The sequence below is a fragment of the Anabrus simplex genome, chromosome 3 (genome assembly GCF_040414725.1).
Source record: "Anabrus simplex isolate iqAnaSimp1 chromosome 3, ASM4041472v1, whole genome shotgun sequence".
Classification (NCBI taxonomy): Eukaryota; Metazoa; Arthropoda; class Insecta; order Orthoptera; family Tettigoniidae; genus Anabrus; species Anabrus simplex.
In genome coordinates this window covers 14,187,981-14,260,069 of record NC_090267.1, presented here as the reverse complement: position 1 = coordinate 14,260,069, position 72,089 = coordinate 14,187,981, and the positions used below count along the sequence as shown (strand labels likewise).

General features: G+C 38.0%; 1 long non-coding RNA gene across 1 annotated transcript; it reads right to left on the bottom strand.

Annotated features, from left to right (window-relative positions):
• Positions 1–45,387: 45,387 nt before the first annotated feature.
• On the bottom strand, positions 45,388–69,700 carry LOC136866612 (uncharacterized). The gene is made up of 3 exons (XR_011017958.1): positions 69,578–69,700; positions 58,141–58,223; positions 45,388–45,425 (listed from the first exon to the last, which is right to left on the bottom strand). It is a non-coding gene; the product is annotated as an uncharacterized lncRNA (long non-coding RNA).
• Between the last annotated feature and the right edge of the window lie 2,389 nt (positions 69,701–72,089).

Sequence of the window (72,089 nt, the reverse complement as noted above, 5' to 3'; positions counted from 1 at the left end):
ATGTACCAGTATGGAGTAAATTTTGAGATGCTGAAAATTTCTTGCAAGTACCTGTACTTCATATCATTACTTCATGTGTGTGTATATATATACATATATGTGCTAATTTTCCTCCCATTTAACAAATACAGTATTAAGGTATTTTATGTGTATATTCATGGTGAAATAACATAGATTCTTCAACAGGTTTAGCAAGGGGTGAGTTATTAAACATTTATTTATTTTAGTATAACAAAATTTCACTATAAAAATCAATTCTGAGGTCCCCAAAATTTTGTTATACTGGTATTTTACTGTAGAAGTCTAATTACCTGAAGTCATCACACACATTTATTATAGTAAGTGTAATCTGCAAGGTCATCCCCTAGAATGATCTCCATGGCATTTTAGAATTCACTATAGAAGTGGATCAACAGTGTCCCATGCATTGGTAATATATTGCAAGTCGAGTCTTCCTTCTTGGTAAATAATACATACACACATCAAATAAACTTTGGTATCACCCCTATGTTATTTTAACCCATCAGTGTGATGGATTTAAATGCCCGGTCATCTCTCTGCTGCAGAAGGAGTTCTGAGTGTAGTGTTTAAACTTCCTCAGATTCCTGCAAGGATTTATTCAAAGTAACACATCTTTGTAAAATTTTTCGGATTTCAATAATACTGGAATTTATTATTAGGTAGGACATAATCGGAAAAATTTTGAAAAAAATGGAGGGTCCCTGATATGTATTAACTGCCTTATTGTTGTTGAAATGCATAAAATTACTACCTGATTCAAATCTGTCCATTGAAATAACACACCAACAAATTGGCATAGACGGAATATTGTTTTGAGAAAAATGGATTTGTAGCATAGGCTTTTGTATCATACCCATCAGCATATCACAACATATATACCTCTTCCTTCGTACACTGGTTTCCAATCCCTTATTCTGGAACAAAGTGGTAATAAGCCTCTAGATTGGATTCTTTGCTCAGCATATAAATTTGTATCACGAACTATTAGTTCCACTAACTCGTCCGTAATGAACATCTTAGAAACTTTCACAACATCACATCCCCCAACTGATTCATTCTGAGGTCTTGGGTTCCTATAAACTGTTCTATTTCACCTACATAATTAGACATGTTTACTCATCGAAATATATTAGCCGTGACATGCACGGCGCACTATCACTCGTATCTCATTCTGAACCGAGGACTTCCCGTACAGCGATGTCATCCACATCACTCAAATCACCATCTGAGTCTAACCAACTTTCATCGGAACCACTCACCTGTTCTAAACATGCTTTATTTCCACTCCAGATAACCCGCACTTGCTTGTCGAAGCCATCTCCTCTCACAACCGATGAAATGCAAGACAGCGTGTGATAAGGAAAAAGGGACAGGTAAAAGCAGTCTCCAAAGAGTCCTGAATAGATAAAATTTATGATTCTGTTGACAGCCGGGTTCTTCCCCAAGAGGAAATGAAGGTATAATGCAAGAAATGTGCATAGTAGTCGTAAGATAGCAGACAAAAACAGTGCTTGCCCCTGGTGGCAGAGATAAACATTCCTCTAAATATCTCTCGAATTTCAGTAATAAAACTCTATTGAAATAGGGACCAAGGTATATTGTACGAATGCTCAAACCTTTCGCTTCAAGGATAAATGAGTTTAAAATGCATGCAGCTTTGATTGTATTTGTCATATCACAGTACAATACACGCATGTACCGTGTGAGCAGTGCTTGACACTCTACCGTGTGCAATGTTCGTTGCGTGCTCAGCACTCCACGCTGACAGGTTAAGAATGTCACTGTCTTAGACTGACTATGCAGTCTGTTCATACCCCAGCTAACAGCCATACTACCACACTCAAATGGCAGGTACAGTAAATTAAATTAAATTCCTTCAAGGTCCACCTGTTCAATACAATGACGTTTTATTGTGATTCAATTACATGTCAGATGGTACTAGTTTTGGCAACTATGTGCCATCATCAGTCTTAAGTAAAAATTAAACAATTATGTATATTCCTAAAACATCTAAAACACATTTTAACATATTATAAAATACAATTACTGTAGTGATACATGTGATAAGTTAAAATTATGTTACAATTCTAGTAACTTCCATACATTGCTTCCAGCGTCTAACTTGGCTATTTTCTCCTTCAGGTTTAAATTGAAGTGGGAATTCATCTTTATTTACATCACGATCTTACATGATCAAAGTAAACTTCCCCGGAACCACCTAACATTAAGTGAATAAGTGTCACTCACATAGTCGGCATACAACAGCACAAATTCACTTATCCAGGATGTACACAGACTGAACTATATAAAGAACAGCCGGAATTTTAAGAATTTTATATTAGAGCAATCAATTGTAACATAATTTTAACTTATCTCATGTATCACTACATTAATTGTATTTGATAATGTGTTAAAATATGTTTTAGATATATAACTGTTTAATTTGTACTTAAGACTGATGATGGCACATAGATGCCAAAATTAGTACCATTTGATCATTTGACATGTGATTGAATCACAATAAAATGTCATTGTATTGAATAGGTGGACCTTGAAAGAATTTAATTTAATTTACTGTAATCCCACTTCAATACGGAACCAATGAAATTCATAACTATAAGCAAATGGGAGGCAGTCTTTCAGTTGAGGTCGTAGCACTAGTGTGAAAGCAATAGATGTGTGTTCTATGCAGTGTAGCAAGCATCTAGGATGGCACGATGTGCAGTGTTGACATTTGAATATTTGCACAAAATCACATTACGTCAAGGAGGATGGTCAACAAGGACAGTTACTCGACGTGTGGATCATAATCAAAGGGGTGCTTTTTCCTTGCTAATGGCTTTACGTCGCACCGACACAAATAGGTCTTATGGCCACAATGGGATAGGAATGGGCTAGGAGTGTGAAGGAAGCAGCCGTGGCCTTAATTAGGTACAGCCCCAGCATTTGCCTCGTGTGAAAATGGAAAATCATAGAAAACCATCTTCATGGCTGCTGAAAGTGGAATTCGAACCCACTATCTCCGGGATGCAAGCTCACAGCCGCGCGTTTCTAACCACACGACCAACTTGCCCGGTATCGAACGGATGTAGTTAAAACATGGAAGTGGTACAGAGTGACAGGAACTGTCAATAAATTTCCTCACACAGTTTATCGAAGGACCATGACTGCAGGTGACAACTGTTACCTTTGAATTTCATTTTTTAAAAATATTTGTTCATGGCGTCGAATTATGAAGATTTTTTCCACTGCTTTCACAATTTGAGAGGAACCTGTGGAACCTGCAGAAGTGTAGAGTGTTGAATGTGAAGCAAGGAACATTAAGGATGACACAAACACCCAGTCCCCAGGCCAGGGATATTAATCAATTAGAATTAAAGACCCCTGACCCAGCTGGGAATTGAACAGAGGGCTGCCGGGTTACAGGGGGATATGTTGTCCTCTACATCATGGAGCCAGACTGAATTTCAGCTTAGAGGAACCCTGAATTCAATGCCACCATGCTGAATAATGATCATTGGGCAGCCACAGGTCACTGTGTATCAACTCAAACTGTGAGAAACAGGCACAACGTTACTCTTGACGCCGCCTATGGCGAGGCCCAGCTCTAATACCTAGACATCATGGGTAGGGCATACAACATCATGCTGAATGTCCTCTTCAGAGTTGGCATAAAGTCCTTTTCACCAATGCGTGACCTGTAAGATTTTTTCCTGACCATTACTGACGCCACGTTTGGAGGCAGTCTGGTCAGGTTATATGTCTCGGACACAATGTCCAGCACATGCAGCAATGTGGTGACTAACTGATGTTTCAAGGTGGCATCAGGTTGGCCCATCATAGTCATGGCTCTACGAGACAGGGATGACATCCTCAAAAACATGACAATGTATCACTACTACTCAGTAGAATTTGTCTTAATGGACAATAATGTGCTCATCCATTTTGCAGTTCTCATTAATGAATTCCTATGTGATCATGATATTGCTCCATGTGAGAGGCAACCATTACTCCAGACATGAGCCCTGTTGAACATGTCCAGAATAAATTAAAGAAAGTTATTTATAGATGTTGCAACCGACGAACACTCTGCGAGATCTGTGCGGAGTGAGACAATTTGAACCAACATTACATTGGTGAACTAGTGGACAGTATTCAGGCATGCATCAGTGCACGAGGTCATGTGGGTGTGCCGTATTGTTGTAGAGGCTCTCATTTGTTGTTTTGTTAGGCGATGGATATCACTGACATGCTCCATCTCTATGTCTGTCTTTCATTTTTTTTGTAAAGAGGAGGAACATTTTGGTCCAATCTGATTCAAAACTTATTTGATGAGTGTAACAACTGAATCATAAAGTATTAAAGATGAATGGAAGCACTACCCGTCCATTCCATGCAGTTTGAATATGTACGAAAGTCCTGTGCATCACTCAGAGAATTTCTTTCCTATGTAAAAGCATATTTATTTGTTTCCGGTTGGGCTGATTTCTTGTTAACTGTTTCAGACATGAGAACCTGTTTCAGTGTTACTGCTAAGGGACTCAAGTTTATTGGTGGACAGTTTTACTGTATGTATGATTGCAGTAAATACTGTGAGAGGGGCATCAATACTGAGATAAAATATTGAAGCAACCATCCTTTCATTGATGCCATGTGTAACACACTATATGTCTTGTTTGGCTCTGTCAGTATACTCTTCACACACTTCGACGTCAGATTGTCAGTATACTCTTCGCACACTTCGACGTCAGATTGTCAGTATACTCTTCACACGTTTCAATGTCAGATTCAAAATATTGATTTGTAATAATGTCTTGTATTGCATCATCTATGCCAGTCAGTTTGTGCAGTATCTTGCAGTAATATTGGTGTAGTAACACTGAAACTGTTAATCGTATTCATAAATTGTGCAGCATTTGCTCATTCCCAAGTGTATTTATGTTTCAAGTTATGAAGCCTATCTATTGAAGGTTTTGACATTTTGTTATAAGCAGAACTAAGTGAAGAATGCTACAGACACATTTCTGAATGAGCTCTGTTATGTAATCAGGTGATAGATGCCAGCAATACATGTACCTAATAAGCAATACGTAGTTAACAAAAACTAAAATTAACATGCAAAGTAGATTGCTCTTCCTGTAAATAGATCAAGATACAGTAGACATTTCCAGTTGAGTAAGTAGCAATACTAAAATGAGCAAGACGCCTTTGCTCATCTGGCCATAGTTTGCTTCTGTTTCTTCTCGAGTTGTTAGATGACAATACAACCTTGATGTGTTCATGATGCTGAAGCACACATTTTTGTGTGCTCAAGTGCTTCTTTTAGTATAGAATGATTCAGCAAAGAGTTTTCACACCAAAGTGTAGTGAATATGAATGATGATTGGAGAGGTGAACACAGGGCAAACAACAAATTCAAATAATGTCAGTAGATTTACTGGCACATAAAAGAACTCCTGCGGGACTAAATTCCGGCACCTCGATGTCTCCGAAGACCGTAAAAGTAGTTAGTGGGACGTAAAACAAATAACATTATTATTATTAAATTCAAATAATCTATTTGCAGATGCAGCACATACCAACACAATTCAAGGAGAAAGTAAAAATCAATTATCTTCAATCTTCCATGCTGTGACTATACAATAACACAAAGATATACAGCAAGGCTAAAATGAGACTCCCAGATGATGAAGAAAAATTGGGAGAAATTGTTGGAACAGAGCAATATCATGACCGAGATAATCCAAAAAATCAAGAGTTTTCATATACAAGCAACTGGCTCTGATTCCAAAAATAAATTTATAGAGTTCTGCATAACTTTCAGACAGAATCTCAGTAAGTACACTCCAGCAAGCCATCCCTCGGAGACTCACAGGCCAAGCTTATACTTTAAATACCTGCTCACTTGTGATCTACCCAACTAAGACTTAGACTGCCACAAAAGGACACCAAACGCAGACACGCTACCTTCTTCATTAGAAGAAGTCAGTCAAATCATCCACCTACTCAAGATCAACAAGACAGTAGGAGAGGAATCTGGAACAGTGATAGTACAAGGCAGTGAACAAGATCACTGTAATCAGTTAGAACATATGGGAGGAAAAGAGGTTGCCCTTCACAAGAAATGAGAGATGAAAACAACAGCCAAGGGAACTCTCTCCTCCCTGTAATATACAAGGTCCTTTTAGCAAGAGTAGAGAATCAACTACACAGTCAGATGGGGAATTACCGTGGAGCCTTATGCAAGAGCCAGTCCTGTAATGAGCAGTTCCTCAACCTCTGAATATCACTAGCTTTCTCTCATATTAGAAGCTGCTAGATGGTAATCATCCTTGTACATTTTAGCAGCATAAACAGACAGACCTGTAGGAACCAGGACTAGACAACAAACCCCGAAGATCAACCATTCAAATGCTAACTGATACACACTCGAAGGTTAAATTCAGAAGCAATATGTTGGAAACCTTGGAGATCAAAACCGGGGTCAAACATGGTAGGAGACTTCTACCCCTCATCAGATGAGATATTCAAAAAGTTGTGAGAGAATGGCAGAAAGAGTGTGCCCAGAATATGGTCTATGTGCGGTTGGGAGCGCGCAGCTGTGAGCTTGCATCCGGGAGATAGTGGATTCGAACCCCACTGTTGGCAGCCCTGAAGATGATTTTCCATGGTTTCCCATTTTCACACCAGGCAAATGCTGGGGCTGTACCTTATTTAAGGCCATGGCTGCATCCTTCCGATTCCTAGGCCTTTCGTTCCCCGTCGTCGCTATAAGACGTATCTGTGTCGGTGCGGCGTAAAGCAAATTGCAAAAAAATACAATCTGGTCTCTATGGGTTAGAGGAGGGAATGACTGCCAGTACATTGTCTGCTGTTTCCAGAAAATATGATACTCATCACTGAACCTCCACGATCTAGTTTAGTCACTTCAGAAGACAAAGTGCCGCTGGGGAACACACGTGTATTATCAACAAGAAAGAGTCCAACACAGATAGTTACTATAGCAGGGTAAATTGAGGTGAGTGCTGAAATTTGAGACCTTGGTGACTGGATTGAATTCAGCAATGCTGTGGGGGTTAAGAAGCAGGAACTGGACCTTAGACTTATCAGTGAGTGATGCCTGAAGCAAAATCTGAAGTTGAAACAATAAACAGCAGTCATCCCACTGGAATCCCTGTATGCATGGACTGTCTTGTCATAAAAAAGGCATGATTGCAAAATTGGAAGTTAACGAGAGGAGAATTCTCAGAAAGATGCTAGATCTGGTCCTGGAAGATGGGGAATATTGGAGACATCATAATTCAGAGTTCTACTTCCCAAAGGTGAGGCTCTCTGACTGTGTGAGGAAAAGGAGGGTAGGTTTCTTCGGTCATGTGGCAAATTGACCAACCATCTGTTCACCTTCTGGTAGAACGAAAGAGCGTATCACAACTGATGCTGAGAGACAAAATGGGTGGTTGTGAGAGGAAACATCACACATGAGGAAAGGTACCCCCTGGTCGGAGGAATGGAGCCATACTGGGAGACGATGTGACACTACTGGGCAAAGATCAAATACTAACAGTTCGAACCAACGTGTTCTGGAGTAGGCCTATTTGAGAGGACGAGAAGAAAAGAAGAAGAAGAAGAAGTCTTTCTGTAATTGAATAATGTGATCAGAATCATAGGCTTATTAACGAACTGTACTTTTACGTGCCTGTTACCTTGCCATGGTGGGGAGGTTTGTGCGTCTCAGTGAAGCAGATAGACAAGCTGCGGGTGCAACCAAATCAGAGTGGTACCTGTGAGGAGACCAGGCTAATGAAAAGGTCATCGACCGAGAGGTAGCAGCTTTTTGGAAGTTGCAAAGCTGGCAGTCAAGATGATTGACTCTTATGGCCTAGTATTATTACGTAACATGGCTTAGCTGTGTTGATACTGCTACGCGGCTGAAGTCAGTGAGAAACTACAGCCATAACTAACTCCCGAGAACGTGCAGTTATCTCTTTATGAATGAATGATGTTTTGATTATATCTCCCTCCCGGGCAAAATTTTACACAGGCAAAATAGTTCCCCATTAGGATCTCCATTTAGGGATTACACGAGAGAGAGCAATCATCAGGAAGATAGATACCCACATTCTGAGAGCTGGAGCATGGAATGTTAGAAGTTTGAATCATCGTGGTAGGTTAGAGAATCTGGAAAGGGAAAGGGAGATCGATAGACTATAATTGTGGTTGGCATTAGTGAAGACTACAAAATTATCAACATAAAATCAAACAAGGGAAATGCAGGAGTCGATTTAGTAATGACTAAGGAAATAGGGCAGTGAGTAAGCCACAACAACTAGCATAGTGAAATGATTGTTGTTGCCAACCACAATAGAGCAGGTGTATATGCCCATTAGTTCAGCCGAAGATAAAGAAATCATAAATATATATATACACAATATGTAAAACGTGACAAGAATCTAATTGTGATGGTAGACTGGAATGCAGTGGTAGGCCAAGGAAGAAAAGGTAATGTAGTAGGAGAATTCAGATTGGAACAAAGGAATGAAATAGGAAGTCAGCTGGTTGAATTCTGCACCAATTATAATTTAGTCCCCGTTAATAATTGATTCAAGCACCACAAATAATGGCTGTATACGTGGACGAGACCTAGAGATACTTGAATGTATCAGAAACCAGTTGGATAGCAAGACTTTCTCAGCGGCAGATGTGGAATGGGAGGTGGTGGTGATTACTGTTTTAAGAGGAAGTGCAACTGGACAACCATTCTCTGTATAGCACTAATTAGAGAGAATATAAGAAAGGAATGCAACACTTCAAAAAATTAAGATGGTGGCGAAAAGAAAGACAAGGACCACGGAGGGTGAAAATGAAAGACACCCTAGGCCTCGAGTGTTCTAATATAATCAGGGTCAGAAAAATGCAAGAGTTGGCCAAGGGAGATAGATAAAGCCTTCATTTTCTGTGGTGTAGTTAGGGCTCCTGGCCCTCTCTTACATGTATTAATACAATGACACTGATAAACTTCAAATACTAAGAACTACAAATAACACTAATGTTTAAGACAAAAATACGAATAACCGGATGAGTTGGCCATGCCATTAGGGGCGAGCGGCTGTGAGCTTGTTTCCAGGAGATAGTGGCTTCGAATCCCACTGTCTGCAGCCCTGAAGATGGTTTTCCATTTTCACACCAGGCACTGTACTGGGACAGTACCTTAATTAAGGCTGTCAGTCCAACGTAAAGCCACTAGCGAAAGGAAAAATATGAATATATGCACACAAATAAGAAAGAAAGTAAACAGGAACTGCCTACATCATACAGATTTTAAAAAATACTCATTTCAATACACAATGAAAGAAATTCGGAAGTAAAAATACCAGAGGTGAAATTTAACTACCGGTAATTGTATTTTTGCAATACAAGATCCAAGTTAAATACTGTAATTACTTCTAGCTATGTTTACTTTGAATTGGTAAATACAGTACAGAAGTTTTTAATTTAATTAAATTATCATATTAACCCAATATTGCATTTCATTGTACAATAATCTCATAAAGTCATTTTCACGCATAATCACTCCTTCCACTCATACAGGTACCTTACTGGAAGCACTTACCGAGGAACTGCTGGTAAGAGGTTCTAAATATACTATTTGATGCAGCATCCTTGATGTCTTTGCGAAGAGCATTCCACCATCCCGAAGCGGTGATAGTGAATGATTGATGGTATGTGGGTGTTCGGTGGACAGGTATTTCTAGGAGGGACACTGAGTGAGTACAATGGAGATATAAAGTACCAAGGTGACAAAAATTGCTGGAGAGATAAGCAGGGATGTCTTCAGAAAGCACCTGTACACAAGAGTATTTGAATGTAGTTTACGCCTGTCATGTAGTCATAGCCAGGATAATTGTTTATAGTAGGGAGAAACTTGAGCGTCGTACCATAAATCCATAGCATATCTAAGGCAAGCATTTTGAGTGTGTTGTAGTTGTAAGCTTACTTCATCTGTTATATCCATAGAAATTAGATCACAGTAGTCGAACCTGGGAAATAATAATGACTGAACAAGTTGAATTTTTAGTGATCGAGGGAATATATTTTTGAAACATTCTAAGTGGTAGAAGCCACAATGAACCTTTTTACAGATATTCGTAACTTGCGCTGACCAGTTTAGAGTTTCCATTATAACTACAAAGTTAGAAACTGATTAACAATTAGGTATAAGAGTATTATTTAAAGTTATGGGAGGAATGCAATTTTGTTTTAAAATATGAAGATTCTTTGAGGTACCGATGATAATGGCTTGCTTTTTATGGGAGTTTAATATAAAGTTGCTTTTAATTGCACAGCCATTAATTAGCTCAAGGTCAGCATTTACATTACACATTATTTGTATAATTTTAATTCTAATGTGTTAATAAATTTGCAAACTATCAGCATTATGATGGTACTTGCAGTACTTAATTCATCCGGTGATATTTATATATAAAATGAACAGGAGAGTGTCCAGGACTGACTCTTGTGGGACAACAATATTTTTTGTTTGCCATGTGGATTTATTATTATTGGCAACTATAGAACAGAAAAATTCCAGCACTTCCTGGCTAAAGTTTTAGGACACTAATTTGGAAAGAAGCAACTTTGGATATACAGTATCAAATGTGCTACTGAAATCTAAAAAGGCAAGTATTGTCACTCGTTCGTTGTCCAGTGCATATCTGACGTCATCTGTCATATTCAGCACAGCTGTCGTTGTACTATGGTTTTTCTTAAGGCTTGATTGGTAAGAGCAGAGTAAGGCATATTTATGTAAGTACATAAGTATTTGCTCGTGTACCGGGGTTCCAGCACTTTGGACAGGGGTAGTAGGATAGAAACTGGTCGGTAATCCAAAAGGATAATTGGTGCATCCTTTTTCGGGATTGGGATGACAAGGGCATCCTTCCACGCCATAGGGAGAATTCTTTGGGTTAAACAGTAGTTAATAATGTGAGTTACAATCAGCAGATGTCATCATGTCCAGCAGCATTTGATCTGAGAGAATTTGTAACTCATTTTATGTCATTTATATCAGCCTCTTTAAACACGAATTTATCTTGAATTGACACAAAAGAAACATTATTATTATTATTATTATTATGATTATTATTATTATTATTATTATTATCATCATCATCATCATTTCCTGTTACAGTGGATTTGGCTGGCATGAAGTGTAAATTAAAATCATCAAGAGATACATTCAGTGCCTGCTTTAATAACTCGACCTATACCCATCATTCATAATTGTTTTCATATTTCTGTTGAGTTCTTGCATTTCGATGCTTAACATATGTGTTTATATTTACTCTTTCTGATTAACTGTTTAACCCTGTTGTGGAGAACGCGGTAATTTTCAAAGTCATTAGCATTAGCCCTTTGTTTAAACCTTCTGTACCATCAGTTACACTTTTCCATTTCTGATTTAATCTCACTAGTCAACCACGGAGAAGATGGTCGAGTTACCAGGATTTTTTCCTTGGGAGCCAACCTGTCATACAGTTCTGACACCACACACGATAGTTTTTTATTTTTACACCATATCACCCATGTGTAAAATATCACTCCACGACATATATTATGCTTTGTGTCATATTATTTCCTTGTTCAGATTTTTTATATCCCTACATGTCATATATTTAGTTTCATATTTTGGCATCTTTAATGAGTAGCAGACATATATTAGATAATGGGTAGAAATACCTGGCACTGCAAGCTGTCCATGATTTAAAACTTTCTGAAGATTGTTAGTTATGATAAAGTGAATGAAAGTCTGAGTCATTTGGTTTACTGTGAAATTCCAGGTAATTTCAAAACTGTTACTGATTTTAATCAACCACATTTAATTGAATCAAATTTTGAAAATCCTTACATTTTTCAACATTTGACGTCACCCAAAATAGCAAAAATGTGCACCTTGCCATAATTTTATGGCTCAAGTAGGATTGACCTCCTTTTTAATAAGTATTTCTTACACAAACAATTACCCTGCACCAGATCAAAGCTAAAGAACCGTCTTTTTAAAATGGAATGAGTTGTTTGTCGCAGTCAGCAGATTTGTATTAAAATCTCCAAATAAAATTTTATTTTCATACAGTGGATTTAACTTGGCAAAGCAAAGTTCAAGGTCAGATATGTGTCTTATGACTGAGGGTTCATGAACTACTCCGATCAGTACTTTTTGATTGTTAGCCAAAACTTCTGCAAACATAAATTCTGGTCAATAAGGAATTGTCATGTCTGAAGTAACCACTATTTTTTTCAGATCATTATGACAGTAAATAGCACACCCTCCCCCTATACATTTTCTACAATCTAGATGATGTAAAGTCACGTTATTTAATAGGATAGATTAAAGTGTGGCGCCTGGCACAAATAAGTGCCAGCAGTGCCAAGACTTGGTTAAGGACCCGTGGTTGTCAACCAATGCTCCCAATTTAAGAGACCGTGGGGCCCCTTTAGTCAACTCTCATGACACACAGGGGATACTGTGGGCATTATTCTACTGCCCCTACCCACAGGGGTTCGTGGACACTGTCTAAAACTTGTTGGTCATGAAATGTCATCTGAAGTTGAAGAAAGGAAGGAATACAAGAAGAAGGGATGTTGATAGAAAAGTGTATTAGGTATTGATTCAAGAAAAATGTTGCACAAGGACTAAATGAAAAACCTGATGGAAACAAAAAGCTGGTAGTTATGCAGTATGAGTTCCATAGGGCTACTGAAGTAAGGTTAGGAAGAAAGGAAAGATCAACAAAGAATCAGTGGATGACTTAGGGGATACTAGACTTGGTTGATGAATGCAAAAGTAGAAGAATTAAAAAAGAGGTGGACAGAAAGAAATACAGGCAATTAACGAATAAAGCGGATAGAAAATCCACGACAGCTAACGATGAATGGCTGAAAGAGTAAGACTCTTGAAGATCTGGAAAATTTGCTGAATGGTATGGATGGACTCTTGGGAGGTGTACAAGACGAAAATAAATAAGTCCAAAAGTAATGGAGTGCCATAGAATGTAGTCAGGTGACACAGATAATATTAGATTAGTAAATGGTGTCTTATAGGAAGTAGATCTTGGGCAGTAAAATGCCTAATGGTGGCCAGCGTGTGGAGGACATAAAATGCAGACTAGCACAAGCAAGTAGGGTCTTTCTTAAGAAAGGAAATTTGCTCATTTTGAACATTGATAAAGGAATCAGTCATTTTTGAGGGCATTCGTCTGGAGTGTGGCATTGTATGGAAGTGAAAGATGGACGATAACTATCTCAGAAAGAAGGAAGGTTAGATGGGTAGATCGAATCATGAATGAAAAGATACTGAATCCAATTTGTGAGAGGAGGTGGATTTGGGTAAATTTGATGAGAAAAGGTGGTAGAATGATAGGCTCATATTAAGACACCCCGGAATTTTTCCTTTAGTTTTTGGGGGAAGTGTAGGCTGTAAGAAAGGAACTGATAGACCAAGGTATGAACATGACAAGCATATTAGAGCAGATGTAGGATGTAGTAGTCATTTAGAAATGAAACGATTAGCAGGGACAGGCTGGTATAAAACCAGTCTGTGAACTGATAACTCAAACAACAAATACATGGCTACTTTATAAAACCTTTATACTGTTGTAGCCATCAATTTAATCCAGTGGTTACCACAAGTGCTGTCAAGAATATAGCTTTGGATAGTAGATTGTTTCTCTTCTTGACACAAACATGATGTCCGCCCCAAGATGTGTTGCTGCTCATTGGCGTGTCCTCACGGAGAGTTGCTGACCACTCCTCTTGCAGATCTCTTCAATTATCCTGGGGTGATCACTCTTCTCTGTAACAACAAAACACTCACTGTATTTCTTACATAACATCAGTTTTATGCAGTTCTGCTTTTCACCCTCTTTGTCAAACCTATAATAAATATTTTGCATAGTCGCTCTCATTACAATCACTTATAGGTTCTGATGTTGCAGGAACAAAGTGTATGCAACATTGTGTTGGCATATTACAGTGTTAGTCTAGAAGGTAAAACATTACATGAGGATGAGAAATTAGTGGATGGAGAGGGAGGAGGCGAATATATATAAATAAGATGAATAATCATTTGTCTGTATCCATTGTAGGGCTTCTCAGGGTTAAGCAATAAGTGAATACTATAATTTAAAGAGGGTGAATGTCTGCCAAAAGTGTAAAATAGGATAAAAGCAGATAAACAAGTTTTTAGTATGCAGTAATGTTTTGAAGCATTTAGCACACAAGTTTAACAAAAAATTAGATTCATAGAAACACAGGTATTAGGCATTTATTTTTGAAAGAAAGTAATTCAGTACAAAAGTCATGAATGACAACTGAGAATGTAGAATGGATGTATGTACCTTGTTCTTATAAGTAATCAAGGCCTCAACATTCATTATCAGATATGTTATATATGTAATTTTTACACAGCCACAATTTTAATACACATCGAACTGCAAACTTCCACCATGAGATTGAGCAATTACATTGTTTGAGTTCATCTAGCTCATCAGGTACCATTTTTCTCAAAGTCCCTTTTCTTGTCACGTCTTATGTGGCTTATCTGCCGAAGTGGCTGCTTCCCTATAGATGCTAGATATTGCTGTTGTCTTCTACTTTTTGCAGGATATCCAGGTAGAAATATCATTGAATGATACAGACCCAAGGATTTTTGTTTATGGTTCTAATTTGGGAAGCTGAAGATATATATTGAATTGTCCTGTACATGTAATGGTACCTGCAGCTTTACAATAATACTTTAAATTAGTTTACACCATATTTACAGCAATATTAGAAATTTTTGCCAGCTAAATGTGATGAGATTTCTGAATATTTCAGCACAAATATCTTCTTTGCCTTCTAGTATTATCAACTTAGATCTTTACACAGTTATCTGATCACATTGAAGGAAGCTCTAGTTAGTGAAGAAAAGTATAATATAGACACACTTTTATTAATCACATTGCTGTTGTTATAATCAGTTCCATCATAAGGTTGTTCTAAAAAAACATGACAAATGTATTCGTGACTATTGATATCTTCTGCAACCTAATCTAGAATATGTTTTTTTTATCCTCATAGATGGTAATATCTTGTGTGTGTGTTGCAGTGTGAATAACGTTGCAACATTCATCGAAGAACCACTGCATTCCGATCCTGAAGACAAGCCGTACTTCTGCTCAGTGTGTAAACGCAGGTTTCCAGTAATGGGTAGAAGCTTCTGTGTTTTGATTTGTAGAAATGCCTTTCGAAGATCGCGAGACTTATAATGGTATAATTGTATACGCAGTAAACGGAGGTCATTCCCGTGCTGTATTGGTGGAAATCAATTCGACAAAGATATATTAAAAGCTCACATACGTGAGATAGGCAGTGACCTATGGTATAGTGTGCACTTATTGATACATAATGCAATACAACCTCCTCTGCGAACCATGTGACCTTGCCGCGGTGGGGAGGCTTGTGTGTCCCAATGATGCAGATAGCCGAGCCGCAGGTGCAACCATATCGGATGGGTATCTGTTGAGAGACCAGACTAACGAATGGTTCATCGAAAGGGGGGTAGCAGCCTTTCGGTTGTTGCAAGGGCGGCAGTCTAGATGATTGACTGATACGGCCTTGTAATAATACTCAACATGGCTTAGCTCTGTTGATACTGCTACACGGCTGAAAGCAACGGGAAACTACAGCCGTAACCACCTCCCGAGGACATGCAGCTCTCTCTGTATGAAAGATGTACTGATGATGGCTTCCTCCCGGGTAAAATATTCCGGAGGTAAACTAGTCCCCCATTCGGATCTCCGGGTGGGGACTACACGAGAGGGGGCGATCATCAGGAAGATGGATACTGACATTCTGCGAGTCGGAGTGTGGAATGTTAGGAGTTTGAATCGTTGTGGTAGGTTAGAGAATCTGAAAAGGGAGATGGATAGGCTAAAGTTAGATGTAGTTGGTATAAGTGAAGTACGTTGGCAGGAAGAACAGGATTTTTGGTCAGGCGACTACCGAATTATCAACACGAAATCAAACAGGGGTAATGCAGGAGTTGGTTTAATAATGAATAAGAAAATAGGGCAGCGGATAAGCTACTACGACCAGCATAGTGAAAGAATTATTGTCGCCAAGATAGACACCAAACCAATGCCCACCACAATAGTGCAGGTCTATATGCCTACTAGTTCAGCGGATGATGAAGAAATTGAAAGAATATATGAGGAGATAGAAGATTTAATACAATATGTCAAAGGTGACGAGAATCTAATTGTGATGGGAGACTGGAACGCAGTGGTAGGCCAAGGAAGAGAAGGTAGCACAGTAGGAGAATTTGGATTGGGACAAAGGAACGAAAGAGGAAGTCGGCTGGTTGAATTCTGCACTGACCATAATTTAGTCCTCGCCAATACTTGGTTCAAACACCACAAACGACGGCTGTATACGTGGACGAGACCTGGAGACACTGGAAGGTATCAAATAGACTTCATTATGATTAGGCAGAGATTCAGAAACCAGGTGTTGGACTGCAAAACTTTCCCAGGAGCAGACGTGGACTCTGACCACAACTTGTTGGTCATGAAATGCCATCTGAAGTTGAAGAAATTGAAGAAAGGAAAGAATGCAAAAAGATGGGATCTAGACAAGTTGAAAGAAAAGAGTGTGATGGATCGTTTCAAGGAACATGTTGCACAAGGACTAAATGAAAAGGCCAAAAGAAACACAGTAGAGGAAGAGTGGAGAGTCATGAAAAATGAAGTCAGTAGGGCTGCTGAAGAAATGTTAGGAAGGAAGAAAAGATCAACTAAGAATCAGTGGATAACTCAGGAGATACTAGACCTGATTGATGAACGACGAAAATATAAGAATGCTAGAAATGAAGAGGGCTGAAAAGAATACAGGCGATTAAAGAATCAAGTGGATAGAAAGTGCAAGGTAGCTAAGGAAGAATGGCTGAAGGAGAAGTGCAAGGATGTCAAAGGCTGTATGGTCCTGGGAAAGGTAGATGCTGCATACAGGAAAATCAAGGAAACCTTTGGAGAAAGGAAATCTAGGTGCATGAATATTAAGAGCTCAGATGGAAAGCCACTTCTAGGGAAAGAAGACAAAGCAGAAAGATGGCAGGAGCATATCCAACAGTTGTATCAAGGTAACGATGTAGATAATTTCGTTCTGGAACATGAAGAGGCTGTTGATGCTGATGAAATGGGAGACCCAATTTTGAGGTCAGAGTTTGACAGAGCTGTGAGTGACCTAAATAGGAACAAGGCACCTGGAATTGATGATATTCCCTCTGAATTACTGACTGCCTTAGGAGAAACCAGCATGGTAAGGTTATTTCATTTAGTGTGCAAGATGTATGAGACAGGAGAAGTCCCATCCGATTTTCGGCAGAATGTTGTTATACCTATTCCCAAGAAAGCCGGTGCTGACAGGTGTGAAAACTACCGCACTATTAGTTTAGTATCTCATGCCTGCAAAATTTTAACACGTATTATTTACAGAAGAATGGAAAAACAAGTTGAAGCTGAGTTGGGGGAAGATCAATTTGGCTTCAGAAGAAATGTAGGAACACGTGAAGCAATCCTGACTTTACGTCTGATCTTAGAGGATCGAATCAAGAAGGACAAGCCCACGTACATGGCATTCGTAGATCTAGAAAAGGCATTCGATAATGTTGATTGGACCAGGCTATTTATGATTCTGAAGATGATAGGGATCAGATACCGAGAGCGAAGAATTATCTACAACCTGTATAAAAATCAGTCTGCAGTGATAAGAATCGAGGGCTTTGAAAAAGAAGCAGCAATCCAGAAAGGAGTGAGGCAAGGCTGCAGTTTGTCCCCTCTCCTTTTCAATGTTTACATAGAACAGGCAGTAAAGGAAATCAAAGAGAAATTTGGAAATGGAATCACAGTCCAAGGAGAGGAAATCAAAACCTTGAGATTTGCCGATGATATTGTTATTTTATCTGAGACTGCAGAAGATCTCGAGAAGTTGCTGAATGGTATGGATGAAGTCTTAGGTAAGGAGTACAAGATGAAAATAAATAAGTCCAAAACAAAAGTAATGGAGTGCAGTCGAACGAAGGCAGGTGATATAGGAAATATTAGATTAGGAAACGAAGTCTTAAAGGAAGTAGATGAATATTGTTACTTGGGTAGTAAAATAACCAACGATGGCAGAAGTAAGGAGGACATAAAATGCAGACTAGCACAAGCAAGGAAGAGCTTTCTTAAGAAAAGAAATTTGCTCACTTCAAACATTGATATCGGAATTAGAAAGATGTTTTTGAAGACTTTTGTGTGGAGCGTGGCATTGTATGGAAGTGAAACATGGACGATAACTAGCTCAGAAAGAAAGAGAATAGAAGCTTTTGAAATGTGGTGTTATAGAAGAATGCTGAAGGTGAGATGGATAGATCGAATCACGAATGAAGAGATACTGAATCGAATTGGTGAGAGGAGATCGATTTGGCTAAATTTGACGAGAAGAAGAGATAGAATGATAGGGCACATCTTAAGACACCCAGGACTTGTTCAGTTGGTTTTTGAAGGAAGTGTAGGTGGCAAGAACGGTAGGGGTAGACCAAGGTATGAATATGACAAACAGATTAGAGCAGATGTAGGATGCAATAGTTACGTAGAAATGAAAAGGTTAGCACAGGATAGGGTGGCATGGAGGGCTGCATCAAACCAGTCTATGGACTGATGACTCAAACAATGCAATACATGCTTGAATCATTAGAAATATTATCTTTGATGCAAAATACTTTCAGAGTTGTAGTTAACAAGGCACAATTTTGTTCACAGTAATATGTATACTATCCACGAGGGAGTTATGAGAAATGCAGCCCTAAAATGATGTTCTATGATTTTTGGTAATGAAGTTTGGATAAACAAATGTAATATTTTAGTAAAATACTCTGAATAATTGTGATGCCTTAATTATAAAACAAAATGTTCCAAATTTTATGTTGCATATTTCTGCCAGTGATCAAGACTGAAAGGGCAGATTGTGAGAGCTGGGAGATTGACTTGGTGACTTTCCCTGCCATTTCATTATGAAAGTGCATGCGTATGTTTGTGGCATTCTGCCAAAATGGTGGCAGACCATGTGCAGTGTCTTGTGGTACAACTGGTTTGAGAGCATGTCACAATTTCAACAATTTTTTAGTGTGTACCAAAGCATAGTACTGCACATTACCTACAAACTCAGAAGACGATTCAGCCCTAAGGTTAATGAGTTCTCTGAAATTACTCATCATCATTGAGGATGACATTGTTCGAGGTGCCAATCACCTGGAGATGTTGTAACAATTTCTCTTAGCACGATTGGTGTACGTTTTTAACCAACATCATTTTCAACCAGATGGTCCTCTGCCATACATAACAGTCCATGTGAGAATTCCTCAGTGAAATGATCAATGACCGGTTCTGTGATCGCAGTAGACTAATCCCTTTGCTGCTAATTCCCAAGACCAGACTCCCCCTAACATATTCACATAGAGGTGGTGGATGACCAGTCACCAATGGATCTGTAAGATCTGCAAGGAAATATTTCAGATGCATTTGCACATAACAGAGAACCTCTAGGCCACATGCATATCCTGCCCAGCAGGTCACGTCCACCAGAGTGGACATGCAGAAGACTGGACACAACCCGTGTTACCTTTTCATGCAAGTGCACGAATTAAATACATCAATTTTTGCGACATCACAAGTGGAGAACCCGGAATTTTTAACTCACAAGTACTACGTAATTTAGGAGATGGTTTGTAAATCTATTATTGCTAATTTCTTTGTTTTCCTGTACTCTTTCTCTTCATGTGGATAGTTGTTACATTTGTACAGTTCTTACTAGATCTCGGAGTGTTTCTCAGAGTTGGACTCAAGTTTCTTTAAGCGTGTTTACCATGACAATTAGTCCTTTGTACATGCCATACTGGATCTTCCTAAAGTTTAGTAGGTAAAGTAGTTCTGAATTTGTTTTGATCTCTGCCAGTAAAAATTTTCTGATGCCATTTAATACAGGTAATCTGTGGACTTTTGAAATTAATGTTGAATCTGTTACGACGTGTTAAGTGTGCATTGTAAATATAGAAGAGATGTTCGGTACAGTACAGAATTGGCCAGCCATATACCAGCAGGTTGTAGCAAGATTGCAACAGACTATTGCAGATCTGTTGAAAAGTAGCAAGAAACATAATATAGTAGTAGTGACAGTTTTGTCTGTAAACTGGTTGTAATTTAAAATGATTTGTATTTCTGTATCTTTGATGTCTACATTAAGAAGGAAATGCATTTCTTAATTTTCTGTTATCTCTGCCATTATGATAAGTAATAATTTTGTTTTAATTTTACTGTTTTTGGAGATGGCAAAGTGCCAGAATTTTGTCTCCCAGGAGTCCATTTACATACCAGTAAATTACCAACATGAGTGTGAGGTATTTGAGCACTTTGAAATACCACCGGACTGAGCGAAGATCGAACCTGCCAAGCTGGGTTCAGAAAGCCAGTGCCTCAACCATCTAAGCCACTTAGCTTGGCTCTGTCTATATATGCACATCACGAAAGAATGGATTAATAGTATTTAACTTAAATCTGTATGCAGTGTTGGTGAATAAGACACTACAATCTACGCTATGACATTTTCTTTCTGCTAGCTTAAATGGTTGTTTTGCAGAAGGCGTAACATTTAGTTCTCACAGAATGATGTTATTGGTCCTACTGATACACGAGAAATGTTTTAGATAATACAATTTATGATCACTTAGGTCTTATTCACTTTTACTGTACTGGCTATGATAACAGATATATTAATTAATTTAGTGTTTATTTGATTAGTCCACATCAATGCTGAGCTACAAGTAAATGGTTGAAGATAATTCAATGAAAACAAGTATACAAAGTTGGTGAACAAGTCCTTTAAAAATACTCATGCTGCGTGAAATGTTATTTTTTGGGGAAGGAATAAAATTGAATTCTCAATTATCAATGTTATTATAGGTCTATCGATAATCTCTACATACCAAAAGTTATTCTGACCATGTATGTCACATAAAGTTTTACCATTACAGCAGTGTTATTAGATATCCATAGTTTAGTCTTTTTATTGTTTTGTCCATGTCAGCGCTGAGCATGGTAAACATGGAAATATTGTTCAGTACTGTTAAGTGGCAATGGTGGTATTTTTATCATGGTTTAAATGTGAAAACTGCATGCTCATCAGCCCATATTGTAAAGGAAATTTATAAAGGTAACTATGGAAATGAGAAAAGTCGCAAAGATACATCATGGAAGGAGAATGGTCTTCTGTTACATTGGATGTACCAATATGAGGCAAAATAGATGTTGAGGCCTAAGTAGGGCCCTTACATTCATTATAGAGAAAGTCTGACCTTGGAGTGTATTACATATGTGTTATCATAGGGCATGACTATGGCGTCACTGGGTGTGGTTTGTTCGTGATTGGATGGTGGTGGGGTAAAAAGCGAGGGGGCATCGCTTATGGTGCAGGTAAATAGAGTGTTGCCTGTTGGTGATTGTTTGTTGGGTTGAGTGGTGTGGTTAAAAGGGACATGACTATGTTGTGATTGGCATTTTGTCCACCATTTTGTTTAAGCCTGTTGTCTGTGATTGATTTTCTCTGGTGGTTCGGGCGGTGTTGTCCACAGTGGTCGCTTGTCTGTGCTCATTCGTGGGGGTCATGTCAGAGAGGCTTGCTTGTGACATGTGGTCTGCCGCAGTGTGACATGTATAAAACTGAGCCACATGCTTAGGAGCGTGTGGTTGCCTTTTCGTTTTCGTGCTGTGCGATGACATGTGAGGGGTCTCCATGTCTTGTTGTCAATGCCAGGAGATGTCAGACCCACATGCTTATGGGCTTGGGATAGGGATGTTGACATCAGTGACTAATTTTGGGAACTAACACAAGGGCTATTAGGCAAGATATGGGCTATACGTTATTCTTAGGGTCTAACTTTAGAGAGCTACCTTAGGGGCTCACAACTTGTAATTAGGATCTATTAGCTTTATCTGCCTAACGTTGGGAACTGACGTAAAGGCTATTAGGTAAGATGACTACTATACACAATTCCTATATGCTCAGATCTCAGATGCTATGTCTGGGGGACTAGTATGTGGCTAAAGAGCAATATCATGCATGGAGGTGAAGCTCTAGGTGTATGTACAGGTGTAGGTAGTAGTGGTGGTGGGTGGGGGGGTAGATGCTGATATTGAGGTGAAGATGTGGGTAGAGGTTGATTTGGAGTTAGAGGTGGAAGTGGAGATCACACACAGTAAACTTTCATCTACAGCTATTTTTAAATGTGTGTGACAAGGTAGCAGGGCGGAGCAAGTGTGATACTTGTGGTTATGTTGTTTTGATCACGTGGAGATTTAGACTCGTTCACTGTTACCTCTCTAGACTATTTTTTGCAAGATTTTAAAAAAAAATCAATATTTGCCTCCTGCAGTCAGGATGTAATGGTGACCACTAGGAAAACATGATAGGTGGGAGGAGATTAAATAATTATAAGATTTTAAATTTAACAAAATAATTATTGTTTAATTATACACAAAATTGTATTAAGTTTTACTAGTCCTATTATAATCATTATAATGTTGTTGCTATACTTCTATGTCTCTTGATGTCTTACTGGAAAGGGGTAGCAAGTCCAAAATATTATGAATGTGAGAAGCCCCTTCAGCATTGAAATTTAATAAAATATTTATTTTTTACAGAATTAGGTGTTGAAAATATCTTATAGTACGTGTGTTCTGATTTACAAAGAAGGTGTTGCTCTTCTTACCATGCATCCAATTTATGGTCTTGAACTGAGTCCAGATCATTCTCCAAGAAGTGGTCCCGTCATGACTTGGGGCTTTCACGTTCATGATGCTGGGAGTGCCATCATAGCTGGTTGAGTATGAAACACAATCCCACTTCTGAGCCTAGTTGTAACATAATAAGGTTACAAACACACAACTGGTGAAGACTAAGGTGACTAACACAGTGACACTATTTGCACTGTTACACACTTCACCATTTCCAATAATAATAATAATAATGTTATTTGCTTTACGTCCCACTAACTACTCTTTAAGGTCTTCGGAGACGCCGATGTGCCGGAATTTAGTCCCGCGGGAGTTCTTTTACGTGCCAGTAAATCTACCGACACGGGGCTGTCGTATTTGAGCACCTTCAAATACCACCGGACTGAGCCAGGATCGAACCTACCAAGTTGGGGTTAGAAGGCCAGCGCCTTAACCGTCTGAGCCACTCAGCCCGGCTTTCACCATTTCCAATTATGCACGTTGTGGACTGTCTCTCAAAGTAAGCTACTGATGCTTGTTTGCCGATCAGACACTCCAGAAGAACAAAGTGAAGTAGACCAATGAATCCACTTAATCGCTACAAAATATATTTTGCTTTAGGCAAATTTACATATCAGTAGTACATGTTAACATGATCAGCTACAACGCGTTCAGGTGACGTGATTAAAGGGTATAAAAGCTCTTCTCGTATTAGTCTTAAATCTTTCATAACACCATAAAAACTTTGATGTTGTTAAGCGTTGAAGGGGTTGAGTGGGTTACAGGGGGACGCAAACAAAATGAACTATATCTAGGCTGAGATTAAAAACTTATTGCCTAAAACATTTGTGATAACATATCCAAACATTTAAAAATATATAATCCTTGTGTTAGCATGCAATTTCGTATCCACTGAGAAATAGAAAAAAAAATTCCATCTTCTTGTAGTATCGTGTCTTTTTTAAGAGATTCTGAGTAATATACTTATGGAGAAAACTGGTGATGTTTACAGTGAAATTTAACACTTCATTGGAGAAAAGAGTATGCATAATTTGCATTTGACTGTGGTTATTGGGCAGTTGGTGCTTTGCTGCTTGATACTAATAGTGGAAGTGTTCGTTTTGCCTCACATTTCTTGGGAGTAGTCTCTCAGCCATAGATTCAGCTCTTCACTGGTGTTATCAAATTTAACATCAGTTTCTTCAGGTAAGAAGTCGATTATTAGAAGAAACCTTATAACAACTGATCGCCAAGTAAATATATACCTGAATAGCCATGGAAACAGCATACCAGAGAAGATGAGGAAGATCTTAAGGAGGTATGGTTGCTGGTGTGGGGTTCAGTCAGTCCCGGTGTTAAAACTATAGAAGTGTTAAACTGTCACTATATCGGGGTGTAAATTATATTGCTGACAATGATGGATATGAATAAGTTAGGGTCCTGAAAGGAAAGCTTAGATTACTGTCACATCCTAACATTGTTGTTATGTATATCTCTCATATGATCTTATTGAAGAATCTTGCACAAATAAAGTTGTACACTATTGCATATGTAGTCATTTCAGAAATGAAGACATTTTCAAAACTTGTACTTATGGCACAGAAATATTCACTAAATAATTAATTCTGGTAACAAAGCCCTGAGCAGACAAATAAGCAATGCAATCCTTAAACATGAAATACTAAATCTAGAATAGTAGAGGAACCAGCAGGGAAATACACTGGAGAATGCGGGTTGGGGAAAGCTGAATGTGAATAACGTGTTCAGCAGATCTTGAAATGGTCGAGCAATAACAGAGAGATGGGAATATACTACAGCTTTAATTGGCCCAAGAATACTGAAGAATATGTAGCTGGTACTTAAATTTGTGTATATTATATTTCCATCAAGTGCATATACTGAAAATATATTTTTAATAAGTAAAAAAAATAGTGAGAGTGCAGGAATTGTAGCTCTGTAAATTTAATAAAAAGTGAACTGTAAAGGTGTATTGTAAAGAATTTCACAAGAATGTTTTGTTGAATAAGAACTTATTGCAAATTGCATCTTCAAATGAGAAGTTCTTGTGAAATTTACATTTCAGTCTAAAGACTAACACATTATTAGTTTGTAATAAGAAGTATTTCAAGCTTGTATATTATAACCAGGATTTCTTAATTTGCATCCCCGGTATCTTTTCCTATTCACTAAGTGGCCTTGGTGTTTAATTTAGCACACCATGGCAAAGCAATTGAAATGTTCCTTATTTGCCATATGAAAATCTGCAAGTATTCCTTATTTGTCATCTGGAAATCTGCCAACTGTATATGAAGAACTAACTGAATTAGGGAAATAAAAGAAGTTCAAAATTTTCATTGTAGGAGATAATTATGGAAACATTTTTATCTACTCGAAAGAGCAAGTATATTCCCAGTAATTCCTCAAGGCCACATAATTTAAACTATATTCATTATCAGCCAACTAGAAGTGACTCTTGATAATACCCTTAAGAAAATGGAAATTGCAACACCATGAAGGCATTGGTCTTTTGTGTTGATTTTCAAGATATGGAACGATGCCATGTAGGTATGTAAACGACCAAAGTTTCAGACCCATTGCATTGTTGCTACAGGTCTCCCCACATTATTGGTCGTGGAGGAATCAACTCCAGTATACAGACTGGTGTAGAGTAGTTAACTTGCAGTCTGTGCAGTCAAGTGCTCCCTGTCGAACATGCCTCGATGACAGAGAAGAGCACCCTATCAACAACTGTTGCCCTTTGAGAGGGCTCGGATAATTGGGCTGTGTGAGGCTGGATTATTGCTAAGGACTGTCGCTGCACGTGTTGGTCGACGGGCATCTACGGTACGTGTATGGCAGCAGTGGTCAAATGAAGGTATCCACGCTCGTAGACCTGGCACAGGCCCAGCGCGACAGACAACTGTGAGAGATGATCGCCGCATCATTCTGATGGCCCGGATGGAACTCCGTGCGACAGCAGCATAAATTTGAGCAGTTGTGGCAACCCACGTTACACAACAAACAGTTGGTAATCGCCTGCGTGCAGCTGGATTACGAGCCCATGTACCTGCAGAAGGTGTTCAATTGACCCCACAACAGCAACGTGTAAGGCTGAGCTGGTGTCGAGAAAGATCGACGTGGGTCGACGAATGGCAAAGGGTCATCTTTAGTGATGAATCAAGCTTCTGTCTTGCCCGTCGTGATCGCCAGAATTGTGTGCGCCGACGTACCGGGGAGAGAGGCCGCCCATATCTTATTGTTGAGAGGCACACAGGGCCAACACCAAGCATTATGGTCTGCGGAGCTATTGGCTTTAATGTGAAATCACAATTAGTGCTTGTTGAGGGCACTATGACTGCTCGACAGTATGTTGACAGGGAACTCAATCCAGTGGTTTTCCCTATGATGGCGAACATTGCTAATGGGATGTTTCAGCAGGACAATGCTCGGGTTCACACTGCACGCATCTCCAGAGAAGCTCTCCACAACATCAAAACCTTAGAATGGCCCGGCAGATCCGCGGACCTCAGTCCTATTGAACGTGTGGGACATGATGGGTCGACAACTGGTCAATCTTCCTCAGCCACCCACAAGTCTGGAACAACTGACCCATGCAGTGCAGCAAGCATGGGCCACAATTCCTCAGGAAGCGATCCAGTGCCTTATTGACTCCATGCCTCGATGAATCCATCAATGTATTGCAGCTCGTGGTGGGCACGTCCTGTATTGATTGTTATCCAAACTTGCGGTCAGAGGGACCTGGAAGTGTAATCATCAAAGCACAACCGAACGCTCGTCCTGCGTGTTCAATTGCAGCAACGTAGCACCACTTCTTCTGGATGTTGCAATTTCCATTTTCTTCAGTGTATTATCACAAATGCAGTCAGAAATAATTCATCATATGATGTTAAAGACTCTTTATTGACTGATTATGAAGGTCTCTGGTTTCAACTTTGATTGCAAGCATTTCAGGAATTAAACAATAATAAAGTCAAACATTTCATTACATATGTCATTACATATTTGAAATATAAACTGACTGGCAGAACTAGTTTAAAAATCACAGTAATATTTTAAATTCATTGAAATATTCTTGAATTTAAGCTCTTGTGTGAAATGAATGCTGCCCAGAGAAGCTGAGACGTTACATACTCATAATACTACAAGAAGTTAACCAGTTATGTAAAGGTACACTCTTCATCGCACAGTTATTTTAATAAAATTTATATTTATAGACTAGATTGTAGTGCCTTTTCTCCTGATCTTAAAAATTGATTTTCATTCAATATTTTTGTCTTTTCCTCATGGCGTGCATACATAGAGCCCCCCTTTTCCCGAGATCAGCTGGCAGGCATAAGGATCCTGCGGGGCAGATCGTTCATGTGGGAGCATAACAAAATTTACTGATGCATTATAAGGGAATGAGGTATCAGGCTCAGGTGACACAACGCAAATAAAATGGTCTTGGCTTTCATTAACAAAATATGGCAAAATAAATTAGACACCACATGATTAACAAAAAAGAAAAACAATCCATGGATGATTGTAACATTAAAGTCCTAGAATATGAGTCCATCAATGTTGTTCCATTCACTTACTTTACACTCTTAATTCTTTACAGTTGTACTTTCTTAATAAGTTCTTGTTTTACTGAAGCTCACTATAAATTACAATTGAGTTGCATCCATACTGGAATTAAACATCAATGAATTCACCAGTAAATATTACTCCACTGTGGCAACAAAATATAAATTATAATTATATATCGATTGGCTGATTCGGAGAAGGAAAATTTTAACAATATGTTAGATGAAACAATATCCTTAATATGGGAAAAAGTTAAAGCTGAGTGGGTGAGAATGACATTGATATTGTTTTTAGAATAGGGAAAATGCGGGAAGAAGACCAACCCAACTTTTTTAATAATGTGAAACGCTTGAAAAGAACAAAAATTTGCATTAGGAAAGAACTTGATCTGAAAGCAGCAAAAAAGAGTTCTATACTTCCATTTAGATAAAGCACGGAAGTCAGGACTAAAACTATTTATCACCACAAACAGCCTTGTAGTGATAGGAGATCTAGAAAGTGATCTACTAAGCAGCCGAATATTACTGAATAAGGAAATAGGACAAAAGCACTACAGACTTCAAATTAGTGAATATACTTGCATGAAGATACTAGCACCAAGAAATAGGCACATTATGTTAATGACTATTAAGAGAAAATGCTCTTTGTCAAAATGTGACCTATAACTTTCCTCTATGCAATCATTGTTATTCATGTAATAATACTCCTGAAGGCAAATCTCAGTAATTGGGTATTTCAAGAAGTCATTTTCTGGACCATCAGTTACTCTCCCACAATACAGGAATGAAAATAGAAATTGTCAGCCTGTACCTGTACCAGATTATTGCATAAAAATACAATTTTAATACTATTTTGGAAATAACAACCTATTCAGTTCTTGACAAATTAGTTTTAGAGCAGGACATTGAACTACTTATGTGGTAGAATCTGTAGTTATGGAAATAATAGAAAACTTTCAGTCTCCTTCAGTCACATGCACCTTACGTCTAGATATCTACAAAGCATTTAACACATTTTCCCATAAGATATTGCATTATGACCTCATAAATTACTGATTACTAAGTCATACCTTACACACAGGAAGCATATGGCAGCTGTAGAAAACGAAACCACAATCTATTATTTAAAATCAGCCCCAATGTAGTCCAAGACTCAGTCATTGGGCGACTTATTTTCTCTTTTTTTGCTAGTGGATTTACATCGCACCGACACAGATAGGTCTTATGGCGATAATGGGATAGGAGAGGCCTAGGAGTTGGAAGGAAGCATGTGAAAATGAGAACACCATCCTCAGGGCTGCTGACAGTGGAATTTGAACCCACTATTTCCCAGATATAGCTCACAGCTGGGCACCCCTAACCGCATGGCCAACTCGCTTGGTCTATTTTTATTTTTGCTAGTGTACATTGAACTTACCAGGAAAATCAATCATTTATGCTGATAATATTTCTCTAAAAAATAACATAATAATTTGTGAACAGCAAAAACAAGTTTCTAGGGTGGTCCCAGAGGTAAAACAGAAGAAATATATTTTCATCTAAACAACTCATCATTGGATAAAAACAGCAACACTCCACTGAAACTTTTAGGAATATCTGATATTAAATTGAATTGGGGCACTCATACACAACTTTGTAAGAAACACTCCAGAGTGATATTTTACAGAAACAAATAAAAGAAAAGGGTATGTGAAGCTCAGATGCTAATCAGTTTCTCCATTCACATCTAATACATTGGACAATACTAAGCGGAGCAGAGGAGGTTATGAAATGTCAAATGAAACCTGTTAGGTACATTAAGGGGATTCCATAAATTACTTCTGTACTTATATCTGAAAGGAATTAAGGAATAATGACAACACCTTCGATGAAATTAAGTCAGTTTATTTGAGGTTAAAGAACATTTCCCAAATGGTTTAGGAAGTAGGGAACTACATTCACACAACGGAAGGAAAAAGACATAATATAGACACTATACATACATTGAAGAAAACAAATAACTATCAAAAACAAATAGGTTACAAATATTTTAACCAATTACCCTTAAAATACCAAAATAAACTTCTAAAGCTACTTACATAGAATCCAAAGATCTCACTGATAGTGAGTAGTATTTCCAGTATATCTAAAATTACTGCCCTAGTATAAGAAAATATAAACACTGAATGTAACCTTACTCTGCTCATCATTATCATCATCACATCCATTTATAAGTTTATAGCAAGGGCTAAGGTGAAGATAGTTCCTCCCCATTTTTCTTAAGTCTTTCGTCCTGTTTTTTCCGTTGTCACATCTTAGTCCATGTCTCACTGCCTTGACTATATCCATCTATCATAATTGGCAGCTTCTTCAATCTCCTTTTTATTTTCTCAACTTTCCTTTCATCCCTCTTCATTTCCAAAGAAGACACTCATTTCCTCCTCAATTTTATTCCTGCAATTAGTGCTGAATTCTTCTTTATTTCACTTTCCAATTGAAACAGTGATTTCAAGAACATCCCAAATCCAGAGAGTAAAAGTTTTCAGGAGAACCAAAAAACTGTCTGCTGTTAAAAATAGTTCTTGAAGCCAAAATGTTGTAACACCATACATCAGGTGTCCATTCGATCTAAATTCCTACAAAAGGATAGTTGTGTAAGTCTTAACAGTAACTGTCGATAGCTGTACAAATCAAGTGGACTGGGGATGTTTTTGAAATCACATACATACATACATACATACATTACACACATTATAATTAAAGACTGGTATGCCTTTCAGCATTCAGTCTGCAAGCCTCTTTGCATTTACTAAATGTCGCCACAATCCTCTATTTGCAACTAGTGCTGTGGCCTCATTTAATTCTATACCTCTTATCCTTAAATCGTTAGAAACTGAGTCTAACCATCGTCGTCTTAGTCTCCCTCTACTTCTCTTACCCTCCATAACAGAGACCATTATTCTCCTAGGTAATCTACCCTCCTCCATTCGCTTCACATGACCCCACCACCTAAGTCGGTTTATGTGTACAGCTTCATCCGTCAAGATCATTCCTAACTTAGCCTTTATCTCCTCATTCCAAGTACCCTCCTGCCATTGTTCCCATCTGTTTGTACCAGCAATCATTCTCGCTACTTTCATGTCCGTTACTTCAAACTTGTGAATAAGATACTCTGAGTCCACCCAGCTTTTGCTGTCGTAAAGCAAAGTTGGTCTAAAAACAGACCGATGTAAACATAATTTTGTCTGGGAGCAGACTTCCTTCTTACAGAATACTGTTGATCGTGATTGCAAGCTCACAGCATTAGCTTTACTACACCTTGATTCAATTTCACTTACTATATTACCATCCTGGGAGAACACACAATCTAAATACTTGAAATTATCGACCTGTTCTAGCTTTGTATCACCGATGTGACATTCATTTCTGTTGAATTTCTTACCTACTGACATCAATTTCGTTTTTGAAAGGCTAATTTTCATACCATACTCATTGCACCTATTTTTAAGTTGCAAGATATTAGACTGCAGGCTTTCAGCACAATCTGCCATTAAGACCAAGTCGTCAGCATAGGCTAGACTGCTTACTACATTTCCACCTAACTGAATCCCTCCCTGCCATGTTATACCTTTCAGCAGATGATCCATGTAAACTACGAACAGCAAAGGTGAAAGATTACAGCCTTGTCTAACTCCTGTAAGTACCCTGAACCAAGAACTCATTCTACCATTAATTCTCACTGAAACCCAATTGTAAAAATAAATGCCTTTGATTGATTTTAATAATCTACCCCTAATTCCGAAGTCCCCCAGTATGGCAAATATCTTTTTCCTCAGTACCCTGTCATAAGCTTTCTCTAGATCTAAAAACATAAACACAACTGCTTATTCCTGTCGTAGCATTTTTCAATTACCTGGCGCATACTGAAAATCTGATCCTGCCAGCCTCTCTGTGGTCTGAAACCACAATGGTCTTCATCCAGCTTCCTCTCAACCACTGATCGCACCCTCCGTTCCAAGATGCTAGTGAATACTTTGCCTGGTATACTAATCAATGAGATACCTCGATAGTTGTTGCAATCCTTCCTGTTCCCTTGCTTATAGATAGGTGCAATTACTGCTTTTGTCCAATCTGAAGGTACCTTACCAACACTCCACACTAATTTTACTACTCTATGAAGCCATTTCATCCCTGCTTTCCCACTATACTTAACCATTTCAGGTCTAATTTCATCTATTCCTGCTGCCTTATGACAATGGAGTTTATTTACTATCCTTTCCACTTCCTCAAGCATAATTTCACCAACATCATTTTCCTCCTTCCCATGAGGTTAGCTGTTTGCAACACCACCAGGATTATTTCCTTTTACATTGAGAAGATGTTCAAAATATTCCCTCCACCTCTCCAGTGATTCCCTGGGATCTATTATGAGTTCACCTGAATTACATGAGTTCACCTGAATTACTCAAAACACCGTTCATTTCCTTTTTCTCTCCCTTCCTAAGATTCTTTGTTACTGTCCAGAAAGATTTCCCTGCTGCTTGACCTAGCCTTTCCAGGTTATTACCAAAATCTTCCCACGACTTCTTTTTGGATTCAACAATTATTTGTTTTGCTCTGTTTCGTTCATCTACGTAAAAATCCCTGTCTGCCTCGGCTCTTGTTTGGAGCCATTTCTGATAAGCCTTCTTTTTATGTTTACAAGCTGCTCTCACTTCATCATTCCACCAAGATGTTTGCTTTTCCTAGGCATTCCCTTGCTGTTTCTACTACAGCATTCCTGTATGCCACCCATTCTCTTTCTATATCCTGTACCTGCTTACTTTCCACTGTTCTAAACTTCTCACTGATCATATCCATGTACTTCTGTTCAGTTTCCTTGTCCTGGAGATTTTCTACCCTAATTCGTTTGCAGACAGATTTCACTTTCTCAACCCTAGGCCCAGAGATACTTAGTTCAGTACAGATCAGATAGTGGTCTGTATCATCAAAAAATCCCCGGAAAACTTGTACATTCATAACAGATTTCCGGAGTTCAAAGTTGGTTAAGATATAGTCTATTATGGATCTGGTAACCCTAGCCTCCCATGTGAAGCATTGATTAGCCTTATGCTTGAAGAATGTATTCGTAACTGCTGAGCCCATACTAGCACAGAAGTCCAGCAAACGCTTCCCATTCCCACAAGCTACCGTATCTTCCCCACATTTACCAATTACCCTTTCATATCCTTCAGTTCTATTCCCAACTCTCGCATTAGCACTATTCTATCCTTGCTCTTGGCCCTGACCACGATGTCATTCAATGCTTCAAAAAACTTGTCAACTTTGTCCTCATCTGCACCCTCACGTGGTGAATACACTGTGACAGTTCTCGTCCTAATTCCTCCAACTGCCAAATCTACCCACATCATTCGCTCATTTATGTGCCCAACAGAAACTATGTTGCGAGCATTGGTATTGCTGATAAAAAGCCCTACCCCAGACTTTGTCTTCCCTTTCTAACACATATCAAGTACACTTTATAATCTCCTATCTCTTCCTCATTATGTCCCCTTACCCATATATCACTTACTCCCAGTACATCCAGATGCATCCTCTTTGCTGTCTCAGCCAGTTCTACATTCTTTCTTCCATATGCCCCATTAATATTGATAGCTCCCCATCGAATTCCATTTCGTTCACCAAGTTGTTTCCAAGGAGTCCCTTGCCTGTCAAATGGGAGTGGGACTCCGTTACTCCCATAGGTCCGAGGCTTGCTTAAAATGTTCTGAGCTTAGTAAATTCATGAAGCAGGATGCTACCCTACTTACACATAGACCAAGTGATGATCTCTCCTCTAACGGATTATGGATCACCGGTGGATTGTACAGTCCTAGCCGCCTGAGCACAAGGAGGGCCATGACTCAGAATATGCCCGAGATGCCCACTCCCATTCCATAGCAACTGGTATCCCGACTCTCAGGACCACTTACTAGGCCATTCAGCCATTGCCTATGGTTCACAAACTAGGACGTGACTAAAGTAACCCACACCACTGCTCATTATATTGATGTAACAAATGATTTATGCAGGTTGAATCATTTTTATTTTGGGATTATATGTTATTACACCATACAAATTATATACTTTTGATGCTAATGGGCAACAATACACATCAAATAATTCCAAATATACCCACTGTGCAATTCATATAGCATTCATTTCAGTATTCATTCACGAATTTTGTTCAACAGCACAATAATTTCCATTCTCATTAGTTGGATCATTAGATCTAACAAGTGACTCTATGAACTGTACAGTCTATGATTGCAAATACTTAATGAACGATTTAACATCATCTTTTGGTGAACTCTGACAGGTTGCAAGTAAGCGTTACATTCAGGGATTGTCAGCTTCATATCAGGTTTTAAGATGCGGAAGTACTCTGGCATCATCCCACTCATTGTTTTGTCTACGTTAACTGTATTCACATGTTGACAATCAAACTTAGCAAATTTTTTTCTTTATTAATTCTATCCACCCACCCTTTGTACATCTCCATTGTCTCCACTCGTCTATTCATCTCTTCAATGATGGCAAAGTGCTGGTCGCAGGACAAGAATGAATGTCCTCTGACGGGAAACATCTGAGTAACCTTCCAAAATCTGTGCTCATACATCTGAGTGAAGAAATACTGCATCATAGTCATATTGTCGCCAAAAGACCTATCTGTGTCGGTGCAACGTAAAGCCCCTAGCCATAGTCATATTGTGGTTCTGACCAATGCAACCATCTGAAAATAAAAACAGCTCTGTACAACATTCATGACAGTAGTTCTTAACATAGATATGAAGACAATAAAGAACTTCATTTACTTCCTTTTTTGCTTTAGTTCCTGGCCATGTAACATTACATTTTTCCTGGTTCTCAAATTTGTAACTGCAAAATTGGGGAGCCACAGCTGTCTTTTGTAGAAAACATCACCAACTGGCGGATGATGGAATGGGATATTTGCTGAAAATCAATGCGATCGCTTCTGCATTTTCAAGATCCTGAGGATATTGCGTTGCCTCTTTCAATGATGTTTTAACCTCTTGGCTTTTGCTTTGTGAAGTTTCATAGCATCTTGTACCACCCTGTTTGTTTCAGTGCCTATTTTTACATGATATTCTTCACAGACACCACATACATCGGTCCTTGGTCTACTAAATGGATAGTTGAAATGTTCTTGATTATAACGCAGATCATATTCATACTTCACTGGCAGTTTACATGCTTGGGATCAACTCCACCTTTTATTTGCAAGTACGTTTCTGGATAATACATTTCAAGAAATAATCTATACATTTGCATTACATCTAAATCAGAATGTAAATACCTCTGCTTTACTCATGAACCATAATGTTGCATGTATGTGTCTGTCGATTCGCTCTTTTAGTTCCTCACTTTTAGCCCGTGGTCTGTTGTTATGGTGTCCTCTGTTGTCTTTTGGTGACTGACCAGTCCTATGCAGGTTTATTAAGCATCTTACTCTTCCAACACCTATCCCAAATAAGCTGGCAAGCCCTTCATGGCAAACAACGGATTCCTGTTCTGCAAGTGCAGCCTGCAAAAATTAAATAAAATAAGTCAAGCTTGTGTGTATGTATAGTACAGTCTAGTATTTCTGTGAATAACTATAATATTCGACATGGTGCTTCATCATACTTACTGTGTATGAATAGTGCCCTTCAAGCTGTTTGGAATCCTCTCCTTTCCTAGGACGTCTTCTGGTAATATCATGTTCACGTATCATTCCATACAAATAAGCATCTTGGGCATCCTTGGATGTTAGTGCACTCATATTAGTTAATAGCAGGTCTTTAATTTATCCAAAAATTTCCCCAGACATCCTCTCTTACACCTTAAGCAAAATGAAAGATATAAAAACTACAGTAGTTTAGTAAAACAAAAGTGAAGCTACACCAGCTTAAATTGGCTAAACATTGGCTACAGACATTTTATTAACCTTTATATGATAGGGATATGTAAGTTTACAATATTTGTCAAAAATACACTCTTAGAGAACAAAATACTTTAGTTCTGTGAAATATTAAATGTATTGGTACTCCATTGAATGTTGAGGCTTAGATACCTGCAAGAACTGCCTCTTTTACAGGCCTCAATCTTCTTACGACTTGCGCTTGTATACTCTTTACCTTCTCTTCTGAACTGTTTACTTTTATTCTTCTTCCACTCACTCTCATTTTGTTTCCTTTTACCTCTAAATACACTACAATGATCCACCGAATCCGCACGATCCGCCATTGTAGCACATTGCCAGTTGTTGGGCGATAGCAGCGCTACATGAGATGGACAGTGAGTTCATAAACGTCCCAAGTCCTGGACTTGGGATACTCTTGAAATCACCATGACATTAAGTTGTCAATACACACTGCAGGGAAGTGCAAAGTTGGGTAGTTTATTTTGTCACTGGAAGCAGTCCACTTCATACAACACCAGCCATGAAAAAGCTGATTTGGTAAAAACATGGACATGGGGAGATTTTTGAACTCACAGTTTCAATTACAACTGATATACAAAGAAACAAAGAGAAACAATTGTAGAAGTATAGGAAATATCATAAGAAGTGATCCAAAAGAAGCACTGAAACAATCAAAAGGATACTACAAACAGACCAATGAATGTAAAATTAGAAGAGGAAAATTAAGTACATAAGGATGAAAAAGGCTACTCTATACTTCAGGGAGAAGTAGAGCTTGGCTTTATAGATATGAAAAAGGGAAAAGCATGTGGAGTTGATGATTTACCAGTGCAAATTTTAAAAGCTTTAGGAAATAAGGGTACTAAAAATAGGATCAATGTGTAACAAGGTATACAAAACAGGTCATTGGCCTGATGACTTTCTCACTACATTTTAGCAAAGAACAGTAATACAGCTAAATTTGAAGTATCATTTCCAATACAGCAAAAGTACTTCTTAGAGTCCTAAATCAGAGACTATACAATACGTTAGATGAATTCATTTTGGAAGAACAGTATATATTTAGGAAATTAAAAGGGACAAAAATGCTATTGGGTTATTAAGAACCATTGGACAAGGATATACCGAAAAAGGAAGATTGGTGTTTGCAGTTTTTATAGATCTTAATAGAGACTTTGACAGAGTACAGTGGGAGAAATTAATGGACATACTGAAGATAAGTGAGCAGTTTGGAAAGAAAGAAGACAGAGAGAGAATCTTTACATAAACCAAAATGTTCAGGTAGTAGGACAGAACTTGTCAGAAGAAACAAAATTTTAGAAAGGGGTTAGATAAGGTTTTTGTATTTCACCAATTTTCTATAATATATACAAGGGCAAATCAAAAAGTAAGTTACACTAGCTGGCCACGAGAGCACGCTGTGTGTCATGACCATGGCTAATGTAAAGCAAGCTACAGAAACTGCTGACACGTCCGATAGGAAGGTTGGTGTGGTACCCCAATGTGTTGTGTGTACAGAGCGGGCTTGGCTCAATGGCAAGCCAACTGGATGTGCATCCAAATTGTGCAACGATCAGATTTCTGTGGGATAAACGGCTCAATTGCATGGACATTCATTGTAAAATCACTGCTGTATATGTTGAGCATGCAATTTCTCGCCCAGGTATTGTAAGGTGCTGTAGGCATTTTGACGCTGGATGCAAGGATCTCATGGACAAAGATTACGAAGGTAGGTCCACAAAAGTCTAGTACCGTTGCAAATGTTGGCCATGTGGATGGGATCATTAGAGAGAATCCATGCATAACACTGCAGGAAATTGCCAGCATGCTGGACATTTCGTATGGCAGTGTGTTCACCATTGTTCACCAGCACCTTAGATTTCGTAAACTTTGTCAAAGATGTGTCCCACGTCTGTTCACCGATGTCCACAAGGGACAATATTTCTAATCGTCACTGGCAATTTTCAACAGTATTCTGTGGAGGGCAACGTGTTTCTGCGGCAAATTATCACAGGCGATTAAGCGTTGGTCCAAAACTTCACCCCCGAAACAAAGAGAACAGATGGAATGGGTGCACATCACATCACCACCACGAGAGAAGGCCAAGGTCCAAACTTCTGAAGGAAAGTTAAGGGCGACAGTGTTCATTGACATAGAGGGTGTGGTGCTCGTGGAATTTATGCCGAAAGGCACCACAGTCAACTTGGCTTCGTATTGCCAAACGTTGATCTGGTTGCATAAGGCAATTAAAGAAAACGCGTGGAAAATTTAGCGCCGGAGTGATTTTTGTGTACAGCAATATATGTGAGAGGTCCAGACTCAGCACCATGTGATTATCATGCGTTCGGTAAGCTGAAAAAGGATCACGGTGGACAACGATTCTGAAATGATGAGACGAAGGCAGATGTTTCCAGGTGGATACATAACACTGAGGTGATCTGTATGCATCCAGAATCAAGAGGTTGGTTGCCGTTCCGAGAATTGTTTACAGTCTCTTGGGGATAAGATGGAAAAGTGAACTTACATTGTATGTCTTCATAGCTGTATTGCCTATGTGTAGATAATTTCATAAATGACCATAACATGGAAGTATAACTTACTTTTTGATTTGCCCTCGTAACTTGAGGAAGTAATTCACAGTTGTTTTCAAGGTAAGCCAGATGTTAATGTCGGAGGAAAGGAAACTGAATGCATTCGATTGCCGATGACATGTTGGTCCTAGCTTAAAGTGTGGGACATGAATATAAGCAACCCTAGTTAATTGGACATATTTATTTGTGTGTAGAGATTTTATCTGTCATCATCATCCATTGTTGAATTGCCGTTAATTTGTATAACAATGCCTATATATTTAAAACTGTTATCTGCAATTATTACATTCAAGCTGTGATCGTTCTCTTCTCTCAATGTGTGAATCGATAGTGCACACCTGACTTCTGGTCTGTGCATCACGGCTGCTTCTGAGTACCAAGGACTTGTGGTCGAGCCATCGTACGAGATGTACTGTATTGTGGAAGACGCGATTGAGTGCTGGTGGGATGGAGTCTGACACTCCACGCAAGTAGCCACGTAAATTAAGGCTTTTGGTCTTAATTCGTTTGTGATTTTAATTTTACTGTTTATTCTATTTGCCAAACATGTGATCTCTGAATTACTGGGAGCATGTGCTTCATTTTAAACATGGCCTAAGAACGTAAGCTATTGGATTACATAAATTTGGATACTTAAGGATGTAAGTACTGATAACTTTTAATTATTTGGAAACTGTTCTACTGCCGGGAATTATTTGCAGAAGAAGGTATTATGCTAAAATGAATGTAAGTGACATTAATATTGTGGGAAATTTCGGCAATGCTGTCAGGATTGTATCAAGCCAACATCGCAACTTAAATTTGAAATTACACCTACCTTTTCATGGACCTGTCGGCAACGGTTTATTCATTAAATTAAACTGGGATATCTTCTCTATCTGACATTTTAACACCACAAGATTATTTTTAATGTAACTAGCAAATGTGCCCGTGCTTAGCTACGGTATTCTACTTTGTATATGGATACCGAAGTAAATACTGTGCATGCAATAAGTTTGTTTTAAAATTGCATGTCTCTAAGCGTTATCCGAGAAATAGCATGGGGAGGTCCCCATACGTTGTTTCCAATGTAAAGTGTGGGTTGCGGAGTTGTGATGATAACGGCGGGCTCACTTGCCTACTGCCATTCACAATCGAGTTGGGAAATTTATATTATAAATGCAGACCCCATTGCCTACTGCGTGGTCACAATCGATTTGGGGAGTTTTCGTTACAATGGCAGCCCGCTTTCCTACTTCAGGCAGATAACAGTTGAGGAGTTTTTATTATAATGGCAGGCCACTTATCTACTACCAGTCAAAATTGAGTTATGCAATTATCATTATAAGGACAGGCCCTTTTTCCTTCTGGCAGCCAGCTTACTGCCAGTCGCACAGAGTTGGTGAGTTTCCATTAAAATAGCAGGCCACTATGCCTAATGCTAGTCACATATGAGATGGGTACATTTGTTTATAATGGCGGGCAAACTTACCTACAACCAAACACAATCAGGTAGGGGAGTTTTGAGCAAAATTGCATGCTCCCTCGCCTTCTGCAAGGCAAATCGAGAAAAGAATTGTTCATTACAGTGGTAGGCCCTCCTTATTAATGCCAGTTACACAGGAGTTGAAGAAGAAGTCCATTCCCTCTGTCAGTCAAAGTCGGTGTGGGGAGGACTGATTACAATAGCAGACACACCCTTTCTCGATCACTACAAATCGACATCAATGAATATATATAGATCGACATATGGAAGTATATGCATGTTTACAACATTGCAGACCTTAATTCACAGATTAACTGCTGCTAAACGGAATGTCATAGACCAAGGATTGTAACATTAGACGCAGTATTTAGCGGCCTAAATGGCTCGTCCTATGATATTTTCTCGCATCTCATCTATTCATGGGTCAGATTGAGTGAGAAACGTTGAATAGTTTGAAATATATGAAAAATTATCTTACATTGCATTACTTTTTGGATAATTATGTGACATAGTATTTGGCTCGCATATGGGTACTGGGTGGGCCAATGTTCGCGTAGAGTTTGATGATTCTATCTCTCTTGTAAGTGATTAAAAGTATGAATTATGCAGGTAAAACGTCCAAATTCACTTAAAATCGAAAAATAGAGACGAATCTAACGTATAAGGGATACTAATATGACAAAAAGTCATAAGACCAAGGTTGAAGGTCGCTTCAAATTGAACGGAGATTGTGCCATACGTTATGTGATAGGACATCCCGTCTATCCCACGAAATACCTCGAAATGAAGGTCTGCGCCATAATTAAAATTGACTCCATATTTCAATATTTTTCGGGGATAAAAAGTGAACAATTTAAAGGTCCTGGAAATTTTCCGTCCGTTACAGGCTAAAACGTGCAATATTCCCAAATTTAAATTTTCTTGCTCGTCTGGTAGATTATACCGCAATCTTGATTTTGGGTGAGGGGAGTAAAAATTAGGACCTGCAGGAAATTACACCAAAAATATGCAGTTGGACATGATTACCCCTAAAACGGGTAGCTGTATGAAAATTTCACCAAAATAGTCAATGTACAGCCACACACAGTCATTACAATTTTATTTATGTAAATAGATTAGGAATCTGCTCCACGTACAACAGCTTTTGGGCTAAGTCCGCTGGACTTAACCTGCAAAACCGACTGTCCATGATATCTCACTTATTAATCCTCCTGTTGGAAAATTCACATAAGAAAAAAATTAGAATTGGATTTCCATCAAGTATGGTCAATGTCCATTCAGGTTGATCTTGTACGTTATATATTGTGGGAGAGTAAAATCACCATTTCGTTTCTCTATAAAACCCCAGTCCATTTCGGTAATTTGAAATGATAGTGACCTTAAAACCTACCCTTGGACAGGTGGATGCTAAATATAAAGTATGGTTCAAATATATTCAGTAGTTTTCAAGTTGTAAGAAATACACTTTACATGCACCCGTTCTTGCGTTAAGTCCGGTGGGACTTGTACCGAAAAACGGTCCGTTAATGATATCTTCCTCATTAATCCAGATATCGAAATGATGCACATGGGAAGAAAAGGTTTAGAAATTAATTTCCATTAAGGCAGATAGATTTCCATTAAGTTTAGTTGTGTATATTTTGAGGGAGTGAAAAATCACAGTTTTGCTTTCATATAAATTCCCAGTCAGTTCAGGGATTTAGAAACAATATTTGCGCTAAAACCTACCCAAGGACAGGTGGATTCTAAAAATGAAGTTTGGTGGAAATATATCCAGTAGTTTTCAAATTATAGACAAACAAAAAAAGAAACAAACAAACAAGACACCAAAGAAACCTAACCTTGGACAGGTGGATGTAAAATATAAAGTTTGGTTCAAATATGTTGAATAGTTTTCAAATTGTAAGAAATAGGCTTTACACGCACCTGCTCTTGCGTTAAGTCCGGTGGGACATGTACCGAAAAACAGTCCGTTAATGATATCTCCCTTAGTAATCCTGTTACCAAAATGATGCTCATGAGAAAAAAGGGTTTAGAAATTAATTTCCATTAAGGCAGGTAAATTTCCATTAAGTTTAGTTGTGTATATTTTGAGGGAGTAAAAATCACGGTTGTGCTTTTGTATAAATTCCCAGTCAGTTCAGGGATTTAGAAAGAATATTTGCGCTAAAAACCACCCAAGGAAAGGTGGATTCTAAATATGAAGTTTGGTAGAAATATATCCAATAGTTTTCAAGTTATAGAAGGACGTAAAAACAGACAAACCGACAGACATGAAAGCTAAAAATTATGCAGATTGTCATTATTACACCTGAAATGAAAACTACGGAAATTTCTCCAAAATACTCAATGTGCAGACAAACGGTCGTTACGATTTTATTTATATAGATAAGCCCTCAAATTGAATATTGTAATCGTAAATAAATTATTGGGGTAATTCTGGAACTCGGTATATGTTTTATTTAATTGAGATTATCGTTGTGTTAACTTTCCTGCTTCTTAACGTTGTTGGGATTATTTTTATTATTAAATTTTGGTTGGTGGATTACTTTCTATTTTTCCTGGTTCACGTTTTGTGGTCTCTATTGTCCTGTTATTGATTGTATGATGCCATGTCCTAATTTATTTTTAATTATGGGATGTTTCCTTTACTCCCTTCAGAAGTGAGTTTATATTCTGACTCATATGTACATTACCACACTTCCAAGGCCTCCTAAATTTTAAATTTAATAAGAGGCATTTTTTTTCCTCTAATAAGATTTGGTTAAATGAAATCATAAATTCAATCAACTATACATTATTATTGTAGCATTGTGGTTATGACAAATTGAAATTTGTTTCTCCCATTTCTTAATTATACTTCCATTTATGCTCCTCAGTCTAATTCATGCGCTTGTTTTCTTTTGTTTTTCCTTTCTTTATTTTTTGCATCACATTCATTTTATCCTGTCTCCCATGTACACTATTTTTAAGTTGGCTTTGCCAGTTGTTAATGAATTATGATAGCCTGGTTTGAAAAGCTATAGGTTTCATTGTGTGTATCATTGTTCAGTTAATTGTGGAATATTAATGTTGTTTTTCCCTTTGAAATCTGTAACTTATTTGGAGAATATTATCTTTTGTTTCCTGCAATCCTCTAGTCTATTATATTAATTATTTATGCATGTAAAATTTCATTTGCTGTCGTTACATTGTAAATTCTGTGTGTGACCGTGTTTCCGGGATGATTCAAATGGTTATGTAGAGGGACTGGAAACAAATTTCAATTTAACCAGATTAATTGTAGATTACCTAGTCATGCTTAATGACCAGAAGTACCATTAAATCTTAAGAAGTGGATGTATTTAACATTTATTCTTTTTCATGTCAGCTCACAACTTTGCTTATTTTTCAATACATTGCAAGAATTACAGCAGCTTGCTATCTGAGTGTGAGGTCATAATTATATTATTTTTAAAATAGATATTTGATTCTTAATCTAATGAATTAATGTAACATGAAATATTTTTTGTGTAAGTTCTTGAACTTGTTCTTTTTGCTACATTGTATGAATTAATTTATCTTGCTATCTGAGTGTACACTCATATTTTAATTGCTTTAAAAATAGATATTTAATGCCTATTTCAATGAATTAATCTTACATTAAATTATTTGTTCTTTATTTCCCTTATTTTTCAATACATGGCAAGAAATTCCATTTAAGTATCATCCATGAACAAAGTAATTTTCTAACATTTAAGTAAACATTTCATTTAAATTTGTCTATTAATAATAATAATAATGTTATTAGTTTTACGTCCCACTAACTACTTTTGAAGGTCTTCGGAGACGCCGAGGTGCCGGAATTTAGTCCCTTTTACGAGCCAGTAAATCTACCCACACGGGGCTGTCGTATTTGAGCACCTACAAATACCACCGGACTGAGCCAGGATCAAACCTGCCAAGTTGGGGTTAGAAGGCCAGCGCCTAAACCGTCTGAGCCACTCAGCCCAGCATTTGTCTATTATTTGGTAGTTAGTGATATTGACCTGGCAACCAATCAAGTATTATTTAAGATCCAGTCATTTAATTCCCTACGTTTCTGGCCCCTTCATGTTGAATGTTCAGTTCTACTGCACCCCAAGGTAAGTAATTTTGTGCCTTATGTTCATGTTTGCTCATTGTTGTGCATGTCCTTGGGCATTGCAGTAAGTGAGAACATGATGAATACAATGTTAGAAAAAATGAGCAGATATTGTGAACATTTTAGTATGAAAATTAACAGAAATGAGGCTAAGGCAGTGATCATGAGTAAGAAGAAGAATGTAAGAGCGAAGATATTTTCTTCAGGTGAAGAAACAGAACAATTATCTGCATTCAGATATTTAGGAAGCATAATCAGAAGTGATCAATGTTCTTTGGATGAGGTGAGGAACAGAATTGCAAAGTCCAAGGAAGCATACATTGAGGAAAGGGTGCTGATGAATGTGCCACTGGATTTGGACCTTAAAAAGAGGTTAGTGAAGCACTTTGTATGGAGCATTGCATTTTATATGTCTGTGACTTCAACTTTGGGAAGTAAGGAAGAAAGGGAAACAAATTATTTTGAAACGTGGGTAGAGATAAAAGTGGAGAATAGCAATTCGCAAGACAAATTAAAGAATAAAATAGTATAGGAAAGAGTAGGTGAAGAAAGGACTATATTGGAACCATTGGAAAGAGAAAGAATTTATTAGATCACTGTTTGTGATGGTAATTTTTATCAAAATAGGCACTGGAAGGAGAAGTTGCAGCCAGAAGGTTGAGAGGAAGAAAGAGGATGGACAGTGGATGAACAGTGTGAAAAATTTTGGAAGATACTGGGAGACTAAAAGGATGGCTTGGAAAAGAACTGCGAAAACTGAGGCAGAGAACCAACAATGATGATGAGATTCACTTATTTTAATGTTTGATCAACCTTGTCAATTACAACTGTACTGCAAATCGATTATATTCTATAATATTCAAAGAGAAGAGAAGATCTACTTTCACTCTCGTATATTCTGTGATCATTCTCAATTTTACAGATATCGCCACAAACCTGTACATATCTTCAGTCATTCTCTATTATGTGTTAAAAGGTGACGCTTGAGAGTTTGATTAAAAGAAAACGCAGCTTTACATATATAACAACAGTGCGGACGTTCATCGGAGTGAACAACCAGATGTCTTTTAAGGAAAGACTTTCGAGCAAACACTTTGTGGCACTCATTACAGCGGAAAGCCCTTTCCGCAGAGTGAACTAGGAGGTGTCTCTGAAGATATTGCTTCCGAGAGAAGGTACTACCACAGATATTGCAGCGGTGTCCTACAACAGAGTGAGATAACTGATGAGTTTTGTAATTAGTCTTGCGAGAATACGAACCACCGCATTCATTACAGTAGATAGGACCTTCTCCGGAGTGGGTAGAGAGGTGACGCGTAAGAGATGGCCTTTCGTGAAATGCGGCATTACATAAATTACACTGGTGCGGTCGGTGTCCGGAGTGAATAAGCATGTGTCTTTGAAGAGCATATTTAAGTCGAAACGTCCTATCACATATAATGCAGTGGAACGGTCGTGTTTCAGAGTGGGTTAACTCGTGTATGTTCAAACGAAATTTTCGGGTAAAAGTACTTTTGCAGAGATTACATTGGTATGGTCTGTCTGTTGAATGGGTCAGCAGATGTTTTCTTAAATCGCACTTCCGGTAAAACTTTTTCTTGCAGACATCACATTCGATTGGCTTCTCTTTTGAGTGTCCTAACAGATGTCTGTTTAGATGAAACTTGCGTATAAACGAACTACCACATTCATTACAACGGTGGGGTCGTTCTAAGGCGTTAGATATTGGGTGGCTCTTTGCGTTGTACTTACTAGTAAACATGGTAGTGATTGTTGATGTACTTGTTTCCAACGTCTTGCTGCAATCATCACTTGAATGTGCAGCACCTCTGGTTGATACTGCAACATTTTCAACACTGAAATGTATGAAAGATATTAACCATTTATGCAGAATAGTATAATAAAGTATTTATTCCAGAATGAAACTCAACAGGAAGCAATATGCTTCTTGGATGATAGGAAAACTTAAAACGGTCCACCTTTTAAATACAAAAATGTTATAGTTAAAATGAAATTTACCGTTGGTCTTTATAGCTATTGTTGAGAGTGAAGGAGAATTTCCTGCTGTGTATGTTTATCAGGAACTCAAGGGAGACTTCATTAGTTAGTCGGAACATAGAAAAAATGATGAACTCTTCTCAGAAGAACTCTTAAGGTTTCACTTTACTTTTTCCTGCCTGCTGGCTCTTCAGAAATGTGTGCGTGTGTGTTTTGTATTCAGGAATCATTCAAGACGAATATTTTCGCACTACAAGATGTGTGGTTAAGGTTATTTTTAATATGTATAACTTTCCCTGTTTTTATCTCCTTGTAAGATGTGTATTGTTTAATTTCCTGTTGTGTATGTTTATCAGGAACTCAAGGGAGACTTCATTAGTTATTCGGAACATAGAAAGAATGATGAACTCTTCTCAGAAGAACTCTTAAGGTTTCACCTTACTTTTTCCTGCCTGCTGGCTGTTTAGAAGTGTGTGCGCGTGCGTTTTGTATTCATGAATCATTCAAGGCAAATATTTTCGCACTGCAAGTTGTGTGGTTAAGCTTATCTTTAATATGTATACCTTTCGCTTTCTCAACGATGCATGTGTTTCTACATTTGTCCCTGTTTTTATCTCCTCGTAAGATGTGTATTATTTAATGTAACACCTTGTGTAAAAAATTAGGTTATATGAAGGAGTTATATCATGTTCAAGATCATGCTTTCACGTCTCTGCACAATATTTAAAAATGAAATTTTACCGTTGGTCTTTATAGCTATTGTTGAGGGTGAAGGAGAATTTCCTGTTGTGTATGTTTATCAGGAACTCAAGGGAGACTTCGTTAGTTAGTCGGAACAGAAAAAATGATGAACTCTTCTCAGAAGAACTCTTAAGGTTTCACTTTACTTTGTCCTGCCTGCTGGCTCTTCAGAAATGTGTGCGTGTGTGTTTTATATTCAGGAATCATTCAAGAAGAACACTTTCACACTGCAAGATGTGTGGTTAAGGTTATTTTTAATATGTATAACTTTTGCTTTCTCAACGATTCATTTGTTTCTATATTCGTCCCTGTTCTTATCTTCTTGTAAGATGTGTATTGTTTAATGTAATGCCTTGTGTAATATAAATGCCTACATGCTGGCCTATTTCCCACATTTTGGCTGATGATGACGCAAAACAGCGTTGAAACTAGTTCCAAGTGCAAATACATGTTATAAATAAACTATAACATTTTTGTATTGAAAAGGTGGACCATTTTAAGTTTTCCTATCATCCATTCTCAGTTCAATACGGACAAAAATATGAAATTCTTAGGTTTAAATATGCTTCTTATCACATTACGAGGTAACCCTACTACAAATCATGCATCCGAACAGCTTCATTACATAGTAGGTTAACACACACTAACGAGATCAAAACACTGTCCCCATTACAGAGATGGACAACTGAATGACGTACAGGATGAACTGTAGGGATAATCTTCCATGTGCCTAGAAATCAGCAAGTAGCTTAGAAGTCCCTATTAAGGAATCAAAATAAATATTGGCTAACAGGGCACCGGTGAAGTCTTGTATGGCAGGGTTGGTGGAGAACATTGACTTACATAAGGTATAATGGGTGTTGGAGGCAATCTGCTGCCTTTTAGTTAGGAGGGATCTCCAAAGGCTATGGATAAAAGCCAAGGGGAAAATATGCTGCCCAGAGAAGTTAGGATGCAGTCCCTCCCTTGACATATGCTTTACTTACGTGAAATATCTTGGAAAAGGGAAGGGAAATGATTCAAGACACTGGAAGGTATTGTGAATTTTATGTACAATGTGGTGCCTAAAGGTGAAAAACATGAGAACACTTACATCGCATGGTAACCTACAATCATGTAGATCCAATATTTTTTGCTATTTGCTTTACATTGCAGTGACACAGATTGGTCTTATGGGGACGATGGGACTGGAAAGGCCTAGAAATAGGAAGGAAGTGGTCGTGGTCTTAATTGAGGTACAGCCCCAGAATTTGCCTTGTGTGAAAATTGGAAACCACAGAAAACCATCTTGAGGGCTGCCCACAGTGGGAATCAAACCCACAATCTCCCGGATGCGAGCTCACAGCTGCGCACCTTTAACCACACGGCCAACTCGCCCAGTGTAGATAAAAAAAGGATGGGACTTTCTCAATGAATTTTGGTCATTAATATCAAATTAGAAATGGCACTTATAATACATACACCAAAAGCAGATGTAAATGAGAATATGAAGGACAAGTAATTCATACAATAATAATCCTTGGAAATCTGAATGGACCTGTAGGTAATGGAGTGGAAAATGGAAACCCATGACAGATAAAAGAAACATTCTGAATAACAACGAGGGGTACATTCTTTACTTACATATTGCAAATGACTTGATCATTGCTAACACTAAGTTCACCCACAAGGACATTCATAAACATACCTTAGTAGAGAGGTCCATCACTTACTGTTTTTGTGCATGATGCTAGATCCAGAAGGTGTCATGAAATTACCACTGGTCCTCTTTTATTGAAAACGGTGGACTAAAAGAAAGAGGAAGTGAAGAGGCTGGGATAAGAGCAAAGAGTAAACTAAAGGACCCAGGTGGCAGCACCCAGCCAAAGCAGCTCAGAGACTTGATAATGTAGGAACAGAAGATCAGGAGGAAGCCTGGATGAATTTTAAGACCATTCTGTTGACAGCAGAAAAAGAAATGCGAATCATTGGACTCTGGACAAAGAAATATTGAGTGTGGTGGGAACCTGCCATGAAAACTGAGGTTGGAAGTCAGATATCAGAATAGAAGTTATATCTAGGAACAAGTTGTAAAGACTACATATAAGGCTCAGAGGATCATTATGATTCTATCAGTGGAGGAAGCCAAGAACAGCTCCTGAGAGGAGTTTTAAAAATTCTTGGAAAATCACATAACAAAAATAAAAGATTGTTCTATAATGTCTCTAAGATACTCTAGAAGGAAAAGAATACCTTCTAAAATGTATTAAGTCCAAGAAAGGACCCTCCTAACTGATGAGGAAGAGATTATTAAAAGATGGAGTACTTCAGGATATTACTGACTTGTGAAGAAGATACAGAAGGATATGAAGAATCGCAACAGAATGATGTGGAATGTATTACTCATCCAGACATAAAACTGCCATTAAAAGAAGTTTGAAGATCTGTAGGCCATGATGGAACTGCACTTGGCATATTTTTTTGGTAGTTGTATTACGTCGCACCAACACAAATAGGTCTTATGGTGACGATGGGACAGGAGAGGCCTAGGAATGAGAAGGAAGCGACCATGGCCTTAATAAAGGTAGAGCCCCAGCATTTGCCTGGTGTGAAAATGGGAAACCACAGAAAACGATCTTCAGCACTGCCGACAGTGAGGTTCAAACCCACAATCTTCCAGGTGCGAGCTCACAGCTGCGCACTCCTAACCAAATGAAGAACTCGCCCGGTTATGATGAAATTAATGGGAGAAACTGGGGAAGATCTCTTATGTGACCTAGTTCAACTAGCGTATCAAGACTACAGCTTAAGTAGCTCAGACGCTTGAGAATGTAGCAACAGAAGATATGGATGAATTTTAAGACCATTCTGGTGAAGGGGGGAAGAGAAATGTGAATCATCAAACTCTGGACAAAAAAAAATTATAAATCAGCACGGAAGCAAAAGCAAATACGTCCAGACTGTGGCATCTCGGACATTGTCCCAATCTTCAATGAAGGAGATAATGAAGAGTGTCATAAGCACCGAGGCATTTACCTACTAAGTGAACCAGGAGAAATCTATTCACAAATCATCGAAATGAACTTCAGAAGATAAGTTGACACTGCTGGAAGAAAATACGGAGGATTCCTAAAGTAAGGCATAATCAGGATCAACTTTCCACTCAGATTATGAAGAAAAGTATTTATTGGGGTTCAGAGCTGCATTTATGCTACATCAATGTGGAAAAAGGCTTCTATAATGTTCCATGGTATGAGATATGGAAGGTACTGGAGTAACCATAACTTAATTAATTTTTTTTCTATTGGCTTTATGTCGCACCGACACATTGGTCTTATGGCGACGATGGGATAGGAACGGCCTAGGAGTTGGAAGGAAGCGGCCGTGAACTTAATTCCCTGGTATGAAAATGGGAAACCACGAAAAACCATATTCAGGGCTGCCGACAGTGGGATTCGAACCCACTATCTCCCAGATGCAAGCTCACAGCCGCGCGCCTCTAACCCCATGGTCAACTCATCCAGTAGAAGAACTTAACTGAACCCATCCAGAATTTCTGTAAGAACCGCAGAATCTGTGAGAGAAATGAACACAAGGAGACTAAAGAATTCCCTGTCAGATCAGGTGTTCAGCAAGAAGACATTTCATTTCCCTTAATCGTTCATCATTTTTGTGGTTGACATCTTCAGAGATTGTAAAATGGTCACCAACCGCTTTACATCAGGATAATGCATGACGAGAATTGCCATGTTTTCCAAGCTTGCATTCACTGATGATGCTGCTGCCATAATTGCTAAGTTACAGGGCAGTCTCCAGCATGAAAAATGGAATGATGAAGAGAATGGTAGTCATTAGCAGGGAGAAGACAAAATCAAAGGTGATATATACCATCACTCTGAATGGCAAACAGATAGAAGATGCACAGAACTACAAGTAGCCTGCGAGCTAGAATCAGTGACATCAGCACATTTGCGATTCAATGCGATGGCAGGTTGATATCAGTCATTATTCTCCTTGATGGCATATCCTCCTCAATTTGCCTCAGATGACTGCAGCCCCAAAGCCAGATCATATGTACAGCTTTCATCCATTGAGTTTTCTTCTCAACTCAGCCTTTATCTCCTTATCCTTAACCTCCTGCCATTGTTCCCACCTGCTTGTATACGCAATAATTCTCTCTACTTTCATCTTCTTACTTCTAACTTATGAATAAGACATCTTGCGCTCACAACGTTGGCCTGCAAATAAACTGATGCAAGGATAGCCTGTATGGATATAACAAGTGATAAGCCAAAATCTGTAATGTTTTCCTTTTTGAGCCATTTTATATCCTACATGTGTGTGTTAGTATCATTAATTTCCAAATTTTATCCCACTGTACTACAGACACAAGGGCCCTGGCCTAAGAAGTGACCGGTATTCAGCCTGAAGATCTACAGTATAAGAAACAAAAATGAAATGTCGTATGGCTTTTAGTGCCGGGATATCTCGGGACGGGTTCAGCTCACCAGGTGCAGGTCTTTCTATTTGACTCCCGTAGGCGACCTGCGCGTCGTGATGAGGATGAACTGATGATGAAGACAACACATACACCCAGCCCCCGTTCCATTGGAATTAACCAATTAAGGTTAAAATCCCCGACGTGGCCGGGTATCGAACCCGGGACCCTCTGAACCGAAGGCCAGTACGCTGACCATTCAGCCAACGGGTCAGACAGTATGAGAGACAAACACTCTCAGATGTTATTCTTGGATTTCTAGACAGGGGCTGCTGAACACATACCACTCCTTATTAAATACGTGATTTATATTTTAGCATAAAAGGAGTATTATACACTTCACATAATTGTATTGATAATTAACATACTTCAGTACTTCTTGTAATCTCAAGCTATCACTTTTATGATAGACACCTTACCATTAGTAGTGGTCGTACAGCTGGCTAATGGGCCAGATGTGCTGGCCATTAAGAAATCCCCGCAAATCAGAAACTGTTTTAAATCTTATCTGCGTATTTTAAACCATCATGACACCTAGTTTCTATGGCAAGAAATGGGCCACATTATTTTAATGTGATCCATTCCTACTTTTCCAAGTACACTATCCAAAATATTGGTGTGGATTGAGCCAAGTCCCTTTTTGCTCCATATGTAAGATATACAGTCCACACCGCCAATCTTCATTTATGCTACTGTAGGCAGTCATAGGTCACTGTCTGTTTGTTGGCAGATCTAAACGGGATACACATTCTGATCTGGGTTGTGGCCCCACAGCTAGAAATAAGAGCTCCACCACATGAAAGACCATTTAACATTCAGTGACTCTAACCATTCATCTATGTAAATGCAGTTTTTTTTATTTCATTTTGCCTCATTTTTGCAGGTCAAAGAAGTTTTTTTACTGTTATGTATTTCATGTTTACTGTTGGATAGTGTTACTGGTATAAACATTTCTGTTGTTTTGAATTCCAAGTGTTCTTGAGTACCAGTTGGACTCACAGTCATGGAAGCTGACGTATTTAATATGAATCCATATGTGATACAATTTACTTCAAGTTGAGTATTTTGCTTTACAGAACGTTAAGGAAATGGGACACATGAGTAGTCTACATTTCTTTTCAAGACCAAGGAACTAACAATTTCATGTATGTTAATCAATCAATCACCACTGATGTGTATGCACAGACATCAGATTTCCTATCAGTTGTTTACCTAATCTTTTCTGAAATAGTTTCAAAGAATTTGGAAATGTATCGATTATCCACCTCGGTCAATTATCACAATCCCTAACTCATCTTCCTATAAAGAAATATTTACTCCAATTTTTTACTCTTGAATGCTTCAACAATTATTTGCAAACCAAAACAGGTTACTGGGGCCTGCTCAGCCCTGAGTAAGCAACGTGGGGAAGTGGCTTGCACCCTCATACACAGGTATTTCTAGCAGGGACACTGCGCTTATGCCGGGCAAGCTTTAACATCCGTGATTTAAAAGGATTCAGAAGTGACCTTAAAGTTAATTGTATTTCATTTATTCAATTGAACTTTATTTAAGAGTAGCTTGAAGTTTATCTTAATCATTTAAATGTGTTTATTTAAGTGGTGCAATCTTGCTTTTGTTTTCCTCAGTTATCTAAAATGAAATCTGGATGGTTCTGCTTTGTCAATGGACACATTTTACTTCATCAAATGTGGACTGATAGTTTACAAATGGTCCAAGTTGAACTGGAGATTATTTTGTTTCAATTAAGAGTCCATTTAGGGCTTGTATGTTACCGTGCACTGTAACAGTGTACAGACTTATATTACCGGAAAGTTTAAAGCTCGGTTAGAAGAAAGTTTGAGCAAAAATTTCATGAAATTCTGTCCCATTCTGTTCAGATCATGTTTCTGGAAGTAATTTTCACCATCAGATTATTGTCCAGCAGGCCAGGACATATAATGGTATACAATTTCTAATAATTAGATTGCAAGCCAAAAGCCTGGGTTGAATTCCAAACTTCCCTACAGTGATCATATATGGTGAAGACATAATGCTGTTGATGGTGGGAGACAATAAGCCTTGAACAACTCGTTGGTATTATTCAACAGGAGTAGGCTGTGTACAAACATTAGGTTTCACCCTCTCCCTATAATCATCTCACATCAAGGTGTGCATTTCACCCACGGTTGTCACATAGAAAGAACTGCACCAGGCAGTTTCACTTCACCACTTAATCTATGGTTACACTCGAAACCAAATTTTAGTTTTCAAGTTTTCTTATTAATGGTTATTTCCAGTCAAGGTAACCTAAGGAGGCAATGGGAGTAAAGAAGCCAATGTATTTGGTTATTCATTTTCAGATAATTATAATTTGGTTTGTCTTCCTCTTGTTTTCATATAATTTAAATTGCACTCTTAATGCAATTTCTTTTCATATTTTATATTTTCCTTTTCATTTGATGAAGAAACTAGAAGAACAGAACTCTCTGAGGTACATAAGAGTCTGTATTTACCTCTGCTGAAACCATGCAAAGGGAAGACTTTCAATAAAGCAGTACAATATATGAACAGTATCGTTTATGTTGTGTAAACTTGTCAATGGCTGTGAACTGGTGGTGTTAAGAACAAGAGGGATGAATTATGATTGTAATAGTGTTCTACTGTCACCTTAGTAATGTTGAGTAAACTTTCTGTACTCATCTAAGCTGCTAATCATCCGTTGCATCTAAAGACTATGTTTGGATAGAAGCTTTCATATAATTCTTTGTTTAGAAGTGTGTATTTTTTATAAGTTGTTGGTTGAGTCATCAGTCCACACACCAGTTTGATGCAGCTCACCATGTCAGCCTACCCTGTGTTAACTTTTCATTTCTAAACAACTGCTGCATTCTACATCTGCTCTAATCTGCTTGGCATTTTCATAGCTTGGTCTACCCTGACAGTTCTTACCAACTACACTTCCCTCAAAAAACAACTGAACAAGTTCTGGGTGTCTTAAGATGTGTCCCATTATTCTATCTCTCCGTCTTATCAAATTTTGCAAAATCAATCTCCTCTGACCAATTCAATTCAGTATCTCTTCACTTGTGATTCGATCCATCTCATCTTCAGCATTCTCATGTAACTCCACATTTTAAAAGCTTCTATTCTCCTTCTTTCTTATCTAGTTATCATCCATGTTTCACTTCCATACAATGCCACACTCCAGATGAAAGTCTTCAAAAGTATCTTTCTAGTTCCTATATCAATCTTTGGAGTGAGCGCCAGAGTGGACACTGCTGAATAGTTTTGGATTTCCTGCTAGGATAAGGTGGATATGGGTGTCTACTTGCACAGGGTAAAATAAAGCATCGGCCCACAGAGCAAAACTTCAAAAAAAATTATTGATGCCCAATGTGTTAATAGTACTTCAAACAGCCTGAGAAACATCAAATTTATAGATTAAAATGTAGTCAGTCGAGTGACACATCCCTCCGAGAAGGTATGTGCAAAATTTCATGAAACTCAGTCCAATTCTGTTCAGGTGATGTGTCTGGAAATAATTTTCACCATCTGAATATTGTCCAGAAGGAGGATATACAGTGGTATACAATTTATAATAACTAGACTGCATGCAAAAAGCCTGGGTTCAATTCCAAACCTCTCAACAGTTATAATGTACGGTGAAGGCATGTAACGCTGTTGATAGTGGGAGACACTAAGCCTTGAACAACACCTTGGTAGGCTGTGTATGAGCACTGGTTATCTATCACCCTATCCCTACCTAATCATAATCATCTCACATCAAGGTGTGCATTTCGCCCATAGAAAGAACTGCACCAGCAAACTAAGCATGTCCTTGGACAATCCTGGTACTGAAATCCATATGATAAATAAATAAATAAATTAATTAACCTCATCTTTCTTACTGTACGTTGCATGGTTCCACTCCTACAATGACTGAATATCTGCAAGTATTATCATAAATAACAAATTTTGCACAAGGTAACATGTCATGCAAAGGTTCTTTCAAACAACTCTAAAGACTCTAACGACTAGTAAAGAGCTAAAAGTGAATTAAAACTCAATTAAAGAGAATTTTATTTATCTTAACCCCTTAAGCGGGGAGCTCAGTACATGCTGACTCTCCCAAGTGGGAAGAAAGTATTTACACTAAAAAATGAACTATAGAAGGCCCCTAAGAGAAATATTCGCTTGAATATAGTGTATTAAATTGTTGAAAAATCATATTTAATTTTTCAATACTTTGAGCAAGAACGTACCAAGTGCTTCCACAATGTGATACCGAGCTTGTTTCTTAATAATAGCAAAGCTCTTGTTTTCATTTATACAGCAACTTATACCTGAATACTTACTATCAACCTCAGCCAGGAAACAAACTTCTCTGTGCATGTAAATAGTAGATTTACAAAGTTTCCATGTACTTGAGAGATTTATAGTGGAATAAATTATAATACTCACAAAATTTTCTGTTATGTCGGTTAGCACTTTTGAAGGGTCCACTTTATATACATACAACTCAACAGGGACACACACAGACTATATTACTCTACACTACAGCTAATATTTACCGTATTTATGGGCTTCACAATGTTATGTCTTTTACAGCTGTTCATTATGATACACACGGAAGAAGATCATGTTACAAACCCTCTCCCGGCTTCGCATAATTTGTAGGATTTTATTCCAAAATGTGATCATTTTCCTGTTATGTAAACTTTCCACCCTAGCCACCCCTTCCACAACAAGAGGTTCTCATCAACTGACACTTTGCCATCAGGGGTATAAGCTTCCAAAAATTTTGCTACCAGATGGTCAAATACTGGCTTTATCTTGTATATTTTGGGAGGAATTTGTCTATTATATGCCTCATTGTCAGAGAAATGTAAAAAGCTGTGGAAGAAGAAACTAATAATAATAATAATAATAATAATAATAATAATAATAATAATAATAATAATGCTGTTTTCCATTCCAAAAACTACATTTACAGTTTTTGGAGATGCCAAGGTGCTGGAATTTTGTCCCACAGAAGTTCTCTTGCATGCCAGTAAATCTACTGACACGAGGCTGATGTATTTGAGCACCTTCAAATACTACCAGACTGAGCCAGGATCGAACCTGCCAAGTAGGGGACAGAAGGCCAGCTACTGCTTCAACTGTCTGAGCCACTCAACCTGGTGAGGAAAAATTTACTCTGTCATCAGCTCATAAAAAATAGGTGTAGTCAGCAACCAACGGCGAGAAATATAATGTCTCAATCTGGGTTACTGCACAATACCTTGCGGCAACAGTAGTCCTGTAAGAAGCTTTATTTCATGCTTATTTGTCGGGAACCAGTCTTCATCTCCATTCCTTCGTTTCATTTTACAAAACTAGGTTTTATGTGCTATTTTCTGCTGAGCATCTCCTGTCCTTTCACCTATATTCTGGCATATCTCGTCAACAAAAATAATTCAAATAAATCACTTGGTTTGTTTTTCCTAGAAGCACTCCCTTTACACCATGATAGAATTTTGGAACAAAGCGGGACCTTCTCTGTCCATGTTCAGCCTACGCTGAGGAAGAAGTTCCACTGGTTACAATATTATCAGTATTATAGTCACCACTGTCACTGTCACGGTCGCTACTTGAACTGGAATCAAACACGTGTTGTCTCTTTTGTGACTGCTGAACGTTCACATCAGCTGGGCCTGAACCCTGTACATTCGAACCTGCAGTACTTTTTCCAGGTATTCCTGTCACTTACGAATTACCCTTTGGCAGGACTTACTTCACTAAGATCACTATCCTCCCCACTAAATTCTGACATTTCGTTTATCATGACCCGTAAATCATCTACCTCTAACGGTGGGGGCCAGCAATTCATTTTAGATATTTTACAAAAAAAAGGTAAGGAAAAGAATCAAACAGAACCCTGGTCTCTGTAGTTTGGAAGGAAATCATAAATTGTGTTTGTATTATGGAACACGTATATGCAATAACAAATGTAGTTTAACTTGCGGTAAACACACTTCTGTCCTGAAGGAAGAACTCAAGACTGGAGATGATAAATCAGGTCACAGTTCTAATGTGTCTTCAGAGAGGTCTGTTTTGTATCATAATCTCCAGAAATCACTTCTACAGCAATATTCAAGGGATGATTAGGCGATGAGCTAAAGCTTAAGCGTGAGGCTATTTGGCTTTAGGTCATTCTTGCCTGGCCATAAGTTGCATTCTTTATGATGCATCTCGAGGATGACACACTGGTACTGAGAGAACATATTTGAAAAAAATTACATCAGAGGGCAGACTCGTCCAGAATAGGCTGTTGAAAAAGAAATAAACCCTCTGCAGGCAGGCAACTGAGAAAAAAAGAAATAATTAAAATCGGTGGATATATCCAAGTTGCCCGCTGAGCAAGTGACTTTTAGCCCCAGATCCCTCTGCATCATCCATAGAACAGGTGCTTATTTGCTCACAATTCAATTTTACAAGTACAGGATTAACCCATTCACACCCTGACATGCCAACTGATGTTTTAGAACAAAGGTTCAAAAAGTTGCTTACATTTCCCATTAATGTCATCCAAATGCAGGTAAACTTGACCAACAAAGCTTTGATTTATCCACTTCTGTGCCTTTATGCAATAGTGTGATATAATGATACTGTTTTCAATATATTCTAAAATCTAACGAGTATGAAATTTTAAATCTAGTTTACAATCTTTGAATGTGACTTCCTCTGAGTATTATTTGTAATACAAAAAGCCTTGTAAATCTTAGAAAGTTAAGATTGCTTTAGAGGAAAGAGTTACAGATAACATTCAAATGCTGAAAATATGTATGATGAAGTGAAAGTGAAAGGAGAAAGAAATTTTATGGCTGTGTATAAGTACTAGAAACAAATCCACTTTAAAAAAAAATAGGGATGTTATTTGCTTTACGCCTCACTAAACTACTTTTGCGGTTTTCAGAGATGCGTAGATACAGTAATTTAGTCCCACAAGAGCTCTTTTACGTGCCAGTAAATCTACCGACATGAGGCTGACATACTTGAGCACCTCCAAATACCACTGGACTGAGCCAGGATCGAAATTGACAAGTTGGGGTCAAAAGGCCAGTGCCTCAACTGTCTGAGCCACTCAGCCCTGCAATCCACTTAAAATGTACTGATCTACAAATCTAACAATGGTGAAAATTTATATTTTGCATGAACAGATTTTGCCTATTCTTACAGTTCCCATATATTTCTTCCAAATTTAAGGTAGTTTCTTAAGAAATTAAGAGTTGTAAAAAGGATTAAACTGATAAAAATAGCTACTGTAGTGCATGGACATGGCATATTGTTTAGGGTTAGGGATGTAAAATCTAATTAAGCTGAAATGCACTTACTTGTTTTCATCTTTGAAACATGGGGTCAGTTGGTCAACTGCATGTTCCTGTATGAATATTTCATCCTTAACATCTGCAGAAGGCTACAAGTAAGAAATACAAAAAGGAAATTAAGACAAGTAGAATAATGAGGTAACAAGAATGTATATACATCTAACTCTTAGTCTCACTTCTCCTGATACAGGGTTGACGAAATGTTGAGGTGATATTATACGGCATGTTTCATGGTCAGACAACCTCAGTTCAGGAGCTAATGAGGATGCAATGAATGACAGTGAATGAAATTGGTTAAGGAAGTGGAAGGAATCAACTGTGACCTATGAATAGTACTCTCCCTGCATTTGACTGCAAGTAAAAATGAGAAACCATAGCAAATATATATATATATATATATATATATATGTTCTCAGGACAGCCATTGTTAGGGTACAAACCACTTCTCTCCCGAATGCAGTCCTTGACTCTATAGCCATTGTACATTAACTCATGCACCCAGTGCCTTTGTTAATGAAGTAACAATAAAATATATAAGTAAGAAATGGCTGACAAAATCAGTTCCGTATTAGTACAAAAAATATAAGAAATAGAAAGGAACAAGCAAATGCAAACTCAAGTCATTATGATGAAAAATTCAGGAAAGAGAAATATTCAACAGTAAATTATTTTAAGAAAGTGAATGACTTCCACTACTATATTCTGTTATGTACAGAAGCCTCGAATGTCACAGTCATGTGCCATAAAATATCTTAAGGACTGTATATAATATTTAACTTGTGCTTGTCTCAATCCTGCCTCTCCCTCATAACATGAATCTTGAATGAGGACTGATTTCTTGAATTCTCGTTGCCTTTGTTGTGCAAGGAACAGACTGCGGTCGATTATCTGCTAAGATGGTGGTGAAGTGATTGAATGGGTAGCTACATTTCTATAAAATAGAACTCAATAGTGTTAGACGTGAAGCTTTAGCCGATCGCATAATGATTATGAGTGGCATTCCGTAAGTCAGCATTATTGAACCTTTATGTTTTCTTATATATAAATAACATGAGTACAGAACTGGAATCACTGACGAAGTTATTTGTGGATGATGTTACACTGTGAAAAGTAATGATGAAGTTACAGAGTTTTGAGCAAATCCAAAAAGACCTCAACCGAGTTGTGAGATGAGCAGCAGACAATGGCATGATGGTAAACAGGGTGAAACTTGAAGTTGTAAGTTTAGCAAAGATGAAAATTTCCCTCGGTTTCAATTACTGTGTTGATGGGGTGAATGGACCTCAAGGGGCTGCTGTAAGTGCCCAGGTACTAATATAAGGAATGACCATCATTAGGTTATTCAAATAAATGAGGTAGTGAAAGTGAGTTACAGATCTCTTCATATTGTAAAGAGGGTTGTCAGGAGGATGTAAAGGAGAGGGTACATGAGTCACTGCTAAGACTCCAATTACAGTATGGTTGTAATGTATGGAACTCTTACCAGGGTTATTTGTTTTGGGAAGTGAAAAATATCCAAAGGAAGGTAGAATGATTTGTACTGGGTGATTTCCGACAAATGAGTTCTGTTACTAAAATGTTACTATCTCCTGGGTGATGAAGACTTAGGATTAATGAAACAAGCTGCACGACTAAGCGGTATGTTCCGAGCAATCACTGGAGAGATGGTGTGGAATGACATCAATAGACAAAAGAGCTTGGGAGGAGGTTTTATAAAGAAGGAAACATAATATCATCGCTGCCGGAACGAAACCTCCTATGTGAAATATTTTAGCTTAGAACTTTGGCCGGTAAGGTTCTGTCATCTAAGGTGCAATATTGTGTGAATATGGTCAAGGCATTCTCGCTCTTCATAAAGTATGTGCTTCGGGTCAGTATATCTCCAAAACATATTATCACACAGGAGGTTTTTTCCCGGCAATGACGATATGAAGATAAAGCTGGAATCCAAGAAGACTAACTGTGCAAGTATTCACTGACAGGAAGAGGAAATAGGGATTGGAGTAACCTACCAAGAGAGATTGTGACAACAATGAAACAGTAATATTTATTTAGGACAATTTTATTACAGACTTTGAAATTAGTGTCCACCAAGGATATTTCAGCCTTAAATGTTTTATTATTTTTTCTATGGAAAGGCTATTACTTTATTGATTCAAGTAATCACATTGTGTTGTGTGAGTGCACTGTACTACTGCAACTGTAAAAGCTTTTCAGTCTGTCAAACACACTATGACATACCTATAAAACAAAAATACATACTATAAAAAAAGGACATATACTGTACTACAAGAACATCCTCAGGTTCTATCACATTGTGTTAAACCATATGCATATATGTACTATATGTTTACATTATGCAAACTGGTCAATGTTATGGACTATGGACAAATAATGAACACATTAGTCATCTACTGTCACTTTCGTAAATTGTGGAAAATTTTTTATACTTAGCTGCTGTCATCTATTACTTTCAGCAGCTGTGTCTGGAATGGTAGCTAGGTGGAGGGGCTGCGGAAGGCAAAATTTTGTAGGCTCTTTGATGGAGAGGTGAGAAGAAGTAGGTGGATCAATGGGAATGTGTACTGATCGGAGAGAAGAGTGGAGTGCTGCTTCTTCATTTTATATTATATAACAGAATCAGTAATTTACATTTAATCTCTCATACACAAAAGTAAGTTATATTATATTTTTATATTACATATTTTCATTAGAGTAAGGAAATGAATTAAAATGTATTTTGTAAGACATAATTTTGTCTCGATTGGTGAAGACACCTTATTTAATACCTATGCCATCTAACTAAAAAAAGTCCTTATGCAGTTATTTAACACTTGTATAGTTATACAGTGAATAAACCCTGTATAAGCATTGTACATTTTTCTTACTAATAAATGTGGTATATGCACTTATTACTATACAGCATGTTTACACTTGTTCCAAGTCATAGGAATCTCTGCCTGCAGTTCAGCGACGCATTTGGCATGTTCGCCGCCTTTATGATCACAACTGCTGGTTATCTACCAGCAGAACTTTCCAGAAAGTTGCTCAGTAGCATGCCATATCAAAATGGCAGTGGCAACACAAAGTGAGAGAGCTGGAAATTGGCTAATATTGATATCAACATTTCTTCAGCTTGCATGTGTAATAAATGCCACGAAAGAAACGGAAAAGCTTAAGAAAAGATCACGAGCTCCTAACTGGGATAGTATGGAAAACATAAGCAATTGTAATGGAATTGCTGAGTTAAAAAGTGTACACATTCCAAAAACCTTACTTTTCAGGAGAACGGAAGAACTGTTTTGTAGCTAAAGGAAAGGTTTGATCAAAAAAGTTTCTATTAGCCATTTATACATCAAATATCTGTGTATTCAACTAAAAAGTATGAAATCATATTACCATTTTTTGTCAAGGAATATGTACTTTTTACACTCAAATTACAGAAAGATCCTTGTAGAGGCAGATTATGTATAATAAACTCACAATTTCAAAAGTCTACTATGCAGTAACACATTATTACACAAAAATATGCTCAATCATCACTTCTTTTATAGTTAATTCATTGTCATTCTGTCTCTTTAAAGTGTTTTACTTTATGAAGATATCTGGCCTCCATAAACTCTGAATGGTGTATGTCTTCTAGGTTTAAAATATCGCGAAGATCAAAAACGTTATTGTCCTTTCTTTCAATGTGTGTTCAATGTTAAATGGATAAGTCAAATATTTCACCAAGATTATATTACTGCACACAGTAAATACCACGAAAATAAACTGCTCACTCGTTTCTTTTTTTGCTACCCGCTGCTATACATCGCTTATACAAGGGCCCTGGTGTGTATAAGCAATTCAATGAACAACTATAACAGATGTATACCCAGGAGGCTTATACATGGTTTATTAGTAACGAATTTCACATAAACAGTGTATAAACCTTGTATACAAGTTACTAGTAAGACGGATAGTGTATCATTTTTACAGGTATGTTATAGTGCAATGTGAAGCCATGAGCTATACCGCACTATGAAGAACTTCTACTGAAGATGACCTGAAGCAGTGTTCAAAGAAAAGTCACACATGTGGCCAACTGTTCACAATATTTTTAGTAGTAATTGACATTTTAAATATTTTTTTCTTCACCTTATGATATGCTGTTGGTTGATTTTAAATCACTTTCCATTTTTTTATAATCACATCCTTTTCATTTCATTATATTTCATACATACTGATATGGTATCTCATGTTGCAAGTAATGAAGAATTGTGACAAAGATCAAATAATAGAGATAAATGGATGTGGAAATAAGGGAAAGTTGTCGTTCTTTCAGATTACATTCCTCAAAGTCTGGAAATGGGCATGCATTTTCCATAATTTTTCTTGCTTGGATTCGCACAATCTGGCTGATGTTGGACAGAAGCTTATTGTCAGACGGCCTTCATTTAAACCACAGTGGTTCATACAAGTTTGGAAATTTGTTTAAAAGGATTGGAGGGTGGTACATTCAAGGAAACGGGGTGGTCTAGGGAATGGTGATACGGGTACAGGGATCTGGAAGTCAAGTAGGGATGACATAAAATTGTTAGTGTTGAATAGCATAAAGTAATTTGATACATATATATACTTACCAGATATCATAATAGGAGTTAAATCATGGACGAGAAATGATATAATGGATGCAGAAATATTCTCATGGAACTGGCGTGTGTATCGTAGAGACAGGATAGGAATGGTAGGAGGGGGAGTATTAATTCTGGGGAAAGAAGAATTTGTAAGCTATCAAAAAGTTAAAGATCACAGACGTAAAATTCTAGGTATAAGGCTCATCTCTAAAAACAATAGGCAACTTGATGTCTCTGGAGTGCACAGACCAGGAAAGGGTAGTGCTGACGCTGATTCAGAATTATTTGATAAGATAATCCGCTATGTGGAAAACGATACGGAAAGGAATGTTATTGTAGGAGGTGATCTCAATTTACCAAATATCAATTGGGAAGGTAATGCGTATGACATTAAGCATGACCACCAAATGGCATTAAAGTTAATATGGGAAAGGCAACCTATTCAGAAAGTGATGGAACCAACTAGAGGGAAGAATATTCTGGATGTGGTGCTGGTAAAAACAGATGAGCTCTATAGAGAAACTGATGCAATCGATGGTATTAGTGATCTCAAAGCTGTTTTTGTCGTAGTTAAAAATACATGTGATAGAAAGGAAGGTATTAAGAGTAGGGCAATTAAGCAGTACCATATGGCTGATAAAACAGGCATGAGGGAGTTTTTAAAAAGCAACTATGATTGGTGGAAAATGGTAAATGAAAATGCAATCCAACTTTGGGATGGGTTTAAAGCAATTGTTGAGGAATGTGAAAACAGGTTTGTGCCTTTAATGGTGGTAACAAATGGTAAAGAACCACTATATTATAACAGAGAATTAAAGAGACTTAGAAGGAGGTGCAGGTTGGAAAAAATTGAGATAGAAATGACTGTGGAAGTAAGGAGAAATTGAAGGAACTTATTAAAAAATTGAATCTAACAAAGAATTCAGCTAAGGATAACATGATGGCAAGCATAATTGGCAGCCATGCAAACTTTAGTGAAAAATGGAAGTGTATGTATAGGTACTTTAAGGCAGAAATAGGTTACAAAAAGGACAATCTAGGAATCATTAATGAACAAGGGGAGTGTGTATGCGAGGATTTTCAAAAGGCAGAAGTATTCAGTCAGCAGTATGTAAAGATTGCTGGTTACAAGGATAATGTCGAGAGAGAGGATGTGACTAATACTAAACACTAAGCTCGACTGCAGTACAACAGTTCTTCTCACACCTCATGTAGTGTTAGGCAATAAAACATCAGAGCTCAAGAGTAAAATTACAGGTGTCCAGCAGGGTTCTGTCCTTTGACATCTGCTACTTATTCATTATACACAGTTCAAAAAAATTAGGGGAACATGTTTTTGAACGTATGCCATGCTCCACAAAACAATACCTCACACCCAGGTATATTACCAACTAAACCTTCATTCTTCACCGCTGACGTATACAAATGAAGTCCAATGAATTTGCAATCATTTTCAGAACATAAACAGAAATATCCAAATAGGGGCGAAAAAGAGGTAAGAGTCCTCCAGGGTGGATTTTGACCACAGTTGGAGAGCTTCAGTATGGTGTATATCCTTTACAAGCATTTATCACAGCTTGGCACGTACGTGGCATGCTCTGTATAAGTCAACGGAGGTCACATTGCAGTATTAGGCCCCATTCTTTAATGAAAGCCAGTTAGAGGTCTTGGAGAGTCTGTGGTGGAACAGGATACCCACGAACACTTCTGTCAAGCCTATTCCACACATGCTTGATGGGATTAAGGTCAGGACACACTGCTGGGCATTCCATCTCTTGAATTTCCAGTTCTTTCAAGGCAGCTCTGGTGATGCACGCTACATGAGCCCTGGCATTGTCGTGCATGAGTACAAATTCAGGGCTAACACCCTATGCAGCAACCAACACATGCTGTAGCAGTATCTGCTTGAAGTACACTGCAGCGGTAAGATTACCACGGACGACGACAAAATCCATACAGCCATCAAAACTGATGCTACCGCACACCATCACAGAACCTTGTCCAAATCGGTCACCTTCCTGGAAAACATTTGGCATGTACTGCTCACTACAGCATCTCCATACATGTTGACGTCTATCATGCTGAATCAGCAAAAATCTGGAGTCACCTGTGAACAACACAAGTCGCCATTGGCGAAGTTGCCATTTGACGTTGGTACAGGTAAACAGAAGGTGAAGCTGTGTGATGTTGACGTGTTAAATGGGGCACTCGAACAGGATGTCTGGGTCGTAAGGACACTTCTCTTAACCTGTGACCCTCCTGTGGTTCTCTGGCAGTTGCTGAATGATGTCGCAATGCACAGATGGTCAGATATTGGTCATCCTGTGGGGTTGTCATGTGTCCACGACCTTGTCCAACCCTCCTTGTGAACTGGCCTGTCTCACTGTAGTGATTCCACAAGCGGTGAATAACTGATGGAGAGACATTGAGATCCACAGCAACATGACGAAAAGTTTATCCTTCCTGGATCAAAATGACAACCCTTGCGACTTGAACCTCGTTAAGATATCTCGTGGGATGTGCTGGTTTACGTACAATGTGCTCAAGTGACCGCAGTAGTCTGTGTACCTCACAATGACACACAGACGCACAGCTATTCACTTTGTTTTGAGGGGTCACCTGACAGTTTAATGCATGGCTATGCCTACAGATATAGTGTAACTTCAATTTGACATACCCTGAGTAGCTAAGGTCTCAAGGTATGCTGTATGACCATTGAAAGCCCGCCTACCAAATTAACATTCACATACCAGACGTTACAAAACATGTTCCCCTAACCATTTACATAAATGTATCCACCAACTCTATACAGATAACCTACAAATCTATATATCCACTTCAAAACACAAGATAATGATACTGTCATTCCACAAATAAATACCAATATAAACCTAATCAACTACTATGCCAGTGAATTCTTTTTAATTAATCCAATTAAGAGACAGGCAATAATTATAGGACATGCAAGAACTATAGCCATACTAAAAGAAATACCTCCATCCCCACTTATAATCAACAGTGTGGTAATACCATTGCAAAAGTCTGTAAAAAACTTTGGGATCATTATAAATGAAACATTAGACTTGAATGAAGAAATAACTGATACTTGCAGGAAAGTATATGCTTCACTTCACCTGCTCAGAATTAACCCGCCGTCTCTTCCAAACACTATGAAAATAAGAGTAATTCAGACACTTGTGCTACCCATACACAAATGTTGTGTTAGCTGATGCTACCTAGGAACTAATAAAGAAATTGCAGAAAGCAATGAACTCTTGCATCCAGTTTATTTTTTAAATAATGTATTTGTATACCGTATGTTACCCCTATTACAAGACACTCGGCTGGTTAAAATTAAGCATCGGGCAAGTTGGGAATGCGGAAAGAGGCACGCAACTGGGAGCTTGCATACGGGAGATAGTGGGTTTGAATCCCACTCTCGACAGCTCTGAAGATGGTTTTCTATGGTTTCCCATTTTCACAACAGAGAAACGCTGGGGCTACCTTAATTAAGGCCACAGCTGCTTTCTCCCCACTCCTAGCCCTTTCCTATCCCATCCTTGCCATAAGACCTATCTACGTCAGTGTAACATAAAGCAGCTTATAAATAAAAAATATAAAGCAAGGAAAGATTAAGTGAATGAGATATTTACTCATTGCTATACTCATTTTCCAACTTTTAAATGAAGCAACTCCGCAGTACCTCACCTCTCCTCCACTTATGATCATTACGCTCCTTCCAACACCTCTCTTGCTATATCCAGAAATTGTTCAGTGTATAACCATTCATTCCAAGTGTCTGGTGTCAGTTTATGGAATGCTCTCCCATTGAGAATTAGTAACTGCACAACATTAGTCACTTTGAGATCTTGCTGGGATTTTCTCTAAGTTTGTAGCCAGGTTGTAAGAATGCACAGAATGAATGATGTAGTACTTACATATATTCATAAGTTACTTGTATAAAGATGCACTAAGTTATGAAGAGCATTAATTTCCAAACTAACTCTAGGATCAATGGCGTATGTCGAAACTTTCTTGTTTTTAAATATTGTTAGAATCATCATTATCACACACTGTCATCTACTTACAGACATAATGTTGTTGATATGTTATCATACACCCCCTTTTTCAAAGCAGATTGTTGAAAGCTGTCTCCACATCATCGTGCTCATAATCATCACCTTATTAATTTGTACAAAAAAAACTCGATTTAAAGTTCTCTGTGTTGCCTCTACTACTCGTATTTTAAATGTACATTTTTATCTTTCACTAGTTTGGAGATAGCACTTGCTTTTAAATGACGCTATACACGTTTACAGCAAGTTATACTGGAGCAAATAAAAGCAATATGTGGAATTTAAGACAAATTATTTCGCTTTATTTTTATTATTATTATTATTATTATTACAGTTATCACAAATTATCACTAAAAAGCAATTGAAAAACTCTATTCAGTCTCTGTTTTCATACCTCGCGGTAGTTCATAGGCTGAAACCACTGTAAACGGCAATTTCTTGAAATATGAATCTGTTGATTTATAATTGTGCCAGCCGTCAGCATCAGGTACATGTTGGGTTACGGTACACAAACCGACCATCGCCAGTTCACTTTTAGGCATCGTGAAATGCCATTAGATATATTCATTAGGAGCAGAGGTGCGAAAATACTGTGGTTTTGTGTGTTGCCTGTCATATACAACATATATATGACTAAAAGAGCACATGGTGACCATGTTTGTTTACTATCGCTTGAGCTTTCATGTGTGTGAGAGGACAGCTGACGGCTACACTGCCATCTAAATAATAGATTTTTGACTGACTGTCAAATAGTATCTGGATTCTACAAAGTCCACGTGGAACCAAAAGATGGCAGTACAGTATATCATCGTGTATTTTGTCGGCTAAGAGACGGCAGATCAGCGGTGAGCGATAAAATGCCATGTCGGGTCTCCCCCGACATGCGACGGGAACAGGAATGATATAGATGTTGATTCCCATAGGGAATCTGAAATATTTGTCCTGAATTAGTAAATTTATAATACCAATATAAATGGTCCGTTATTGGACATTATAAATTTTCCAGCTAACTCATTCTTGGTTGCCAGCGTTTCGCCCTCGTGTGCTAGGGTGGGCTCATAAGTTGGTACCTAGCACACCTACCAATACGCTGGCTAGTGCATACCGTGGAGGCCACTGCGTAGGCTAACTGGAGCCACCGGCAGTGCCAATGCACTTAGAGACTTTGTCTCATTACCATAAATTGATGCCTGCTTGGCCATCAGATGATATAGATGTTGATTCCCATAGGGAATCTGAAATATTTGTCCTGAATAAATTTATAATACCAATATAAATGGTCCGTTATTGGACATTATAAATTTTCCAGCTAACTCATTCTTGGTTGCCAGCGTTTCGCCCTCATGTGCTAGGGTGGGCTCATAAGTTGGCACCTAGCATACCTACCAATACGCTGGCTAGTGCATACCGTGGAGGCCACTGCGTAGGCTAACCCTAGCACACGAGGGCGAAACGCTGGCAACCAAGAATGAGTTAGCTGGAAAATTTATAATGTCCAATAACGGACCATTTATATTGGTATTATAAATTTACTCATTCAGGACAAATATTTCAGATTCCCTATGGGAATCAACATCTATATCATCTGATGGCCAAGCAGGCATCAATTTTTGGTAACGAGACAAAGTCTCTAAGTACATTGGCACTGCTGGTGGCTCCAGTTAGCCTATGCAGTGGCCTCCACGGTATGCACTAGCCAGCGTATTGGTAGGTGTGCTAGGTACCAACTGATGAGCCCAACCTAGCACACGAGGGCGAAACGCTGGCAACCAAGAATGAGTTAGCTGGAAAATTTATAATGTCCAATAACGGACCATTTATATTGGGAACAGGAATATCGTAATGTCGGGCCTCACCCGACACATGAGTGGTAAAGGTTAACCTTTAGCATAGAATGTGGTTAACTGTAAGAGAGGGCCAAGGGCCTTAATTTCGCCAGTTCTAAAGGCATAAATAAATAAGACTGCCAATGAACTGGAAACAGAATTAGCAGAACTTATCCATTGTGCCAATAAGTGGTATTACTTGATTTTTAACCATTAATTTAACCTTCTTCTTCTTCTAATACTGTTCTTACTGCTAATTTTGCCCTTGTTTCCAATGAACACTACCCTTGTAGAAGTCACAGAATTGTCAGTGCAATTAATATTACCAGGATACATTTTGAGCCAATTTTCATCAAGTATGTTAAGCTTAATCACATGCTGAATGTGTACAAGGGAGTTGGCAACAAGGTTTCAACATTGTGTTCTATTGATATAAAGTGGTATCAGTGGCAGTCTGAGATTGGTTTGATGCCTCTGCTTCCATTGATTACACATACGAAGTGCTAAAATGTCAGCTGATAGGTTACAGCAATCAACATAGATGAAGTCTGGACAGTTTCATACCCAAAGAACTTCCAATTCTCCAACATCTCAAAAGAGTACTAATGACATAATATCACTCAAAGAAACACACAGCAACCTACGTTAATCGATTCCCTTACAGTGTCATGTGCATCTGTGGCACATTCATTAAGACATGATGAAAGGTACAACCACCATCATTTCTTAGAGCAGGAACTGTGTTCCTTTCACTACTAATTTCTTTGAAGAGTGATGGTTTAGTTTATTTTATGTTCATAGGCTGAAAATAAAACTGTCAAAAGAAGAGGAGAATTATTTAAAAAATCATGCAGCAAAACACATTCCATCTGAGAAGAAACACCAAGAAAAGTGATGAAATTTTCTTTCTCACAATTGAACTTACCGCTGTTATGCTGTCTCCAGTTCTAGGGTTTAATGCATCAGTCTCTACCTTTGGAATAAATGAAGTCTGGGGCTCAACCTTTATGATACTGTCATTTTCAGCAATGTTATTTACATGTGAATCCTAGAAAAGAAAGAAAAATGTGAAATTGCTTTAATGACAGAATTTGACAAAAATTTTACATTTTAATTTGAAAAGTTACTAATAAAAGATTAAGGTAATCTATAAAAGTGATTAATTCTAACTGTTAAGAATACTTACAAGATTGTAAGAGCAGACGCTCAGTTCACTGAACATGGTTTTTAGTGACATGATAAAATATTCACAAGAATATATTAACAATTTGAAAAGATATTTTTTGCTATGTTATAACTATTGCTTGGACTCAGTGGTAACTTAATTTTGTATAACTTTTTCTTTAACATATTAGCATTTGATATCTGGTTAATGCACCCTTAACCTAACCAGTTAATAAATTTGTATTATTGTTTTTTATGTAACTTTGAGGAATGACTAGTTACTAACTGAAACTATACAGTAGATCTCAAAATCAAATGATTTAAACTGGCAATACATTCATGCTTGCCATGTGAAGTGAACCAAACAACAGTAATTTACATTTGCAACATGTGTCATATTATAGACATGACATTATATTTAAGTTATGTTATGATATGATATTGCACTTAAAATGACTAAATATAGAAAAATACAATGTTAGTCCTTCCTTTCTCAACAAGTCAAAGACTTGCGGGTTGAATGTACCTAAATATTTAAAACCATGTACGATCCTAAGAAACATGACTGCAAGTACTTGAATAGTGTCCTTGTTTGGCAGTATTGTTCTGTGTAATGAGCCTGGTGAGGTGGGATCATACAAAGGAAGTCCTTAAGATGTTGACAAGAACTACGTTTCCCAGTTCAAATGCGGAACCTGTCAATAATGAGAAGCATATACTAGTTATAATGTCGTGGAGGGAGAAGATCGTGTCCTGTAATGCTCAAGAGGCTGTTGACCGAGCGAAGCGTATTGAAGCACTGTGAGTAGTGATAAGCTTGAGTTAAGTACCCGCGGCGGGAAGGGACAGGAGAGGGGCAGAAGGGGTAAGTGGGGGAAGAGACTGAGGAGCAGTAGTGTGAGAGGGATCTGCGGGACGTTGCGGAAGAATGAAATAACAAGAAAAACTATTACGCATAGCACGAAACACCGAACTTTTGCCTGGAACCTGTATGTTTCTTAAAAATGCAATGAGGAAATCTTCAGAAATCTCATTTAAATTAAGGTTTGAATTGAAATATTGATCCAAGTGTATATAACAACATTCTGTAGCATAGAGCAAAGATCCCTTACCTAAAATCTCCAGTATCTCAATGTCTTGCTCTATACTTGTGAATTTGTGTTTTAGTTCACGTACATGCTGGCCTACAGTGGAATATCTGTTATACCTTACAGCATTAATATGTTCTGTACATCTAATCTTGAAGTTGCGTCCAGTTTGTCCAAGGTAAGTGCAGCAACAATCATTACATTGAAACCTATATACCTGAATCGGAATAAGGATTGGATCTATTAATTGAGGTTCAATTATGCAATACTTCAGTGTTTCTATTATCAGTACGAAGAGACCTTGATGTTATGCTTTTTGAAAAAATTTGTAAACCTATATATATATATATACACACCCTTATTAAAAGTAAACATTGCAAAAGCCTTTTGACTAGGTTTATCTTTAAGTAACGTGGTTTGTAGGCGATGTCTAAACTTGTTGATTAATAACTGGTTCGATAGAAGGCAATTCGGTTTTAGGAAAGGTTATTCCACTGAAGCTCAACTTGTAGGATTCCAGCAAGATATAGCAGATATCTTGGATTCTGGAGGTCAAATGAACTGTATCGCGATTGACATGTCTAAAGCATTTGATAGGGTGGATCATGGGCGACTACTGGCAAAAATGAGTGCAATTGGACTAGACAAAAGAGTGACTGAATGGGTTGCTATATTTCTAGAAAATAGATCTCAGAGAGTTAGAGTAGGTGAAGCTTTGTCTGACCCTGTAATAGTTGAGAGGGGAGTTCCTCAGGGTAGTGTTATCGGACCTTTATGTTTTCTTATATATATATAAATGATATGAGTAAAGGAGTGGAATCGGAGGTAAGGCTTTTTGCGGATGATGCTATTCTCTATAGAGTGATAAATAAGTTACAAGATTGTCAGCAACTGCAACGTGACCTCGAAAATATTGTGAGATGGACAGCAGGCAATAGTATGTTGATAAACGGGGCTAAAAGTCAGGTTGTGAGTTTCACAAATAGGAAAAGTCCTCTCAGTTTTAATTACTGCGTTGATGGGGTGAAAGTTCCTTTTGGGGATCATTGTAAGTATCTAGGTGTTAATATAAGGAAAGATCTCCACTGGGGTAATCACATAAATGGGATTGTAAATAAAGGGTACCGATCTCTGCACATGGTTATGAGGGTGTTTAGGGGTTGTAGTAAGGATGTAAAGGAGAGT